General features: G+C 35.6%; 2 protein-coding genes and 1 long non-coding RNA gene across 4 annotated transcripts in view; 2 read left to right on the forward strand and 1 right to left on the reverse strand.

The window, feature by feature from the left end:
* The window catches only part of LOC127877873 (CDK5 and ABL1 enzyme substrate 2-like), a 39,865-nt gene extending 34,685 nt beyond the window's left edge, over nt 1–5,180 (forward strand). Inside the window, exon 13 of the mRNA XM_052424177.1 lies at nt 2,866–5,180. Within this exon, the coding sequence (XP_052280137.1) occupies nt 2,866–3,006 (141 nt within the window). The 3' untranslated portion in view covers nt 3,007–5,180. The remainder of the gene's footprint in view (nt 1–2,865) is intronic.
* A 6,406-nt stretch (nt 5,181–11,586) lies between these two features.
* LOC127877871 (uncharacterized) lies at nt 11,587–60,222 on the forward strand. Of its 2 annotated transcripts, XM_052424172.1 has the most exons (10): nt 11,620–11,765; nt 12,142–12,276; nt 38,797–38,878; nt 40,373–40,523; nt 41,259–41,630; nt 47,210–47,758; nt 52,973–53,181; nt 53,923–54,735; nt 55,958–56,272; nt 59,752–60,222. In XM_052424172.1, the coding sequence occupies exons 2-10, from the start codon at nt 12,245–12,247 to the stop codon at nt 59,941–59,943; spliced, it is 2,715 nt and encodes a 904-aa protein (XP_052280132.1). In that variant the 5' UTR covers nt 11,620–11,765; nt 12,142–12,244; the 3' UTR covers nt 59,944–60,222. The 2 variants fall into 2 exon arrangements, with proteins under 2 accessions (XP_052280133.1, XP_052280132.1); XM_052424173.1 differs by lacking the exons at nt 11,620–11,765; nt 12,142–12,276 and adding an exon at nt 11,587–11,595.
* Nucleotides 34,510–36,869, reverse strand: LOC127877894 (uncharacterized). The gene is made up of 3 exons (XR_008048653.1): nt 36,679–36,869; nt 35,057–35,174; nt 34,510–34,647 (listed from the first exon to the last, which is right to left on the reverse strand). It is a non-coding gene; the product is annotated as an uncharacterized LOC127877894 (long non-coding RNA).
* Nucleotides 60,223–66,981: the final 6,759 nt, after the last annotated feature.

The raw sequence follows: 66,981 nt of genomic DNA on the forward strand, positions 1-66,981 counted from the left end.
TTGGAAAACTTCTCTAATCTCCATGTGCTTTACTTATTATCGGTAACTGTTATTATTATTAAGCTAATTTTCAATTATTATTTTATTGTCATTATTTGAAAATTGCCGCGAATATTGTGGGCTGTTTTTGTCTTGATGAAATAATTATTTTAACGGCATCAACTAATTATCCCCGTAATTACCCCTATTTGTCGTCATTATTTAAAAATGCGTTTCGTTTCACCGATTTTAATTCCGAATTTGCAAATTTTGTTTATGAAACGTTTTACTGTTGTCGCTTGTTTTAATCAATAAGAAGCATGAATTGATTTAAAATTTAAACCGATAATATTTTATAAGAAAATGACACTGATAGCATGCTTGTTTTTAGCTCTACTGCCAAAGGCAGAAGAACTTATTGGATGGCATGGTGTCTGTCTGTGTGTGTGCGTTAGACTTTTCTTGTTTATCTGAAAAAGTAAAATGGTTTCCAGATGTTCACTCTAGAATGCTTAGGCCTAGGATCATGAAACTTCATAGGTACATTGATCATGACTGGCTGATGAATCCTATTGATTTTCAGGTCACTAGGTCAAAGGTCAAGGTCACAGTGATTCAAAATAGTAAAATGGTTACTTTTTCTTGTTTATCGGATAAAGTCCACAGTTTTCATCCGATTCTTTTCAAACTTGTTAAGTGTCTTTATATTAATGAGGACTCGAACCCTATTGATTGTCAGGTCACTGGGTCAAAGGTCAAGGTCAAAGTGACTCGAAATAGTAAAATGGTTTCCAGATGTTAACTCAAGAATGCTTAGGCCTAGGATCATGAAACTTCATCGGTACATTGATCATGACTGGCTGATGACCCCTATTGATTTTCGGGTCACTAAGTCAAAGGTCAAGGTCACAGTGACTCGAAATAGTAAATGGTAACTTTTTCTTTTTTGTCCGATAAAGTCCACAGTTTTCATCTGATTCTTTTCAAACTTGTTCAGTGTCTTCATATTAATGAGGACTCGAACCCTATTGATTTTCAAGTCACTGGGTCAAAGGTCACAGTGACTTGAAATAGTAAAATGGTTTCCGGATGATAACTCAAGAATGCTTAGGCCTTGGATCTTGAAATTTCATAGTTACATTGATCATGACTGGCAGATGACCCCTATTGATTTTCAGGTCACTAGGTCAAAGGTAAAGGTCACTGTGACTAGAAACAGTAAAATGGTTTCCGGATGATAACTCAAGAATGCTTACGCCTAGGATCATGAAACTTCATAGATACATTGATCATGACTGGCATATGACCCCTATTAATTTTCAGGTCAAAGGTCAAGGTCACAGTGACTCAAAACAGTAAAATGGTTTCCGGATGATAACTCAAGAATAATAAGGCCTAGGATCATGAAACTTTATAGGTACATTGATCATGACTGGCAGATGACCCCTATTGATTTTCAGGTCACTAGGTCAAAGGTCAAGGTCACAGTGACAAAAAATGTATTCACACAATGCTGCCACTACAACTGACAGCCCATATGGGGCATGTTTTACAAACAGCCCTTGTTTAAAAAGAGCAATATCGAAGCACTAAGTCCAGAATGACTTCCGCTTGAATATGAGAAAATTTTGAAATCCTGCTTGTTTACGCAATTAATTCCACAGTTTTTATCCAATTATTTCCAAATTTGCACAGTATCTTTATATCAATGAGGACTTGACCCTATCGAATATAAGCAGTATCAGAGAAATAAGTACACAATAATTTCCCCTTGGATTTGAGAAAATTGTCCTTGTTTGCGCGATTAAGTACACAGTTTCCATCTTATTCTTTCCAAACTTGCACAGTGTTTATAGCAGTAGAGCGATTCAGGCCCTCATGGGCCTCTTGTTAAGTTTATATTATAACTTAAATCCAATAGATATACAGTTGATAAAGCATAGATAAAATGAGATTCATTGTTTCTTCTTTTTGCCTTCAGTACCGTTTTGCAGAAAATTTTCCTCTTTTTGCCTTCAGTACCGTTTTGCGCAAAAATGTGCGTCTGTTCTGGCTAATTTTTTTTTAAGGAAAAAATGATGACTATTATTTTCTGAAAGCCAGTGTGAGCACTGACTTATAGAAAATGTATATTGCAATATCAAAATGTAAGAATTGTGGAGCACGCTATTTTTAGACATCTTGTTGTTTTATCAGTGTTCAAATTAATTGCTTTAATCTCTTTTTCAGAGATTTTTGTATTTTTGAAAAAAAATAATTTTTTCTGTTTACTTATAAATCTATAATGAATTGAATAGTCTAAACAAAGTTTAATTGCAAGAAAAGTTGACTACAAATATTTGCTTTCTCATGCATTCGAAACCATGACCTCATGAAGCAGAAGCAAATGCTTTTCCACTTAGAAAGTTACATTGAACTAAAGACCTTTCATATTAGATTCAAGTTTTAAAGGCTTCCCATAAATACTGATGAGCAGCAAACAGCATAAAACCTGAACAGACTGCGTGTTACTTGCATGCTGTTCAGGTTTTATGCTGGTTGCAAAAGCCATTTTTCACTTTGCTTCTTATGAGGGAAAGGGTTAAACATAATTTATACATTTTGTTTTGAATCTATGACAAATCTTCAAAAAATTGTCATTTTGCCAAACCCTGACCAAGTTAATTTAATGTTGCAATTTGTTAGAACACTATTAAGTGGAATTTCAATCCAGCCTGAACAGCCCCTATATATCAAACACTATATTTTTTAACTAGATTTTTTGCTAGCTAGTAATAATCCCAGACCCAGATGGGAAACAGTGACATTTATCTTTCTTCTTTAGCAATCTGATGTTTTCAAATTTCTTAACTAAAACTTTTATTTGTTTATTCTTTCCATCTGCAGCAAATTGAGGATGATTTCCGTCTCCATCGCAAGGAGATGCTGGCCTATGAGTTTGCGACGCTGGTTGCGCTAGAGTTCTCCCTCCTGATCCCCGACAGCGAGATCTACCCACACTATCAGCGCCTTCTGTACCAGTCTTGACAGCAAGATCTACCCACTCTATCAGCGCCTTCTGTACCAGTCTTAATAATGACAGCGAGATCTACCCACACTATCAGCCCCTGCTGTACCAGTCTAGACAGTAAGATCTACCCACTCTATCAGCGCCTTCTGTACCAGTCTTGACAGCAAGATCTACCCACACTATCAGCGCCTTCTGTACCAGTCTTGACAGCAAGATCTACCCACACTATCAGCCCCTGCTGTACCAGTCTAGACAGCAAGATCTACCCACACTATCAGCGCCTGCTGTACCAGTCTTGCCAGCAAGATCGACCCACACTACCAGCGCCTGCTGTACCAGTCTAGACAGCAAGATCTACCCACACTATCAGCGCCTTCTGTACCAGTCTTGACAGCAAGATCTACCCACACTATCAGCGCCTTCTGTACCAGTCTTGACAACAAGATCTACCCACACTATCAGCGCCTTCTGTACCAGTCTAGACAGTAAGATCTACCCACTCTATCAGCGCCTTCTGTACCAGTCTAGACAGCAAGATCTACCCACACTACCAGCGCCTTCTGTACCAGTCTAGACAGCAAGATCTACCCACACTATCAGCGCCTTCTGTACCAGTCTTGACAGCAAGATCTACCATCACTATCAGCGCCTTCTGTACCAGTCTAGACAGCAAGATCTACCCACACTATCAGCGCCTTCTGTACCAGTCTAGACAGTAAGATCTACCATCACTATCAGCGCCTGCTGTACCAGTCTAGACAGCAAGATCTACCCACACTATCAGCGCCTTCTGTACCAGTCTTGACAGCAAGATCTACCCACTCTATCAGCGCCTTCTGTACCAGTCTTAATAATGACAGCAAGATCTACCCACTCTATCAGCGCCTGCTGTACCAGTCTTGACAGCAAGATCTACCCACACTATCAGCGCCTTCTGTACCAGTCTTGACAGCAAGATCTACCCACACTATCAGCGCCTTCTGTACCAGTCTTGACAGCAAGATCTACCCACACTATCAGCGCCTGCTGTACCAGTCTTGACAGCAAGATCTACCCACTCTATCAGCGCCTTCTGTACCAGTCTTAATAATGACAGCAAGATCTACCATCACTATCAGCGCCTTCTGTACCAGTCTTGACAGCAAGATCTACCATCACTATCAGCCCCTGCTGTACCAGTCTAGACAGCAAGATCTACCCACACTATCAGCGCCTTCTGTACCAGTCTTGACAGCAAGATCTACCCACACTATCAGCGCCTTCTGTACCAGTCTTGACAGCAAGATCTACCCACACTATCAGCGCCTTCTGTACCAGTCTAGACAGTAAGATCTACCCACTCTATCAGCGCCTTCTGTACCAGTCTTGACAGCAAGATCTACCATCACTATCAGCGCTTGCTGTACCAGTCTAGACAGCAAGATCTACCCACACTACCAGCGCCTTCTGTACCAGTCTTGACAGCAAGATCTACCCACACTATCAGCGCCTTCTGTACCAGTCTAGACAGTAAGATCTACCCACACTATCAGCGCCTTCTGTACCAGTCTTGACAGCAAGATCTACCCACACTACCAGCGCCTTCTGTACCAGTCTTGACAGCAAGATCTACCCACACTATCAGCGCCTTCTGTACCAGTCTTAATAATGACAGCAAGATCTACCCACACTACCAGCGCCTTCTGTTCCAGTCTTGACAGCAAGATCTACCCACACTATCAGCGCCTTCTGTACCAGTCTTGACAGCAAGATCTACCCACACTATCAGCGCCTTCTGTACCAGTCTAGACAGTAAGATCTACCCACTCTATCAGCGCCTTCTGTACCAGTCTTGACAGCAAGATCTACCCACACTATCAGCGCCTTCTGTACCAGTCTTAATAATGACAGCAAGATCTACCCACTCTATCAGCGCCTGCTGTACCAGTCTTGACAACGAGATCCCACACTGTCAGCGTCTTCTGTTCCAGTCTTGACAGCAAGATATACCATCACTATCAGCGCCTGCTGTACCAGTCTAGACAGAAAGATCTACCCACACTATCAGCGCCTTCTGTACCAGTCTAGACAGTAAGATCTACCCACACTATCAGCGCCTTCTGTACCAGTCTTGACAGCAAGATCTACCCACACTATCAGCGCCTTCTGTACCAGTCTAGACAGTAAGATCTACCATCACTATCAGCGCCTTCTGTACCAGTCTTGACAGCAAGATCTACCCACACTATCAGCCCCTGCTGTACCAGTCTAGACAGTAAGATCTACCCACTCTATCAGCGCCTTCTGTACCAGTCTTGACAGCAAGATCTACCCACTCTATCAGCGCCTTCTGTACCAGTCTTGACAGCAAGATCTACCCACACTATCAGCGCCTTCTGTACCAGTCTAGACAGTAAGATCTACCATCACTATCAGCGCCTTCTGTACCAGTCTTGACAGCAAGATCTACCCACACTATCAGCCCCTGCTGTACCAGTCTAGACAGTAAGATCTACCCACACTATCAGCGCCTTCTGTACCAGTCTTGACAGCAAGATCTACCCACACTATCAGCGCCTTCTGTACCAGTCTTGACAGCAAGATCTACCATCACTATCAGCGCCTGCTGTACCAGTCTAGACAGCAAGATCTACCCACACTATCAGCGCCTTCTGTACCAGTCTAGACAGTAAGATCTACCCACACTATCAGCCCCTGCTGTACCAGTCTAGACAGCAAGATCAACCCACACGATCAGCGCCTTCTGTACCAGTCTTGACAGCAAGATCTACCCACACTATCAGCGCCTTCTGTACCAGTCTAGACAGTAAGATCTACCCACACTATCAGCCCCTGCTGTACCAGTCTAGACAGCAAGATCTACCCACACTATCAGCGCCTTCTGTACCAGTCTAGACAGTAAGATCTACCCACACTATCAGCCCCTGCTGTACCAGTCTAGACAGCAAGATCTACCCACACTATCAGCGCCTTCTGTACCAGTCTTGACAGCAAGATCTACCCACTCTATCAGCGCCTTCTGTACCAGTCTTGACAGCAAGATCTACCATCACTATCAGCGCTTGCTGTACCAGTCTAGACAGCAAGATCTACCCACACTATCAGCGCCTTCTGTACCAGTCTAGACAGCAAGATCTACCCACTCTATCAGCGCCTGCTGTACCAGTCTAGACAGCAAGATCTACCCACACTATCAGCGCCTTCTGTACCAGTCTAGACAGCAAGATCTACCCACACTATCAGCGCCTGCTGTACCAGTCTTGACAGCAAGATCTACCCACACTATCAGCGCCTTCTGTACCAGTCTTGACAGCAAGATCTACCCACACTATCAGCGCCTTCTGTACCAGTCTTAATAATGACAGCAAGATCTACCATCACTATCAGCGCCTTCTGTACCAGTCTTGACAGCAAGATCTACCACCACTATCAGCGCCTTCTGTACCAGTCTTAATAATGACAGCAAGATCTACCATCACTATCAGCGCCTTCTGTACCAGTCTTGACAGCAAGATCTACCATCACTATCAGCGCCTTCTGTACCAGTCTTGACAGCAAGATCTACCATCACTATCAGCGCCTGCTGTACCAGTCTAGACAGCAAGATCTACCCACACTATCAGCGCCTTCTGTACCAGTCTAGACAGTAAGATCTACCCACACTATCAGCCCCTGCTGTACCAGTCTAGACAGCAAGATCTACCCACACTATCAGCGCCTGCTGTACCAGTCTAGACAGCAAGATCTACCCACACTATCAGCGCCTGCTGTACCAGTCTTGCCAGCAAGATCGACCCACACTACCAGCGCCTGCTGTACCAGTCTAGACAGCAAGATCTACCCACACTATAAGCGCCTTCTGTACCAGTCTAGACAGCAAGATCTACCCACACTATAAGCGCCTGCTGTACCAGTCTTGACACCTATCTAAGAGTGAAAGAGGGAAAAACATGAAGCGAAATTGCTGGGAGCTGCCCGGTTTTGGCTGGCCTATGTTCAAAGCTATTCTCTTAGTAAAAGAATTTATTTGGGAATAGGGGCTTTAAGAAATAGAGAATGGCAAAACCATTAGGCATTTGTCTAGTTCTCACTAAGGATTTGTTTTCAATCCCAAAAATGGAATTACATGTATTTTCCCACTCTTACCAAAGAAGACTCCAAAATAGGTTGTTTATTTGATATTTGTTCAATAGTTGACAATCCTTTTCAGACTTAACATGCACACATGTAAGTTTAATGTTTACATTTTGTAAAAGGTAGAATAATTTAATAGCCTTGGTACAAAGTGTATTGCACAAACAAAACTACTTGTTTTTCTATGTTTATAAAAACTTAAGTCTATTTATTGAAAAATTGCTTCTTTTTTTTATTTTTCACATGCAGTTGTCAGGTGAATAAACAATTATATGCTAAGTATATAGAGGTAAAGATTTTTCATTTAAAATTACTGACTTTATTGTTTTTTCAAAATGTCATAGCATCTTAATAAAATGTATAACATTATTCAAATTTGAAATAATTTGATTTGGTGAAGAATATCAAGAAACTAAAAACTTCTTCAAACATACAATGCAATGTAAATGAGAAATAATTAAAATTACATATAAACTCAGTGCTGCATACCTTTGTTAGGTATTTATCACAATTTATATTGAATTGGACATTTTGAATTTGGTCAATTAATATCTTTTGGAGTCAAGATATAATTTCATCCATATACTTCTGATTTAGTGATAACAATTTGATCTCCTAAATGTCCCAATTTTACCAAAGTACGTTTTCCATAGGTGATCAGACAAGAGCTTGATTTATTAATATGATGCTCTTTCTTTGACATGGCTACGTTGGCAGACTGATAACAAGACTACTGTAGCTATTTTTATACCGTGTATTTCATTGCAATTGTCTTCGAATGATCTCTGTTTTTGTTTTTGTTGTTTGCACCACACCTGTGTAATACACAGGCTGACATTTTGGGACTGCCTTTTGTCTGTCGTGTGTAATCGGACATGCTTAAACTTAATATTGAAAGTACATTCTCTTCTAAACTGCTGAGCAGATTTTAACAAAACTTCACAGGAATGATCCAGGGGGTCAAAACTGGCTATGACCCAGGAGTCACATGTTTTACATGATTATTTGTTTGTGAAATATCCGTAAAAAAAATCTCTATAACAAGAAGGAAAAGAGGTGTAAAAAGCTGTAAGTAAAAATTGTGACGCCAGATTGTGGTCCTGAGCAAAGAGTTTTCAAATCATATGCCTGGGTTTCATAGGTGAGCGATCTAGGGTCATCTTGGCCCACTTGTTGTTATGCTCCCCAAAAGAATTTGGGGGGGAGAATATAGTCGCCGCTTCGTCTGTCCTTCCGTGTGTCCGTCCGTCCGTGCACAATTCTTGTCCGGGCTATTTCTCAGCAATTAATGACCGGAATTCAATGAAACTTTATGGGAAGCTTCACTACCAAGAGGAGATGTGCATATTATCAGCGGGTTCTGGTCGGATGATTTTTAACAGAGTAATGGCCCTTTGAAATTTTCTATAAAAAAATTCTTCTCCCCCCAACTACTGTGCCCTCAAGACGTTTCCTTTAATCTGAATATATAGTGCAATATTGTAAAAAAAACTTTGGGGAGCATCACCCGTCTCCGACGGTTTCTTGTTTTATTTATATAGGGCAATTTCATGTGTTTCTGTGAAGTTTGATGTGTATTCCAAGATTATGATTGTTGATTTTCTGTACCTATTGTTATATAATCATTTAGAGTATGCACATACTTCGGTCTTCTTCATGTTTGGCTGTGTTGTGTGGCACCATGGTTTGTTAGGGATTGTGTACACAGGGCTATGAGTACAATCACATCTCGTGAGTGCATGATGTATCTGTCCTGATACTTTGATGATTTTCCATTTAATATGTACTGCCAACCTTTCATCGCCCACATTTTAATATGAACAGTAAAAGCAGAGTTGTTATTTTCACAGATTATTTAGGTAAAGTACATATTTAACAACAAATACTGTATATATTTTTTAAAGTACTTAATAGTTCAAAATTTTGGCGTTAAATAACCCAAATTTGTTTGGCAGAAATGTGCACCAATATGTTCACAATAACTTGTAAATGTATTATTCTTCGCCGTGTGCTCACCTCTGATATTATAAAGTGGAATAAAAAAAATTGTGTTTGTATGATTATATAAAGTTGAATAAACATATTTTTATATCTATTGCACTCACTTGCTCACTGATCAATTTGTTGTATTTTCTTAAGATATAAAAATATTTAAAAAGCAACTTTCAAATTCCTCTAAATCATTGCTGTAAATCATCTTTGCACATATGTCTGTTAATGTACATATTATTTGATTTTGCATTTGTTTTTGAGATATTATTTTTTAGTGAGATTGTCTTTCATGTTTTGTCTGGTAAATAATTACTTACTGGTTTTAATGCATATTAAAGGGACTTGTTCACACATGTTGGCTTTTTTGTAATTTAGTTTGAAATTTATGAATGTAAACATAGGATCTTAAGAGCTCCAATACAAAACAGGAATCAAAATTAAGAAAGAATTTTTAAAGATTGCCACACCTGGTCTCACACCCCTGACCTTTTGTCTAAAGAAATGTATCTACCCAGCAACCCTAACTGTTCCATTTCATTAGGCATTCTATACTAATATAAGCAAAATTGTGCATGGTCACACAATATAACAAAAACAACAGAAACACTCCAAATTATTCAATTGTTTGCATTGGTAACGCGTTGGTAACGCTTCACAATTTATTCAATTTCTAAAGATGATTACTCATTGTCAAAAATGCATTATTTTGCTCCTATTTTTTTTATTTAAATTTTAATTTTTGATATAAAAAGTTGGAAAATTATCAATCTGTGAACAAGTCCAGATAACAGTTAATACCAATGTGTTAATACCAATGTGTAAATTTGTGGACAAATTTTGTTAAGGTTTTATCTGATCTTTTAGAGAATTGTTAAGAGATCCGTTTTGAATGTATACCCCTAATTATGTTCAAGTGACATATTTGTTGTAATATTGTTGTTTTTTATTGTTTCAATAAAAAGTGAGTTCATGTTGATCTCTGTTTTTGTATTGAAGGAATCACATTTTAGATGCATAGCTCTAAACAAGTGAAACATTTAGTCTTATTTCCTTCTTACTCTAAAAATGCTTAATGTGCATTTTTTACTATTTACCACATAACTGAATGTAGCGGGTAACATTTTGTGATGTTACCTAACATGGATATATCAATATTCATTTATCACGAATGTTATGCTAAGTTATATTTCTATCTGTTGAAAGCAGTTATAAAACTTAGTTATATTATTATTTTTATAAACTTGGTAATAAAACAGATATTAGGGCGAAACGACCCTATACCATTAATGAGCAACACAAGTTTTAGTTAATTCTAAATATCTTGTTAAGGTGATATCAAAGTTTACAAAAGGCCAAGCTTTATAATTGCCAAACTATCTTCATGATCAGTGACTTCTACTTGTTTTTAATTTAAGAACATTATACGTTTGATCAAGTTATTGAATCTAGCTTGGTTGGTTCTCAATGAATAATACAGTTCCGCTAACAAACAATGTATGGATTATTTTGGTCAATTGTCAGTAGACCAAAAATGATGCAATATGCCAAATAATTTTTAATAGAATTTACTGGAATTTAAATAAAGTAAATAACTAATTGAAAATGTTGCCAATAAGCCGGAAAAGAGAAATTGCAGCAATTAGTCGAAACCGACAGCGCGAACCTTAAAAAACATAGTTGACTTTCGACCATAAATCTGGATTGCTTTTGGAGCATGGTAAATGTTCAGTTTTACTGTTTCCTCACAAATATAATAACTACAACGAAAATGTGCGAATCTGAAACATTTTTTTGTAATTTTGTCATTTTACCAAAACGTGAAAAGGCCCATTTAAAGTTCTCTGTTAATGGAGTATTTCATTTGTAATGTAAATGGCACACTTTTAGATGATGGCTGCTCAATTAAATTATTTGAGCAACAATTAATCTCATCAGTGTCATCTGACATGACAAATCCAACCAGTGGTTCATAAGTTATCTATTGGAAAATGTGATCACACCTTACTAATCTAATCAATATCTTGGGAGGTGTAATGATTACACCTTCACAGGTGTACAGTCCAGGCTTAGAGGGTGTAAAGACTAGGGGTGTAAAAACTGGGAGGTGTAACGACTTGATAGGATACTCGGGCGTTAAGAGAGAGAACCTGTTGCACAGCAATCGAATTATCGACACCTCCATACATAGCGATTTTGCCAAATACACAAGATTGCGTAGCGTTAAAATCATGATTTAACGCCATTATCACGATGCAAAGGGGGAAAATATCACGGTTTTCGGTAATTTTAACGTTTTCGGTATCATGTCTTCATATTGTATAATGCTTCCGTTTATAAACAGGAATAACATGCATTTTGTAAAAAAGAAATAATTAATAAATGGCATCATTTAAATGCGCGTATCTATTCATACCCGTCGACAACGACGCCAAAATTAGTCGACAACGATGCCAAAATTGGATACAACAACAACAACAACTGTAATTTTGGCATTTGTAAATTTTGTATAAAATATTGTGATTTCCATGATTACAGTATTTGTGAAAAATATGTTGCTTAGATGATAACATAATTTTTTTAATTATTTTAAAAACTAACAAATTGACAACGTTTAACTCATTTTGAAAGTTAAAAGTTCTGGTTTAATCAGGTATGGCTTGTTCTCATTGAGTCGTGGGTTCCCTTTGTGTCGTGGTTATAGAGATCGCGTGAAATCACTTGAAAGAACGTTCACAGGCGCTGCAGTTCGTTCCGGTAAAAAGTATGACAGAATCGGCGTTCATTTTACAGATCGAAAATGCGTCAAAAACAGGTAAATAATTCAATTAACCATAACCCGATGCATTTTTATACACAAATAAACACTATTTCTACCCTTATATTGTTTCTAAGTAACACAAAATCCCCTATTTATGAGTATTTCCCATGTTACATCGTCTGTTGACATTTTTACACAAATGACGGTCTGCGCATGCGCGAAGCACTTGCTGTAAACACACTAAAGTTTAGGTCACACTCAACAACTATACTTTCCGGATTGCAGTATTTTCCGGATGTTTAAAAAATATTTACTCTTAGTCTTGCCAATTGGTATTCCCTTGGGTCGGCAATTCTCGCGGTATTCTATTGATGCTTTCGGAATCCAGGCGGTACTTTAATCGGTAATATTACAGAGCTCCAGATAAGGGTCGTATTTTCGTAATTACGAATTATTTTCAAGTCCGTTACGTATTTATTTTAAAATCTTGTCGTACCATTAAGAATTACAAAATCAAATTACGAATATTATTTTTACATCGGTTCGTTTTGATTTTAATTGAGTTCTTTTCGCGTATTAAAGATCTTTGCGGTGCTTATATAGAATGATTATCGGGTTTGTTTAACAAAGCGCATTTTTTCCAATAAAAGCGGCGTATACAGTCGATCTGTCTAAAAACAATGGCGGTGCTCAGAGAGCGTCCTAAAAAAACTGCAAAGCGTCCAAAAACACGCTTTTAACATATTGTACACAAAGTAAGCCGAAGTTAAATGTTTAGAAAGACATTATAGAAAAGATCTTATACGATGTTGTATGTTCAGTTGCCGACACAGTCGGAAAAGCTAAACAAAAACGCGACACGACGGGTCCAACAGGGCTTGCACTAAGCGGCGTACGGCCGTATATTACGCCCGATAATTGTTTCCATACGCCGATAAAAAAAAACGTGACGTCCACTGTACTTCCTTAAAATTGGTCATACGCCGAAAATAGCAACCCGTGACGTAAGCTGTCGATTAAAATAACACTTCAATCAACACTGCTTTCTGCCGACATGTGTTTTGCACACGTCTCGATCAGTCTAAACTCCGCCTCCTTATATTTGCTACCGCCCGCAGGTGATTAGCAAGTTTATTGTGTGTTGTTTATCTTACGGTTACACAATTTACCCCCCGCGCGAATCGCAAATCGACCGTGACAAAGCAGTCGCTTAAAATTGGTTGCTTTAACAACACACTCGTGCATCTGCGCGTGCCATATGTTGTCTAATAATTAGGAGAGTTTTCTCAGTTTGTTAATCCACCGATAATTACGAGTAATAAACATCCAAACTTAAACACACAAAAAAAAAACATTGAACGAGTGGAAGGGACAAGTCCCGTGGCTAATCGTTGAAAAGATTGAAGGGGAGACCCGTTTTAAATGTGAAATATGTAAAACTTCATCTAAGGCATGCAATCTAAACACAATTTGGGCATATGAAGGTATTGGAAAAATAAAATTGTATAATACTGAAAAGACACTGTTGAACTCGTATAAATAAAGTTGCTAGTATGTTTATTTTGATTTTTTTTTGCATGAAAATAACCATTATTATTTATTTTTAGGTCATTTAGAAAAAATAAGAATTATTTTCCAAAACTTATTAGTAACGTTAAGAATAAAATTTCAGAGTTAAGAATTCTTTTTGATATCTGGTAGTAATTTAAGAATTTCACAAAACCTTATCTGGAGCTCTGTATTAGCAACATAAACTTTTTGCTTTTATTTATAAACACAATCAGATAAAACTAGATGGCATGTCTATCCATAGTATCCTTCTTCTTCTTCTTCCATTAATTTACAGGTCCCCTCTGGGGCAATTTCATATCGGCCATCTTAATGAATACATACCAATTTTGGGTGTGAACAAATACAAAAACATGCATGTGTTATATCTCCATCTATTAAGTCAAATGTGTATTCTTGGACATAATGAAAACTGCATTTCAATCTGCATTGTTTTCTACATCTACATGTGTACATCATAAGTCGACTCAATCACACTTGATTATTAATTATTATTATTAAGGGACGGGTGGTGCTAGGTCAATAGAAAGATTAGAAATTATAGGATAAATAGAAGAGATTTGATAGTTCAAAGTATAGAGGTAGTAAAAAGTTTAGCCAGCCTCGTTTTCACCTTTTTAACCCAGACCTCTCCGGTTACAGTAGCCACGGCCGGCAAAGCATTGGGAATCACTAGGGGTTACTTGGAGCTGGCAGGGCTTAACACTAACTTTTTTTTCAACTAGCCCATTCGGGCTTGTTAATGCAGAACCTACTAGCCCTGACCAATCTTTCATGTGCCCTGACCCAAGTATATCAAAACCTTTATAGTTATCATTCAACTTGTCTTTTCATGTGCGTAGAGATGCGCAATTATGATTCAATAATTCTTATTAGCTTGCCTTACTAATGCTAATGAATTCAATATTCATCTACTTAAGACATCTTTTTGTAATCCTAACTCCATTTCGGGAGAAATTTCCTTTTTTTCCCTCATACTTTTTCTTACTCTCCTCCTTCCCTTTTCTTTTCTTATCTGAGGAACCCCCATCCCCACCCTTTTGGAATTATAACGTTTTTTTATCGAGAAAACACGTCACTATGAGGAAACCAATCAAAAACCGTATCTAGCGGTATTCCGTTTAAAAATAGGTACTGACGTGTTTTACCAGGAAAACTGCCAGGAATTTTCTGAATTATCGGCCTCTTTTTGATTGCAATCAGGGGGTTCCAAATCTATTTTGAGATACGATCCGTTTGTTGTCTCTGACTTCACTCTGGGATTTAATTGTCATCTGATCGTACTGTATTAAGATTGTTGCGTCTTTGAAAAGCTTATTTAAAATGCAGTTTATTGATATAGAACACATAATCCCTCCCAAAATACACACGACCGGTCGGGCATGTTCCTGGGACATTGGCTAGCCGGACCTAGGTACAGGCAGTGAATGCCGTTCGGACATGCCTTAGTGTTAAGCCCTGGCTGGGCACCTAACAGTGATTAAGGAAAGCCCCTGCTTGAAGGATACCAAGTCAGGGGCCTCTGCGACTGTCGCCGCAGGAAGGCAGTGTTTGACACTAACTAATACAAGGACTCCTAACTTTTGAAATTTAGGAGTCCGGACAGATTTCAAGGAGTCCAAGAATTAAGACATTCTTAATATCATATTTTCGTCGAAAATCACTTGTCAATTGACATGAAGCCTTATCTATGATCGCTCTGCCCACTAGAATTGATCCACCAATCAGCGATCGATTAATCGGGCGCACTCGTTAGCAACGACCTGTCCGCCATTTTCTAGACAAGCTACATGTTTAGGTTCACTTTTATTCCAATGAGTTTCTTTTGTTTTCCTCTTTAAAAAACGATTCAAAATGGTTAAACGGTGTCAATGGGGATTATGTAACTCGGACAATAGATATCCTGAAAGATTAGTTGGTGACATTTAATTTATATGGTTTCCAAAGCCGAAAAGAGATCTTGAGAAGTGTAAGAGATGTATAAATACATGCGGTCGTCACCACGAACAACTGAACGTCAACATTGTCAAAGACAATTATAATATATTTTTATCGGATATACTAGCAGATTTAAATAGTTTATGTTATCGATCTGATTATCACATAATATTTCACTTTTTTTTAAATAGTTTTATCAGTTACTAGGTCAGAAGCGAGGTTCATCTGCATTACTTAAAGAGCAATAAAACCCAGCATGAAGCCTAATTCATGCTGTGTTTTATTACTCTGACAGTAATGCACTTAATTGACATCATACATGTTATTTGAAGGTGACATGTGATATATTATCTTATTAACGGTATCTACACATTTGCACTCATGTGGTGTCACCAATAAACCCTTTAATCCACACTAGGAGCTCGAATGCCTAGATCTCATTTTTTAAACGAGTTTTGTTTATTTTGTTCGGATTAAAAAACGGAAATGAAATATGGCAAAAACGGTGTAAAAAGGGTTAATGCTACTCTGACATTTGGTATCCAGAAAGATAAGTTAGATGAATTAAATTTATACCATTTCCAACGCGGCAATGCCGTCTTGACAAGAGCTAGTGGAAGCTTCAAGAATTACCGAGATCCCCTTTATAGAACATTAATTTATTTCACAAACTTGAAATGTCATATAAGCAATAACTAAGCTTTATTAAGTATGTATTATGTCACGTGTGCATGTAAAATAATTGAGAATTTTGGTGCCCAATTCGTGTAACTTTACGAAATCCCCGTTAAAAATCGCGTTTCTGTGTGTGTCAGAAACAAGTGAAAACCATTTTGTTATCATTTTAATAAAGACGTATCGATAAATGCTATTGTAAAAGAGTTCTTATTACTGATATTAGTTAACCAATAAATGCGGTAACTTCGGGGAAGTCGGTACCTGCGCGAGCGTCTGATATTGGTAGCCTTATTAATTTATAATAGCCTGACTGTATTCCATTTCGTACAACGCTAATTTTATATAAGACAATGTCCAAACTTACTGTGTTGTTTTTGCGCTTTAAATTATAGTGATTGATAAATGTCCCATAAGCAATGTTTAATATGATTAATATCACTTTAATACGCAATAACATGTGGGATTGAGGTACCCACCCGGCGTTAGAAAGCGCGTAAAACTTCACCGAATTCCCAGTTATAAAGCGCTATTTCGAGTCAAATACACGGATAGGGGGGAATGTTTCGGTAATAATTTTGTTAATAACACAGGTAAATACCGGTGAAGTGTTAATTTATTGCAAATACCACCATTACACGTAATAACGGGTTCGATTTCGGTAGGCGCGCAAGCGTTTGAGAGCGTGTTTAATGCACCGATTCACCCGTTATAAATAGCTGATGTTCTCTTTAATCGTATATTTTTTGCATTTGCAGAATAACTAAATGTCATCAACCCCTTAACAAGTGTAATATGGTGTTAAAACATGTCCATAAAATCATCCGGAATATCGCGTAAATCTATATGCAGTCTATAGGCAAAGAAGCCATTTTGGTGTTAGCTTGTCTAGGTTTTCTTCCCGCTGAGCCACGTGATTAAGTGGGAGGAGCGATCACTGATAAGGCGTCATGTCAATTCATGAAATGTTGAATTTTTATTGTATGTTTTTTTCAGATCGAAGTTGTAAGTGACTGCTGTTCAATATATGTTATATCACATTGCAAAATATTTAACGCATTCCAGTTTTATTTAAGTTAATAATTTACTTAATTATTTTAAGATTTGAACATATACTATTTTCTATTATGCATTATGACGGATTGATTAACATCGACATTAGGGTAAACAAAATTCTCGGAACCTTCTGTTTTGTTAATGTCATTGTTAATCAATCACATCGTAAGGGTGTAACCACCCTATATCTCTCATTGCTTTATAAGTTTATATATATTCTTATAATATTTTCAAGAACGTGGAAATTGGGTAAAGCAATATAATTTTAATTTTATTTTAATTTCATCATTGGGTTTTTAACCAGGTTTTTTTAACCAGGTTTTTCGAAGGAAAAAACTGGTTATTAGATTGGCGAATGCGGGCGGGCTGGCTGGCTGGCTGGCTGGCTGGCGGGCGGGCGGGCGGAACAAGCTTGTCTGGGCCATAACTATGTCGTTCATTGTCAGATTTTAAAATCATTTGGCACATTTGTTCACCATCATTGGACGGTGTGTCGCGCGAAATAATTACGTCGATATCTCCAAGGTCAAGGTCACACTTTGAGTTCAAAGGTAAAAAATGGCCATAAATGAGCTTGTCCTGGCCATGACTATGTCATTCATTGTGAGATTTTAAAATCATTTGGCACATTTGTTCACCATCATGGGACGGTGTGTCGCACAAAAGAATCACGTCAATATCTCCAATGTCAAGGTCGCCACGACTAAAAATAGATTTTTTTAAAAAACAAACTTACAAAGGGGGTTAATTTTGTTTATTCATTTCAAAAGTTCAGTTTGAGTTTTCTCCCTTTATCAGATTTTTTGTTCACAATGAAAACCTGGTTTTGTGACAATTTTGTCCCTTGTTACACCATGAAAACATGTTTAGATAATATTTTTTTGCATGCAAAGCACAATTTCCATGAGGGTTACACCCTGTTGCCATCATCAGTCTCTTAAGTAACTTGCCACGATTTTATTGTTGAGGAGTACACAGTAGGAACCGATTAGTGTGGTTAGTATGACAAACTGCAATAAACCACGGAAATCTTCGATTGATAGTGACACAGGTCATTCACACTCAAATGATTCACAGCTGGTCCCATCTTCAGTACCTTGGAGGCCATAAAACTTACAATGTGTAAAAATTTCGGGTATTGTTATGATTTTTACAGTAATGAGAAACTGTTTGGCAAAGCTAGTTTACTACAGCGAAAAATATCAGTGAAAAAAAATGGCCACGATTGTTTCATAGTTTGCATGTTCCCCTATTACTACACGCACGGATAGTGACAGGGAACCAAAATAAATAATTTCGGATTCTTTTGGTTTTGTCCATGTGTTCAACCAGAATGATTTGTGAAGCGCCCTTGGCCCCCCCATTTTGTGGAAAAAAGAGTCGCTAACTGTTCAAAATTGCGAAAAAATGAGTAGCGAATTTCTGAAATTGTGAATATTTGAGTCGTGAACTTTCTAAAATTGTGAAAATTTGAGTCGCAAACTTCTTAAAATTGTGAAAATTTGAGTCACGAATTTCCCAAATTTGTTAAAAACGACCATTTTCACAGAAGGCAAAAAAGCCCTGCTTCTGAAAATTGAAAAAACATTAACTTTCATGCATTTCTTGAGGGGGTTTAAGGCAAAATACTATGAGGAGAGCCAATTAAACTTAATTACGCCTAAATAGGTAGTTGTACGTCTGTTCAACAAATGGTGGAAGTCACTTGGACGTCCGATAATCCACATGTATACTGTTTTCTATACATGGGACGTACAAATCACAACAGTTTATCTGGTCATTCACTCTGTTAACTGCGCTCCGCGCTTAATAGCAATAAAAGCGTAATAGATCACTCACTGATAAGAGATATTTGAGTATCGAATAACAAAGTCACATTACACAACCATGTATGCTGACACAGATGCACCATGAGAAATTCTAGGGTAACTTTTCAGTCGCCAAACTGTGCTTTTCAGCGTCCAAATGGTAACAAGAATGCGTATAAGGGCAGAGTTAACTCGGGATCATTATTTTTTATCAGTCTTAAAGTAAGCGTTTATCACAGATTGATTTCCAAGGAATCACACGTTTTAAAATTTATGTTATATCCAACGGTAATTAAACAGTACATGAAAGACGGTGTCGGGTATCATCATCACACCTTTTTACCGTAAACTCTTACTTAAACAACAATTGTTGCTTATGAGAAGTTAAATGCAAATGGTGAGCAATTAATTACTTATGGCGAGTAAGTTGTGAAAACAATACCCGTTTCAAATTGTATGCGGTAACCATTTAATTTCAGTAAAAGAATATTCTCTCCATTTATACAAGTGAATTACACAATTGTCTACAGTCACGTGATAATATTATTTAAGTCCCTTTGTACACTTCTGCTCCATTCAATGTACATAATGCCATGTAAAACCTGTGTTTAAATAATAGTGCGAAATTGTTGCTGACAGAGTAAAGTTCTACGCATGGAACACATGCGTGTCAAAACAGGCCATGTGCCATAACTAAATATAGACATGCAACTCGGTATATGTTGTTCTTAAATTGAAAAAGTACATTGGTATTTAATGCACACAGTATTGACACATTGAAACTATAGAAAAAAATCGTAAATTTACGAATAACAAATTAAATAAAAGTCGCTCATTGATTGCATGGTCATTATAACCAAATATGAACAGTGCTAGATGCTCGTTCATCGCATCAATTGATTAACACATGTTCATTGGGAATTATCCCATTCAAACATTCACTTTTTATATGCGCTTGCATAAAATGGCGGACATTTGTGTTTATAAAATTCTGAAACACATTAGTGTCAATACTGGTTATATTTTGGTTTTGAACATTGAAATCCCAATTATACTGGATTATAGGGTATTGGATATTGTTGGAACATGTATGTATCCTGCAATCAACACATACAGTAGGGTTTACTAAAAAATTCATTGAAATAAAATTGGGACTTTCAAGGACGTCCAAAATTTAAGGCTTGGAAGTCAGGACTTCTAGCTTTTGAAAGCTACAATGTAGTGGAAGCGCCCAATACTATGAGAATAAGGGATAATGAGCAAATTAAAACAACTAACATGATTCGGTGTGCTTGCATAATAATATAAAAAGTTTCAAACATGTCAACAGTTAACAAACATGTGTAAGTTTTTGCAATGCACAAAGCCAAATATTCAGAATATAAAAATACACTAGCAACTATGTCTGGAATACTCTGCGAGATAGATCGTGTGTCTAATCAACAAAGTGTAATACAACGATTAACTCTGGAACCGCTGTAAGATAGAATGAATAGTCAATTAAAAACTTTGTTCGATTTGAAACTGTTTTGTTTTCAGTATTTCTTCACAAATGACAGGCAAATTGATGTTGGTACAAATGTATTGTGTTTGCATGGCTTTTTTTTTGATATGGGGAATTTAAGTGCCTGGCCATTTTGGGGATTTTTTTTTCGACAAAACTGAGAAAGGGGAAACCATTTCCAAAAGTAAGTTTGTCATTTGGGGACAATGGCATCATTTTAATGAAATTCTCTTTAGGGAATCGTTGCTCAAAAAGGAAAAAAGCCGTGGTTTGTTACGACGTATTAGGATGCTTAAACTAGATTATATCATTTTTATGCCCCCAGATCGATAGATCAGGGGTATAATGTTTTTGGCCTGTCTGTCTGTCATTCTGTCCCAAAACTTTAATATAGTAAAGTTTTGCAAAAACTTTTGAAATATTTAACATAGCAACTTGATATTTGGCATGCATATGTATCTCATGGAGCTGCACATTTTGAGTGTTGAAAAGTCAAGGTCATCCTTCAAGGTCAAAGGTCAAAAATTAAAACTTTAATATAGTAAAGTTTTGCATTAACTTTTGAAATATTGAACATAGCAACTTGATATTTGGCATGCATATGTATCTCATGGAGCTGCACATTTTGAGTGGTGAAAGGTCAAGGTCATCCTTCAAGGTCAAAGGTAGAAAATTTAAAATTTTAATATAGTAAAGTTTTGCAATAACTTATGAAATATCGAACATAGCAACTTGATATTTGGCATGCATGTGTATCTCATGGAGCTGCACATTTTGAGTGGTGAAAGGTCAAGGTCATCCTTCAAGGTCAAAAGTCAAAAATTTATAACTTTAATATAGTAAAGTTTTGCAATAACTTTTGAAATATTGAACATAGCAACTGGATATTTGGCATGCATGTGTATCTCATGGAGCTGCACATTTTGAGTGTTGAAAAGTCAAGGTCATCCTTCAAGGTCATAGGTCAAAAATTAAAACTTTAATATAGTAAAGTTTTGTATTAACTTTTGAAATATTGAACATAGCAACTTGATATTTGGCATGCATATGTATCTCATGGAGCTGCACATTTTGAGTGGTGAAAGGTCAAGGTCATCCTTCAAGGTCAAAGGTAGAAAATTTAAAACTTTAATATAGTAAAGTTTTGCAATAACTTTTGAAATATTGAACATAGCAACTTGATATTTGGCATGCATGTGTATCTCACGGAGCTGCACATTTTGAGTGGTGAAAGTTCAAGGTCATCCTTCAAGGTCAAAGGTCAACAAAAAAGCGGTGCATTAGGGGACATTGTGTTTCTGACAAACACATCTCTTGTTATACATGAAAAAAGCGTGTTATCAGAAAGAACTTTGAGCTATACATAAGTACTCAAAAGCTAAAAGCATTGAAGCAGAACTAGACCCAAACAATTCTTTAATCTTTAGCATTAAATAATAAAATAATGAAACAAATGGATATTTCTTTACAATGACTGACATATCTATAATAAAAAATCCATCTGTTTAAACTGATATAAAAGGAATTTATTTATGCTTTTTACAGTATGTAACATCTTTGTTTAATCATGTTGATATAATTGATACTACCCAACTATTTACTACAAAAATTGCCAATGTGATTTTTAATAAGGATGATTGATGGTCAGGTGGTGTTGCGTTTGTTGTGACCACTGGCTGCCTCCATTAGCTTTGGAAGTTCATGCATAAGATTTCCTTCTAAATATAGCACTACAGTACACTCCACGCGTTTTCCCCAAAAAACGCGCTCCCTCCGCGGGTTTTTTCTGCTAGCGAGTGTTCACGCGGCGTTGGAAGAGCGAGGTGAACTCGATAAAACGCGGCCGTCACTAAAACGCTTACGGATTATGCATACAATATAGATAACGTTGAAAACTGCATACGATATGAACAAAGAAGGAAATTGCATACGGTATGGACAAAGAAGGAAAATGCAGACGGGCTTTAATAAAATGGATTTAAATCATTATTTACACGTCACTAAGATGCGCAACACTTGTAAATGTGATATTTTATTAAATATAGTAGCATTATTATCCATTATTATCCATAGTACCGATAGTTTAATCAAAAAGAAAATATTTAAAACCGGTTGAAGTCCGTCGGTAATATGTTACGGGTGTAATTTTTCGTTATTTTTTCTTTGCAATTTCGCATATGTATACTATATACGATTCCGTTTAAAATAAAATAAAATATAGAAACGTTATCGCACACCTATGTGACTAAATTTGATTTTATTTGTGAATTGAAACCTCGAAATACATAAATGAGATTAAGGGCGACCCGAGTTTAAGCAACGTAAATTACTGCGCTATAATATTTAACAAAAAAAGTCGCGGGAATGTGTACATTACAAAGAGTTCACCGGTCCAGTTTTATTAAATATACATTAACGAATATGTTATGAGATTGTAAATGGTATTAAGAACCGAGCACGTTTTGCTATTGAGTGTTTTTCCCGATATATTGTTGAACTATATTAACTTAAATATAAGCCAATCGGCCTACTACAAACATTCAAGATATAATAATTAGTAGTAGTAGTATTCGAGTTAAGAGACCCCATGCTAATTAATATCCATCAATTTCCGCAACAATTATCAGTTTGATGTGACGATAATCTAGAATGTGTTACAAATGCTGTCGTTATTTAACAACTCGATTTGTATCTAAGAACAGAGTTTAAATGTATAAATAACTGTAAATCATTGTATTTATTATTTAAATAAGAACATAAATTAATTTTGTATATTACTCGCCGACGGGAATAAGTTAGATGTACATTGCTTATACATCTTCTCATTATTTATACACACACAATAACATTTATCTGTCAACAAAATAATTGGTTAGATTTACAGCCACTAAAATTTTAACACAAAAAGAGAAGTGCCGTCTGTTCGGAAGTGTGTAATGACCGTACAATATGATTTATTTGTTTAATAAAAAAAATATGGAGTAAGAATCCGAGCACCTAGGACTATAAAACAACAGAACAGCTACGAGAATTTAAATTCCAGTTAGAGCATAATTTGCTTTATGTTATAAGATATATGTATAATATAATATAACATTTTTAGCAGTATAGTTCTTACCCCGCACGTTTAAAACGACAGTCAATTTATATTTATTTAATGAAACAATATTAGAACGTTGGAATGATGATACACCGGTTAATAAAATACTAGAGACTCGATCTGTGAAAAGGGGTTTAATGTACATGTGCGTAAAGTGTCGTCCTAGAATAGCTTGTGCTGTCCGCACAGGCTACCCCGGTAATTAGGGACGACACTTTCCACATAAACTCGATTTTTGCTTAGAAGAGACTTTCGTTAAACGAAAAATGTCATAAAAGCGGAAAGTGTCGTCCCTGATTAGACTGTGCGGACTCCACAGACTAATCTGGGACGAATCTGTACGCACATGCATTTAAACTCATTTTCACAGAGCGGGGCTCATTATGTATTTGCTAATATTTATTTCAAATGTTTTGAATGTGCATTTTCCTGTTGCTCATATGGAATAATAAATATAATTCAAAGTTTTCAAAGTATATCGGCAAGCAAAACATGGTAACTAATGGAATAAGGGCATACTCGAAATGGTAAAAAAATATCTTCATGTATCTACTTTAAAACGTTAAGCATTTGGTGTAAACTTTTATGTAAAAATGAGATAATTAAATAATAACTTGATAGAACAGTATCTTATTAGTGTTCACAGTTTACAAAACAATAACAATTTGTAATAACTTGTGAGCTTACTTATAAGAGAATGTCACAAATATCAAACAAACAGTAGTCTATACGATAAATCATCGTATATTGTGAAAAAGAGTTGTTGAAAAATCTCCAGTATAGGGTCAGTAACATAAAGGTGGGATTATGATAGTGCTAATGATAATACTAATAATGATGATTATATCAATCACGGTGATAATGATAGTGATGATTATACAGCTAGGAAGGGCAAATAGTACGATAACACTGAACATGAGGCGTGGTGCCTAAGTCATAAGTCTACAAATACAGTTCATTTTACACGCTATGGCATTTCCTATGTATAATACATACATGCACATGCACTTGTGTAGTGATTAAAAACTATTGCAATATCCGTTTCAAAATTGTAGTATGATTGAACGTACGTAGGTCCCCATACTATAAATAGGGTACTCGCCCATCGAACGTTTGGGAAGGTAACCGTAGAGAAACGTTTAAGCGATTAAATAGTACGATTATACGTTTTATCGAATTCAGTTCATAAAATTGCTAAACGCTAATGTGTACAACTCTTTATGATAGAAAAAGTTTTATAAAATTAAACAAACATCTATATTATAGAACTATTCCGACAATTCGTAGAAATTCTGATGGGTATTTAGGCCAAACAATGTTATTAATTTCCACTTACATATACAAAAAGTAGGAGAGATAGGTCGTTAACTTGTTTTTACTATTCAATTGAATAAGAATTATTTATTAATATACAAATGACATGAATTCAACTTTCAAATCTCTGTATAATCTCTTTCGTCACTTGTTGGCAAATTACAATTATTAAATTTAGATAATATGATCGCAAAATATACAGCTGGTTAATTAAGTGTAATAAGCAAAAATGATGAAAACTTAACATGGAATACCAAAATAAACTTTGGGGTTCGTTAGGGAACCAGTAACTTGTTAACCTCTTATACTCCTCGTAAAATTAGTGATAATTGATGTTTTTTAGGGTTCACTAGAAATAATGTTTTATCTGTCTAATTTGCAAATGTAATACTTTATGTGTATTAAACTTATTATAAACGTAAATGTTACCATTTGATATATGTATATAAAGTTGTAGTGTGTAATAGTAAAAGTAATTACCAATAATTGTGGCAAAAGTAATTTTCATGTACCTTATTTTGATCCAACCTTAAACGATATGTATCTAGTGTCTTGTATTATTTTAATACTATTTTAATACCCGATATGTATCAAAAATAGACACAGCGTTTTTAAAGAAGACAGATAAATAAGCATGAGATCTATCAAATTCAACAACAACATTTATTTCAGCAATGAAGCTTACAATAAAGCTTCTAGCATACAATAGTAAATGTCTGTTTTTAGATATATTCCGTAATGGAAAAAAATACTGATTGATAATGCTACAAAAATCAAAAAGTAAACTCACTGATCGCCTTCCCTAAATAATTCTGTAATTGTTGTTACTTCGAACTTCTGTTTTGAGAAATAAAATTTTGTGAACTAAATGCTGTTACAATTTATGTACTGTTTTATGTGGCCTGTGAAACAAATTAAAATATATTCTGTTCTGTTCTATAAATATACCTCTGGATCAGTTGATTGTATTTATTATTTGATAAAGGAGTCAGCAAACTATTAAAATAAAATTGGTAGATTTTTGCATAAGCGTTTACACGCCAAATTCGATTTTTTAAATACACGGAATAAAATTCTCATTATATTATTCATTTGAAAATGAGCAAATAAAGAAATATAGAAATGTAATTATAATTGTATATTTGGTAAAGATATTTCATTCTCCATTTATGTAATACCACTTATGATGTTGTGGTTGTTGTTGTTATAAAGCCACTTGTTTACAATGTATTTAATATAAGAGAGACGGACATACTTTATTAACTTATCGTGTTAATCAGTTTTCAAAAATACAATTTGAAGATCAGACGCAATGGAAATATCGATTCTTTAAGCATTCTTACGTGATTTACATATCATCAAATATTTTATGAAAATATTAAAGTAATGTAAAGCTGTGTGATTTAAATCAGAATGAAGATGTATAACATATTCCTGTCAGTTGATATACTTTACAAATGCTTTTATTTGCCTTTATATATATATCAGCAAAAAGAGTTAATTAATAAAGTATCAATCCTGTGTATTATCTCCGTTCATTGAAAAATACAGCGTCAATAAATGACAGACCCCAGCATATCCACATTATGTGTATAATCCTCATAAGCTCTCAACGGACCTACCAATGGGTTAATGCATTTTTTTTCCTGTGCACCTGTTAGTTTTGATCACCGCTGATAATGATCGCTGCTCTGTGACCACAGCATGATATCAATGAACGGGGATAATACACAGGATTGGGGCCAATATTGAACCCAATAAAGTACATTATTGTTGTAACTATGTACTGCATAGCTATTGAAGATTGCAAAATGGGTCTTTCGAACTGGGATTCATGTGTATTTTACTGTAAGGTAACTTCTAAATGATTTTGGGGTTTCAGATATAGTTTTATATTATAACAAAATAAGTAGTTCTTTGTCGTTTAAGAACATGTATACTACATATACAATATTATCACATTCTATATACACTTATACAATTACTATTGCCAATTCATGATTTTGCGATATGTTGTCTGAGGAAGGACATTTGTTGCACGCTTTAGGATTTTTGCATCCTCTTTAAGTATGAATATTTAGATTTTTGCATCCTCTTTGAGTTTCACAGTGAGTGATTGACTAACTATGCGATATACTTTTCGACGGTGTGATCGACTGACTGCGCGACTGTTTATGTAAGCGAGTGACTGACTGTAAGAATGTTTGAGGGACGGACTCACTCCGCGAATGAACATGCGATTTAATGACAGTGCGAGTTTACAAGTGCGCGATTGAATTACAGTTACACTGATTGAATAATTTGGCTATAACTTTTTTTCATCAAACGCCATAAAACTGATAGAATGTAAAGAATGTATGTGATCTGCCGTAAATTCGGATAATGAAAATATTGAGCCGGAGGGAACTCACTAATTGACTAACTGTAAGAATGGGATTGGACTGAATATGCGAAAGAAGCTGTGAGTGAGTGACAAGTGGGGTTACTAGATTAACCGAAAGCGCGCGCTTTCGGCATCGGTACCGAAAGCGCAAAAGAATTACCGAAAGCGCATTGAATATATGCGTCCGTCCGTCCCTTCTTCGTTAATCCGTCCGTCTGTTCATTCGTCAGTTCGCTAATCCGTCCGTTCGTTCGTTCCTTCGTACGTCCGTCCCTTCGTTCCTTCGTCCGTCGGTCCGTACGTTCGTGCGGCCTTTCGTTCGTACATAACATAACATGAACTTTGTTCAGTCTGTGCGTCAATGTCACCTATCAGCCTTATCGTTACTGTCTCTCATAACGCCTCACTATGGTGTGGTCTTATGTCAAATATATCTATCTTGGTCTGATGTGCAGATGTAGTATCTTTAAATGCGGCACATGCAATACAATAATTAATTCAAGCACGTACACTTAACAAAAAAACACGATATTTCTTTATTTCCGTTATCAGTTTAAAAATGATGGTATTACTAAACAGTAAAACAGATTAATGCACTTGGCCGCTAGATGAATAATGTTATACAATTATTCTGGGAAAATTTATTATTTCAAAACATGTTTAGTTGGTGATGTTATTCACGTCCAATAAATATATCAGTTCTTCTTATCAACCAGATGCCTGTTGTCTACTACTGTTTCTTATCATAATTGTATATATATAATACACCATCAGCGGCCGAGCGCAGAATACTGCGCTTGGCCGCTAATTTTTGTTGTGTGGATTGCATCAAATTAAAGGTCAAATTCCGATATTGTATTACAAAAAACTGCTTTTTTTTATAAATATATCAAGCACGTAACAAAAACATACGATATTTCCTTATTTAATGTAGCATTTTGCAAAAGTAAAGCGCTTTATATATAACCAGGTTTTATTATTTCTTTCTGGTTGAGTAAAAAAAAAATTATAACATATAATATGTGTGCATAATTTATAAAAAGAAATAAAATGAAACACTTGATGTTTTATAATTTTGTTAAGTGCGCGTGCCATTGAACGTTAAGTTAAGCGAGAGATGGGAATTAAATTACCGTACACATAATTAAGAACTGAAACTATTCTGTCAGCTTGATTTATAAATCATGTTTCATCGCGCCAATATATTCATTATTTCAAAAATTGTGTATAAAAGCAAAACGATTGAAATTATGTCCGAAACCCAGCTTTTCACATAAAATGACCTTGAACATAACGCCAGCAGACCCGATTGAATACACTCCATTTATTCCAATCAGGTAAATAACAAATACAATAATAAAACAGGGGAAGTCTACACTGTGTATTAGCAACCTGCTGTGATGATCCCTATCTTGTCAGCTCAATTCACAGGCACCTGGCTACCGTACTGGAAAAAAAAGGATTAACTGTCAAAATAACTGATTTCATTTATTGCTAAACTGTTGTGTACATTTAAAATTAACAACGAGAATGGATCAATATCACCGTTGCACATTTTTATTAATTTCACAGTAATCTGTTCTTTAAATAGTGATAGCCTAATGAAAGACGGCGCTAATAAAGAATAAAGTGTGAAGGTGGATATTGAGAAATAAGATCCATTTTCGCATGACACTGGCAGTATAGAATGTACATGTAGTCTTATATAAATAAAACACATTTAAGACATGGATAAAAGATAAATAAGACACATTTGAATCTCGCATTTCTTAAAAAAAAATAAGCACGTAGTCACAAATAAATAAGATACGTTTAAGAAACAGAAAAAAATATATATAACATACATTTGCATATTTCATTTCTTAAAAAAAAGCTCGTGAATCTGAAGCAATACATTTATTTCTGACACATTATTCTAAAAGTCGACAGACAACATAAGTTCAATGAGGGAACCACAATTAAATAAGATCCATTTTCGCATGATACTGGTCTAACGAATTTTTCAAACATTCAATAAATAGAGAGCAATATCTGGCTATCATCATCGAACCTAAATTTGGTTGCAATGGAAGTCAAAATTGATGTGTAATGTTTTGTTTTTCAACTTCTTGCTCCAGAAAATGTTTTGTATTTACTTTCTCCATGTACATTAGTTAGTCCGTTTTAGCGTTATGATTAACTCAAAAATAATGGTGAATTGAGTGTTAAAGATTTTTATCAAAGTTGTAACATTATGCAGTTCATAAGGAAGACGTTATACGAAATCTAGCAAAATAACGGCGCACAGACATTTCACTTAACAAACGTAGTAGGTGTACGTTTCGGCGGCTACTGCGTCTGACTGCACTAAAATAATAACAATGCTATCAAGCAATGATCGTAAAATTATATTTGTTAAAACACACACGGCAACATAAAAAAACGTCTTTTCATAATATGTAAGCTTTCCGAAACGTCACATTTCAACGTTGAAACTTCTAAAACGCAGTCAAATTTGACCTTGCCCCGGGGCTCACAAAAATGAAAAAATTCTTATATAAGGCCTATTTTGTTAAAACTTTCAAAATCTTCTCGTCCATAATCATTGGGCCTAGGGCTATCAAATTTGGTATGTAGAGACATCTTATAGTCCTCTACCAAATTTCTTCAAATTTTGCCCCTGGGGTCAAATTGGATCCTGCCCCGGGGGTCACAAAATTGAACATATGCTAATAAAAGGTCTTTTTTATTATAGTGTCACCCCTATTGAAAGGGCCAGCCAATTCGGCTTATGAGACACCCTTGCGTGTATACCATGTACCTCCCAACTCCTATCACTATGCCAGGCGCCAGGCGGATAGAAGTCGGTAACCATTCATGTTTAACGCTCACGGCTCACGAGCCGGCCATATCGTGAGTGCTAGTATAAGTGCTAATATAAGGCCTATTTTGTGAAAACTTTCAAAATCTTCTCGTCCCTAACCATTGGGCCTAGGTCTATCAAATTTGGTATGTAGAGACATGTAATAGTCCTCTACCAAATTTCTTCAAATTATGCCCCTGGGGTCAAATTTGACCCTGCCCCGGGGGTCACAAAATTTAACATATGCTTATATAAGGCCTATTTTGTGAAAATTTTCAAAATCTTCTCGTCCTATAGGCCTATATTTAAGTATTTGCACATGCAGAGAATATTTGAATAGCCTTTTTTCAGCAGTGGAGCGATACAGGGCCATCATGGCCCTCTTGTTGTATAGTATCAGGTACTTCGTTACAAATGTGTTTCTTTTGCCGTTGATAACTGAATTTGTCATCCGTCCGCAATAATAATAGCGCCTTCAAGCGTTCCATAAATAAACTGTGAAGAAAATGGAAATCTGGCTGGCTACACTTGGCGACAATATGGTTATAGATCTTTCACGGTGAACGGCAAACGAATTGAAAAGCGATTTTTTAAAATATCCAACAAAGGCGTCGATGATACCAGATTTATAAAACACGTTTTCAGGTTCACAAATACTGACTATAATCAAAAGACGGTAATTATGTATTACGGCCAGAGCGACGCTTATTTGGGACTATCGCACGGAAACCGGAAACGAAATGATCGCGAATAAGACAATTAAATGATTTTCACTTTTTCCATTCACCTATATTTATACTCAAACTGTTATTGTTATTGTTGATGTTTGCTTACAGTTTATACTTAACGATTGTTAGTAGCATATATTACAATATATGTTTGTACTGACCGTATATTTTAATAAGACATAAACTGTTGCTTGTTGTTTTTACAGCTTATTATTAAGTTATCTTTATAGACGAGTTAACGCGTGACGTCACACCCACCTGCAAAGTTTAGACTCCGCCCACTGGTTGGCAAAAGAGGTGCAATTTATATAAGCGCATAAAGCGAAGGTTGACGAAATCTTCGTTTTTAATGATAATCATGCACAATATCAAATATAATTTTACTAATTATGTCTGAATAAAACATTAGCATGCAAGGAAATGCATCTTTGGAACGATTATATTGTTGTTATTATTATTTGTTTTTACTGACAACGAACTCGGGAGTGGAACACAATCTAAGAGCTCGGTAGGCCTATGTGGTTAAACAAAAATCTCTACTTGGCACTTCATCGCGACCATTTTTAGTTAAAAACTTCTCAGAAATTGAAATTCTTTCAGAATAAATTAAATTTAATGAACGAAAACAAATAAGGATAAAAACAAACAACGAATAGGTCAATTGTATGTACGCGACATAGGGTAACTGATTTGAACCTTTATGTGTCTGGAAAAACTTACCTTCTTACACATTCAATAAATTCTTTTGTTGAATGTAATTGTTTTATTTAATTGTTCACACTAGTTTTGGCACTCTTTGTTGCAGCATTTATATCCCGGTGCACCTTTGTTATCACAAACCGATTATCTCGTTATGATCAGATACTGTCCAGACAATTACAAAGAAAACATGGGACCTATTCTTGGGCCCCTGCATAAACCACATGTTGCAGACGAGTGTCTGGTCAGTAAACATAAGTCACGATACCTCAATGTCATCTCTTGGCATATTGAGCAATCATTTAAGCCACATTTTAAAGCTAAAAATACTGATAAGTTAATTTTAAAATGAAATATTTTAACATTTTAACAAATATGAAGACATTTGTCGGAAATGTATTAACGGGAACGAGTGTATATATTTATTAGCCAGTTAAACTTAATAATACATTGTTTAATAACTATACATTAAAATATTGTGCAATTTTACTGCTATGCAATTAAGGTATTTAACAGGTACCGTCAAAAGTTAACTCCGCTATTATGTGTAAATATTGTACATTACTGCAGGGTCCGAAACACGATCATGAACATACGCAGTCACAAAAGGGGCCGTTAGATAAATTAAATATATGCATTTATCATAAAATGCTATATTTTTATCACTCCTTATTATATTTTTATCACTCCTTATTATAGAGATTTCAATATACATGCAAAGACAGTTAAATTTGCGTAATTAATATGCAGGGTTTTTCCATTTGTATGGTAAATTGAACTTATATTCATTCAATGTAAACGAAACGTAAATTCATTAAATGTAAAAGAAAATTACCACAATATTTAAAAATAGTACTGTATTCCGCTTTTTAGGGCTTTTTTATAATTGATTAAATGCACCTCTGACTCTATCGATCGCTGATGAAATAAAACACTATCCACACCACTTAAAATTATAATACAATTAATATATGTTTTATTAGTGTTTAAATATAATTTATTCAAGTCTTATTATCAGAAAGAATACGGCTAATTTATTGTTTTGTTTTGTGGAATTGTCAGTATTAAGTCTTCCGATCACGTTTACTCTATGCTAATAACTACTTCGTATTTTTATGAAGAGCACATTTTATTTGTGAATATACATTTATTTGGTACTAAATATGCTATATTTGCACTTTTTTTTTAAGAGTTTTAATGTTTATTTCGTTTTTATTATCAATTTATTGACTAAACAAAAGCCCTTTATACATGTTTTACGTTACTGTAATCAGTGTTTTGCCAACCAGTCAGTGCGCATGCGCGGAAAATCCCGAATGTAAACAATAACAATTAACTCGTCTATTGTCGATAATGAGCCTTTGCACACACTTTTTCGAGCCAATGTTTGAAACTTAAACGGAAAAAACGATCGCTTACATCTAATTTTACTTTGATTGTTCGTGTGTTCTGCTGTTAAATGACAAATGGTCGATAAAGTGAAGTAAGATCAACAAATAATACCCACTGTAAGAACGTGACCGTCGCGTTTAAACGTGAACTCAACGAACGTTTCTATTGTGGTTCGCGAACGTTATCTACATCGTATGCGTTAAAACAATTTATATCAATAACTGCATTAACCAAAATTAAAGTAATATTTTCATAAAATTATAATAGTTGATGACTTATTATGCATTTTTCAAAGAACAGAATTTAAAACAAAGTACATGCATTTTTCAAAGAACAGAATTTAAAACAAAGTACATTAAAAAAAATCTTCGTTTATATGTTGCTTTGAACCAAAACAAGAATCATTTGTGGCTCGGCACGAGATAAGGACACCACCATCTTGTCAAGAGATGACTTCTTCATTATAAAAGTGCAAAATCTGACAAATTAAAATCAGAAATTTTAGCTCTGACTTCTCAATAGGGACGAATTTGTGACACTTTTTATGTTTACTATTTAACACCGATTTTGATTAAAATCAAAACAAGTATCATGTGTGGCTTGGAACGAGATCAGTACATCACCATCTTGTCGAGAGATGACTTCTTCATTATACAAGTGTAAAATCTGACACATTATAATCTGAAATTTGCGCTCTGAATTCCCAGGTGGGGACGAAGTTGCGACACTTGTCATGTTTAGTCTTGGACACTGTTTTCGCAAATTTTGTCAATAAAAGCCAAACGATTTTATGATATGCAGTGCATGTAATGACCAACCTTATGACTGTAAGCCTCGCCACAAATGCCGTTGTAAATGGTTAAACTGCTTAACACATACATTGGGCCGCAAAATGTAACAGGCAAAAAAACATAATGATATCATGGATGAAATGAAAAGACAAATCCAGCGTATTTCATAAAAAAATAAGATGATTGAAAGGCCATTACATAACATAACAAGGTATGTGTTTGTAAAACACAATACACAATGTCCCCTTTTGAGCGATTTTGACCCATATATTTGACCTTTGACCTTGAAGGATGAACTTGACCTTTCACCACTCAAAATGTGCAGCTCCATGAGGTACACATGCATGCCAAATATCAAGTTGCTATCTTCAATATTGCAAAAGTTATGATTTTGACCCATATATTTTACCTTTGACCTTAATGTTTTTGTAAAAAAAGTGTGACATGTGCATAATACACCCCATTTAAAATCAATGGATGCAATGTAAAAAAGTACATTATTCACAGGGAGCTAGAGACAGACAGATTTGGAAACTAAAACAAGCAAATTCATTGACAATGTGTAAACAGTGCTGAGTGAGCATAGAATTTCTTGTATTCAAATGCTTGTGCAGAAACAACATAACATGTCTACATTATATTCCCTTAAAATACTTTATCATGCTTAAAATTCATAATTATGGATGAAAGGCTGATTAAAAAACAGACACAAGATATACATTTATGCCATTATAACCACATATTCACCCTTACAAATAAAACTGTATTTTTAAATTCTTTGATGAAAACTGACCTCTTAAGTCTTCAATTAAATACTTGATACCGGTATGTTAAAAAGGTCCATCACAAGACAATTACTGGGCAATACATGTATATAGTCCGTGTTACCACCCACACACAGCTCAAACTGACGGTTAGATGTAAATATGGTAAGGTAAGGTTGCACCAGGATCTGCCAGGTTCATTTGTGAAGATCTGCAGTGAAAATATATAACAATGACTGATAATTTATGACTGCAACGTTCCACAAACACATCAATACAGTGGTAACCACATGTTATTTTTCCCTGCATTGTTGTTTTTCTTATTGAACTTAATATTTGTAAAAATAACACAACACATTATTAATCAAATGATACACTGTTATCAACATGAAAATAAGATTTTTGTTTTGTACATAATTTATTTCTGTTCCCTCCAGATATGCATAGTGAAAAGAGCTAAGGCATTTTTGTTTAATAAATTCTGTTAGTTTTTATCTAAACATCCGCATACCATGGATAAGATAATCAATAAATCATATGTTGTTTTTACTAATGGAAAAAATAGAATAAATACTAAACACAAATGAGGTAAACAATACATGGTGTGAGTCATACCATACCTGCTAATTACAGTATAAGCACATCTTTTGGTACTATGTCATTATTCCCAATCAGTATGTTATGATGTGGATCAGCTTTGGACACATGCCCCTACATGTATATCATTGGAGTTCTTCACTGAAACAACAAGATACAGGCCTTAACAAAATTATTGCAAAATATATATGTGTGGTTTTAATTATATTTAAACATAATATATTACAAATAAAAAAATGCCCACACAAGTATTGAATCTGGTAACAATCTTACCAATATTCCAAAACATATGAGCAGACAACCTTTAAATTGTCTAAAACTGGAAACTATAGTCACTTAAGTGACCAAATTTGTGTTGTTCTACATTTTTTATTTCTATATTTGTTTTAACGAATCATTATCTTTGCGCATCACTGTTTTAATTTCAACTTGATCATAAACACTTAACTGACATTGATAACGCATTCATTAATCCTTTCAGTGGGGGAACCGAATTTTGAAGGCCTTTGCAAACAGTCTGGATCCAGATGAGACGCCACATAACGTGGCGTCTCATCTGGATCCAAACTGTTTGCTATTCTGATAGTATTTTTTGAAAAAAAAATCGAAGAAATGCTAATTGTAGAAATTCAGCAGACAACATTTTAGCAGACGACAAATTTCCCAGCATGTAAAGGGTTAATTCTGGTGTTACAAATAGAATTGTGATTGCTTACAGTCCATTACAGGATTGCACACAGATTTTTAACACAAATTTTATAATACATGTACAGTCAAGTTACCATTACCGGATCAGTAGCTTAATAAAGTTGTTCTGGTGAAAAGCAATAAATGTTTTGAGACTTCTTTTACATCAGTTTGATTAAATATTACCTTTGCTCACTGATTCAGCATATAGTCTTATTTTTAAACGCAGGCAAAATGTATTTGTGATACCTTTATTTCGCTGCAGAATTCATGCATTAACAGATCAGTTGTAGCCATAACGGATCACGTGATCGAAACCACTCAGGGGGCTTCTACCACGCTATTTGAACTGTCGAAACATGACCTGTGTTGTTTACAATGCCCAAATTACATTGCCAGTTGTAAATTATATTCATTTGTTTTTGTTATAATTGTTTTCTATATGTGATTGAAAATGCTGTGTTCAAAATATCATCCAAAACTGACAACTATTTATCGGGAAGCGCATTCTTGAACATGAAAGTGATCCTCTATGGGTAATGATCCGGTAATGGTAACTTGACTGTATCTACTACAACCCAATTCCATATTCATTTGACAGTCTTTCAGCTATCAATTGATCAATCATCTTAAAAATCAATAAAGTGAAAGTTGAAAACTTTGAGAAGCATATAAGCACTAAAATTTATCAAAGATGTGTTACTACAGTTGATGTCATTTTAAAATCGTATAATAAGAAATGATTTGACAGATAAATTGTGAAGCGTTTTAGATTTTGACAACTGTGTAACAGACAGAAATATCCGCTAAAATCGTCATTATGATAGCCAATTTTATGATAGCCAATACGTCTCATAAACACGTTATGATTGATGAAATATATTCTTTTTACATGAAATGTTTTATCCACATACTACTTCTTGAAGCAAACAAACTGAAAATCTATGAACAAATATACCTTGGCAAAATCCAGAAAGTTTATCCGAAAATTAACAATGTTGATCTGCCATTCCATGCCCTACTGTTTTGATTGTTATATTAACTTAGGTTAATCTACACCATAAAATATCAAAATAAAAAAGGTAAACATCAATATTTAAGTATCCATCGTGTATTTTTAACATCAAAAAATAAAATTAAAATAACTAAACCATAATAAACACCATAATAACGGACAGCGATTACCGTCTGCAATTTCCTTCTTTGTTCATATCGTATGCATTTTTCAACGTTATCTATATTGTATGCAAATTCCGTAAGCGTTTTAGTGAGACCCATAAAACGCTCGGCGTTACGCCGCGTTCGCTAATTCCCGCGGCGTGTATTACTTTAGGCTAGTCGGTAAATGCAGACACCTTCCGTTCTTATCAGTGATCGCCGCGCAACGCCGCGTTAGCAGTGTGCTACTGGGCATGCCAAAAAATAAAAACATTGTTATAATAAATTGTTTAAATACTGTAGTACATGTATAAAAAGATAATTGTATAGAAAATTAATACGTATAAAAATTATGTTTTTTAATTCACAGGTACGTCTACAATATGAATTAGTCTAATATAATACATTTGACAAATTAATATTTAAATCATAACACATACGACACAAGAATAAATGTTCCGTAAAATTTCCAAATGAGAATAATAATTAGTAATCCGAAACACACTACGATTTTTAATTGTAAACACGACGTTTACAAATGCTTCCAATATACAGTCATGTATATTTAAAAGCGCGCGAAAATTATGCTGCAATGTACAAGGTCAAGGTACAATGTATACTCCTGCAAAGCGTGCGTTGTATTGATTTTTTTGATACAAACTTTGTAGCGCAGAGAACATTGTTGATTTCGGTTAAAAGTTTCTTTGGTATTTATTAACGAAATTATATCGCGAATAAGTTGATATTTCCTCTAAAATAATTTCAAATCGAACACGCCGAATCTTTATCGTTACGGTATTTTAGTAGAGTAATTATTTTAACACTAATTGTACTGTAAACTGATTACAGAAGACATCTGGGCGGAACTGGATTTTAAGTGTTTGACGTTATGAAAACACGCAAAGTTTGTCTACTGACCTATTGTGTAGACTGCTGTATTCGGTGTTTTGACAAAAGGGATTAACATGTGTGAATGTCACTCTGCCGATTTGGTCCATAATTACTGGTAAACATTGTTTAGAATGTCGACGCAACAAGAATACAACTGTGAATATTAAATGCAATTATCAACTCAATAGTTACCACCTTTTAGCAATCAATGGAATAACCTACAAACAAAGAGAAAATCAATGCATTAGCGAGCAGAGAATAGACTTTGTTCCGACAATTAAAACCATTCCTTATGCATTCGTTGAACGTGTTTACTTGAGTAAGTTATGCCTTTAGACAGGAAGCGGCTTTTCTTTGATTACGTCAAACTGTCAATTCACACAGATTTGCGAGATTTTTAGGGTCCTTGGTCATTTGTATACATGTTCATTATAGAAAATCACCTGCTAACATGAAAACTTTGGATTAAATTATCAAAATAAAAACAATGTTGCAAACTGTGTTTATATTAATTGGTAAGTATTAGTTAAAAGACGACGTTTTGTGTGTCGTAAATCAACGAGTTTTCTATACAACCACAAATACTTCTACAACCACGTCGGGATCGATCTATCTTGGTTGTTCTTTTTAATTGTAAATATTATACTACATGTACATGTATGTACTTGTAATAAATGTAATTTTATTTGAAAATCAGGAAGTCAAACAAAATTAAATTGATCGTTATCTCGTAAAACGCGGAGTTTCCCCCGCGTTGCCAACGCCGAGGGCCGCCGCGTCGGTTTATCAGTTTTGCCGATCGTTAACCGCCGCGTCCAAAATCATGCAAACGCCGCGTATAGCGGGATTTTCTTAATCTCCCTCCAGGTCGAAACCCGCGGAGTATGGAGGGAAATTGGGGAAAACGCGTGGAGTGTACTGTATATGTACTATATGTTAGCACAATGCAGTCTATTCATAACTACTTGAAAACCCTTATTTTCTTTTGATAAATAGTGTCTGCTAGTAAAAAGGTTGTATTTTACAGATGTGACATCATGGAACCACGCCCTCTGTTGGAGTCTATAGGCAGCATATTTCAGCAGAACCAGGCATCACAAGATGAGAAGGTATGTACATGTAGTTTTCATCCAATCTTTGTGAAATATAGTCAGAATGTTTATCTTGATGAAATCTGGGTTGGGATTGTATTTGGGTCATCTGGGGTCAAACACTAGGTCACTTGGTCAAAAACTAGGTCAAATAATAGAAAAACCTTGTGTAGACAGTAGAGGTCACAGTTTTCATCCAATCTTTATGAAATTTGGTCAGAATGTTTATCTTGATGAAATCTGGGTTGGGATTGTATTTGGGTCATATGGGGTCAAAAACTAGGTCACTAGGTCAAAAACTAGGTCAAATGATAGACAAACCTTGTGTAGACAAATCTGGGTTGGGATTGTATTTGGGTCATCTGAGGTCTAAAACTAGGTCACTAGGTTAAATAATAGAAAAACCGTCAACAATTTGTTTGTGTAGCAGTAGAGGTCACATTTTTCATCCAATCTTTATGAAATTTGGTCAGAATGTTTATCTTGATGAAATCTGGGTTGGGATTGTATTTTGGTCATCTGGGGTCAAAAACTAGGTCACTCAGTAAAAAAAGTAGGTCACTAGGTCAAAAACTAGGTCATTAGGTCAAATAATAGAAAAACCGTGTGTAGACAATAGAGGTTACAGTTTTCATCCAATCTTTATCAAATTTGATCAGAATGTTTATCTTGATGAAATCTGGGTTGGGATTGTATTTGGGTCACTTGGGGTCAAAAACTAGGTCTCTAGGTCAAATAATAGAAAAACCTTGTGCAGACAATAGAGGTCACAGTTTTCATCAAGTCTTTATGAAATTTGGTCAGAATGTTTATCTTGATGAAATCTGGGTTGGGATTGTATTTGGTTAGTCAGGTGAGCGATTCAGGGCCATCATGGCCCTCTTGTTACTATAATCATCATGTGTGAATAACAAAAAAAACACAGTTTACAACAAACCATTTATAGATGTACATACATCATAACTCAAGCATTTGTTCATAAAATAAGCACATGATAAATATACATTACATGAGCACATAATATCTTGAACATACATTTTAGCAGAAGGCCATAATCTGCATCATGTGTGTAATATATTATTAATAATATAAAAAATATTCGTGTATATACATTTTAATATTAATGATTGTCATTCTGTTTTATTACCTTTTGATTTTTCGTGTCTTGAAATGTTGTCTTTTTTAACATACTACACCCAGATGTGAATGAATTTGATTTTTGAAACTGTATGCATATTCTCAGACAATGTGGTCTCGTTCTGAGAAAACTGGGCATAATGCATGTGTGTAAAGTGTCGTCTGCAGGCTAATCAGGGAAGACACTTTCCGCATAAATTGGATTTTTGCTAAGAATATACTTCATTTAAACGAAAAGAATCATAAAAGCAGAAAGTGTCGTCCCTGATTAGCCTGTGCGGACTGCACACGCTAATCTGGGACAACACTTTACGCACATGCATTATGCCCAGTTTTCTCAGAACAGAACTCAATAATTCTGTCTGTATGTTACAGGTGGCTAGGTTCAAGACCCAGAGAGAGGCAGAGCTGGCTCACGCTGCATATATCACTCACACCGTAGCTGATCCAGGGCAGCTGGCCCGCGCACAGTACATCGCGGGACACTACGCCAAGAAAAATGGCATGTCTGGAACACATTTCAGAGGTTAGCCCACAAGCTTGTCTTTTTAGTTCCCTCAGGGCTTCACCTGAGGGGACTTAAACTTGACCATGTTACTTTCCACACTTAATAACAAGCATACTAGCACTCCTAGGTTGACAGTTTACTTTGGTTATACTTATTGTTACTGTAATTTTTATGCCCCCAGCAGTCTGTCTGTCACTCCATCTGGCCGGCATTCGATTTTTGTAGTTTTTTTCCTAAATGTTTTCAGATATTTACCTGATTTTTGGTGCGTGATTCTACCTGCATGAAAAAACAAATCAAGGTCCAGTTTCTTTCCTGTCCATTTATTTTTGGCGAAGTAACAGGCCTTGGACTTAGATATTTTCTGTTGATTAACAGGACCGGCAATTCTATTCATAGTATTCCTACATTTTGTTCTATCTCAATTAGTTGCATCAGGTTGCGACTTTATATTGACTTTTATGGCATAAAGACTTTTTTTTTTTTTTTTTTTAACCTCAAAGCACAGAAATTGGATATTTAAAATGTTACATTAGATTGTTCTCATCCTGCACCAGGGTTTGAAAATTGCCAAGCAATATTCAACAGAAATCTATACCCATGTTGGCCCTCTTGCTTAAAAACACCTCCAGTGAGATTTCAATGTGCACTTACATTTTTTTCAATTCAATTATAATTTTAGAAATCGTATAAAACAATAAACTAAGGTGTATATAGTGAGTGTTGCAATTATTATAAACTGTATATTTTCAGGCGTTCGAGCTGTACCTGCAAACCCAAATATTGATTTGATGAGTGCTGGTTCCCTTTCCACATCAAACCGGAACAACTTTACTGGGGACCAGCTCAGTGAAGCACAAAATAAAACAACCTTACATAACAGAGCGCAAATGCAGAGGGAACAGCTGCTAAATAGAGCAGAGATAAGGAGAAAGAAAGTTATAAGCAAGAAGGACCACATACAAAGCTCTGATGTAGTTATAATTGATAGTAGCTTGGATGAATCTGCTATACTGAACACCTCATTGAGTAACTCCTTCAATAACTTTCAGACTCAGTCTGTGGAGATCAAAGCTTCTTCACAGAACTGTTCTTTGGATGACCCTCTGTCTACATTCAAATCAGGTGAGCAACCTTGGGCCAATATGTCCTCTTGTTTTCTGGAAACATTTTCTCCTAAGAAGGTAACTTTTTATGCCCTGAAAACAAATTTTGGACTCAATTTGTCTATTTTCAATCTGTTTTTAGTTGGTGTGTAATTCTGCGTTATCAAGTGATATGTTTAAAACCAGTCTTGAATACCCCTCAGAGCATAAAAGCGGCACTATTTTTTTTTAATATCTTTGATGATTTTTTTATAAAAGAAAAAAAATACAAAACCAAAATATGTTTATGGTGGGTTAGGTTTAAATCTATAGATGTTGATTTTATGAACATACAATATACAACAAAAAAGTCTTTTATGAAGTGGTAAACTCATATCTTAACATAATGTATTTTGAGCTTCATGAGAATTTCATTGATTTTGATGCTTCAGACAAGGGAGAAAATGAAGTTGCAATGTCGAAAGACCTTGCTTGAACTTGCTTGTGCAATTTTCGGTCAATAAAGTTAATGTAGACTTGAGAAATAAATGTTAAAACAAGAGCACCGCATAACGGGTGTCATGCTCAGCTGCGAAAGCTTGTTAGAATTTTAGACAATATCTAGGTCAAGTTCGAATATGGGTCATGCTGGGTCAAAAACTAGGTCACGGGGTCACTTAGTTTAACTTCTATCAAAGCGTTTATTGGGGGCATATGTCATCCTCTAGAGACAAATCTTGTTTGCAGTCTCCCCTTACATGCAAGATTGGCTTCAAATGGAAATAAATGGGCTGTGCTCTGTGAAAAGAGGGTTTAATGCATGTGCGTAAAGTACTGTCCCAGATTAGCTTGTGCAGTATGCACAGGCTAATCAGGGACTACACTTTACACTTTAAAAAGTGTTTTTTTCGTTCAAATTAAGTCTCTCTGTAGCAAAAATCAAGTTTATTCATAAAGTGCCATCCCTGATTAGCCTGTGCGGACTGCACAAGCTTATATGCATTAAACTCCCTTTTCACAGAGTACAGTCCAAATAATCTAAATAGAAATATATCCCTTGTGCACACTTGACTTGTAACGCTGGTGAATGGTCTGATCTGCACATAATATGTACTGGTATACAGTATCAAACAGTGACACAGTTTTTGTGCTCACTGACCAGATCATTTGGTCACGTGATTAGGGAAGTAGTAAGGATTTGGTATTTGCCCAAAGCAAAATGAAAGTTGCCAATTCTAGCCATTGGGTGATGTTTGATACCCTGTGTGTACCCAAACACACTCGTTAATTGAAACTGTTATTTATGGTATTAGGGAGCGCCCTCAATCTATTGAATCTGCGGCCGAATTTCGGCCGCAGTCCCCCACCTGAAAAGTATACTTTTTTCCCCTTTGGGGGGAAAAATTCCCCCTGATTTAAATTTTTTTTTTTTTTTTTTTTAAAGATGTGTCTCATGATTATTATATCTTAATAATTCTACATGTATTTCAATTGAATCTTGTCAAACATACTTAATTATGAAAAAAGAAATGAATATAGTGCAAACATGTACAAATGTAATAATGAGAGAGTAAGTAAAAAATAAAAAAAAATCCCCCCCGAAAGGAAAACGCCGCGAAAATTCCCACTCATGAGGGTAGCGACCCGCTTTCCCTAAAATCGATTGAGGGCCCTGTTAGGCAACGCCAAACTGAAACAATGGTTATCAGAAAATCCATTCAAATTTTTTAACAGGTTTTCCGAAGGAAAAAACTGGTTATTAGATTGGCGAATGCGGTTGGGCGGAACAAGCTTGTCCAGGCCATAACTATGTCGTTCATTGTCAAATTTTAAAATCATTTGGCACATTTGTTAACCATCATTGGACAGTGTGTCGCGCAAAAGAATTACATCGATATCTATAAGGTCAAGGTCACACTTTGAAAGAATTACGTCAATATCTCAAAGGTCAAGGTCACACTTTGAGTTCAAAGGTCAAAAATGGCCATAAATGAGCTTTTCCGGGTCATAACTATATAATTCATTTTCAGATTTTAAAATCATTTGGCACATTTGTTCACCATCATTGGACAGGGTCCACGAAAGAATTACATGCATATCTCCAAGGTCAAGGTCACCACAACTAAAAATAGATTTATTTTGAAACAACTGTGATGAACAATCAGTAGCAATGCACATTTTTAGTTGTAGTTGACTCCCTTTATCAGACTTTTTAAATTTAAAACCTGGTTTTGTGACAATTTTGTCCCTAGTCTAGAATTATGTTATAGTTTGTTTTGGAAATGTTCTCTGTCTGCACAATTGAAAAAAATATTAAAAATGATCTGTTAGGATCGGAGCATAATTACTTATTAAGGGAGACATTTCTGCATAAGATTGTAAAGTTGTGTAATTAATAGTGCAATGTATCTTTTAATCAATCAGAGATCATTGATTATTTAAATAAATTTATAAATCAAGCATATTACTGATGATTGACATAAGGATATAAAAAAATCATGCAAAAACCTATACATTTAAATGTATAAAAAAACCTGAAAAGGATGTTTGCATTTCACAAAACATAAACCTGTTAGGTTCACAATCTTTCTAAATACTTTTATTTACAAAATGAGTTCATTTCTTATAAATGTAATACATTTGTAAATTCAAACAACTCCAATTATTATTAAGTTCAGCTTAAAACTGTTACTCTGTAAGAAAATTGGCTCTGTTAATATGGTGGTAACAAAACTTTTGTTTAACCTTGTGTTTACACTACTGCTTTTCAATTTATGAATCATTATTTACCCGGTAAATATGTATTTTAATATTGTGTTAGAGAAGCATTATTTATTAAATGGTTTGCTGGTAGTTATATTTTACCAACATGGTCATATAAGTGAATTGTTTTGATAATACACAGTAAATAATTATAGAAAACAGTGATTTCAAACAACTTCATTGTTTTTCAATATGAATTTACTTAACGTTTCGGTCAAAGACCTTCATCAGGATTAAAACATTTGTAATAAAATAAAGGAAATGACGTCACAATCGATGTCAATTGCAACAACGTCAAAGTGTTACATACTTTTTGGCGTTAAAATTAACATATAACCAAAATAATATATAACATCATTATTAAAATCATTATATATAGTTGATATATGTGTATGTTATCTAATTAACTAGTTTATTAAAGTAGGATCAGTTATGATACAAAATGACTGGGAAAATGCAGTTTGAATGCATACATAATACACTGCATTTAAAGAAAATGGCGCCACAGTGACATCACCATTTACATGACATCATCATCTGGTCACCATTTTGATGACGTCATGAACTGAAATGAGATTGTTTATACAACGTCGTGACAACGACGTCATAACCATTGCAAAAGAGGTTGTTGAGACTGGACGTTGTGTTTATTTATGATTTATTTTTGTTTTCATTTGTTTAATTTGTGTCAATTTTGTGTTAAGCCACAATGGTCTATAATCTGCGCAGTATTGGGCAGTCTTTGCTTCGAAATTCAGGTAAATTATTCTTATGAAAACAATTAATAATCTATTTACACCCTCAGTTTTTGTTGTAAGAATTCTTTTTTTGACATGATAACTCATTAACTGGTCATATTTGATAGTTCCTGTAAAGTAAAAATTATAAAATTTGAACATTATAAATTATGCATTTGTTTTTTATTTGCTTGTTTCAAGGTTGTTTGGTATTATAAACTATTACATACCTTAATTAAAAAATATATATGGAAGAGCTGTACTGATATATTCTTTTCTGCTACATGTTGTTCCAGATATGTGTATTTGGCACACAATATCTCTGGTACTTATGTCAAAAGCCAGATAAATGCAAAATGTCCAAAGAACATATAGAACTGGTATACAAATATAATAAAGAAAGTATGCTTAAGAGACAAAATTACAAAGCTCAATATACAATTAAATATTCTTTATATGGTATTAAATGTATAGAAATATATGTACAAACTTAACAAAGGACGTCACATTTCGTAACATAAATTGTTTGGAAACCCATGGGTGAAACACGTGGTTACAGTAACAACTTAAAAAGATTTTAATGTGCTTCTAAGTTTAGGGCTTGCATATTCTGTTTATGTTTAGTGGATACATAGTGTTATACATTCAAGGTGAATTTTTAGGAAATTTCGTGAACATAAATTTTATATGTAGGACATAACAAACTTGGCGACCAACATAACTGCAGTAAAATTAACATTTCTGTTTTACGTCTTATTTTTAGCACTTTTCATTGCATTCCTATTTAAATTGTTAACAAAATGTCATAATATGTGCATCCTTAAATGATAGACAACTAAAAGTTATGTTGATATTTTTTATGGGTCTTTGGTAACAATTGTAAGTATTCTACATGAATATTCATTGGTCAGGAAGTGGCACTGTTTTAATGGATGGAAAAAAAGTAATTTACCTTATGATTTATGGTGTTTTTTCTACTCAGTGATAAATACAAATACATGTATAGGATATTTTTTGTTTGCTTTAGGGGTAATGCCTTGAATAATTTTGCTAAGTAAAGTGAGACAAAATATATTTAAGCTTGCACTTTTGGAGAGAAAAATCATTTACATATTATCCCATAAGCAAACAAAGCTTTTTTATGCCCCGAAAGAGGGCATATAGTGATCGGACCGTCCATCCGTCTGTCCTTCCGTCACACTTCGCATTAAGATTCAGATTAAGGTTTTGAAAAATGCTCATAACTTTTCTGTCCCTTCACATAGCAACTTGATATTTGGCATGCATGTGTATCTCATGGAGCTGCACATTTTGAGTGGTAAAACGTCAAGGTCTTCCTTCAAGGTCAATCAAAGCAGCGCAGTAGGGGGCATTGTGTTTCTGGCAAACACATCTCTTGTTATGTAGTGCTTTTGATTATTCTTTTCCTTTAAGTTACTGCTCTATTTTCTCATTGATGTGTACTGTAATGATCGGTTCAAAATCACTATTGATGTGCAAGGTTGAATTTCAATAGATATTTACTTGCAATTTGAAAAGAAATTACATGTAGCTGGGACTGCTTCTGGCCCTAAAATTAGGAAATGAGTGTGACAATCTTGGCTTGGGTAGTCATGACTTGAGCAGAAACAAGGTATAAAGTAACCTAGGGTCACAGTCACATGAAATGGGAGCACAGATCTGCTTCAGTAAACATAGTCACTGCTCAGAAATAAGAGGATTTATTGTATGATGGTTTTGCTTTATTATTGATTTAAATTCATGAATACAAGCAGAAGTCATATTTTCATGAGAGGCACAGCCATAAATGATAATTATATTTTGTTTGATCATGTGATTGGGTATTCCCTATACTAATACTATTGACATTGGACTAATAGGCAAGTTTCAATGTCCCTTTTTAGCGATTATCACCACACAATAATATCAGAGAAATAATCAAAATTATGGCATCATTTCACACTAAATAACTTATTTTTTTATGATCAAGGGTAATTTTCACTGGTAGTTTGCACATTTTTAAACAGTGAAAATCAAGTTCAAAATCCCTATATGTGTAGATCAATGGAAAACAGGAAAATAATGCACAGATTCACATTAAAAGTACTTGTATTTTTAGGAGTTAAAGATGCGTCTGCCAACAGACCACCAGTTGAGACACAAAGTGGTTCCCATTCAACGTCCAGCCCCAATAACCCTACAGGGGACCAGTCAAAACCACGAAGGAACCGATCCAAAATAACAAGGGGTCCGCCAAACCCAACAGTGGACCAGTCCAGTGAAGTGGGGAAAAACAAAAAGAAAACAAGGAGTCGATGGTCATGTAGAATTTTGAATTGTGAAGCGACTTTCTCCGATGAGATCATTCTTGCTCATCACATGAATCTGTTCCAACACTCCCCCTGTAACCCTTGCATAAGGACCCTCGACTGCAAATTGCTGCCGGATCCCTTGGGGTATGTGTGCCCCGAATGTGATAAGAATTTTGCGGACCTGATCTCATGTAAGAACCACATCAATAAGAAGCCAGGGCACCTTGGCATCTTCCCTCCATTAGAGGTGGCTGCCTATATGTGTGCCCAGTGTTTACAGCTGTTTAGCACCCGGGATGAATGCACCTCACATCTAGAGGAGAGCAAACACAGCACCATCAGCTATCCATTCACAGGTACAGATGTTTAAAAATATCCGCGCCTTCCCCTAACCCCTCCAAGACCCTATTTGAAGAATTAAAATGTTGACTTTTTCCAAAGTTTAAATCCAAATTTAAGGTAATATTATGTGATTTGTGGAAATACAATTTTGCCTGCATCTAATTTTAGTAGAATTTTTTACCTCTTTAATGGATTTTTATGCCCCCGGATCGAAAGATCGGGGGTATATTGTTTTTGGCCTGTCTGTCATTGTATGTGTGTGTCCCAAAACTTAAACCAAAACTTTAACCTTCTTCATAACTTTTGCAATATTGAACATAGCAACTTGATATTTGGCATGCATGTGTATCTCATGGAGCTGCACATTTTGAGTGGTGAAAGGTCAAGGTCAAGTTCATCCTTCAAGGTCAAAGGTAAAAAAAACAAATTCAAAAACTTTAACCAAAACTTTAACCTTCTTCATAACTTTTGCAATATTGAAGATAGCAACTTGATATTTGGCATGCATGTGTATCTCATGGAGCTGCACATTTTGAGTGGTGAAAGGTCAAGGTCATCCTTCAAGGTCACAGGTAAAAATAAATAATTCGAAGCGGCGCATAAGGGGGCATTGTGTTTCTGACAAACACATCTCTTGTTTTATATGGATTCAATGTGTCTTTGACTACAAAGCATTACTGCTTGAATGTTTACAGCTGAAAAAAAAACGCACTAAATTATTTATTAAAACAATCAGAAAGACGATGATTTTACATTTTTTGTTCACCTGAGCACAACGTGCTCATGTTTGTGCTCATGGTGAGCTTTTGTGATCGCCTTTTGTCCGTCATCTGTTATGCGTTGTGCGGCTACAACATTTGCCTTGTTAACTCTCTAGAGGCCATATTTATTGTCCAATCTTCATGAAATTTGGTCAGAAGATTAATGGTCATCAATGATATCTTGGATGAGTTCGAAACGTTTGCTTGAAAAACATGGCTGCCTTATATGGCTATAGTAAAATCTTGTTAACACTCTAGAGGCCACATTTATGGTCTGATCTTCATGAAACTTGGTCATAAGATTTATCCCAATAATATCTTGGACAAGTTCGAAAATGATGTCGGTTGGTTGCAAAACATGGCCGCCAGGGGTCGGGGCATTTTTCCTTTTATGTCAATAGTAAAACCTTGTTAACACTCTAGAGGCCACATTTATTTTCCGATCTTCATTAAACTTGCTCAGAAGATTTGTCCCAATTATATCTTGGATGAGTTCAAAAATGGTAACCTTTGCTTGAAAAGCATGGCTTCCAAGAGGCGGGGCATTTTTCCTTATTTGGCTATAGTAAAATCTTGTTAACACTCTAATGGCCACATTTACTGTCCGATCTTCATGAAACTTGGTCAGAAGATTCATCCCGATAATATCTTGGACGAGTTCAAAAATGATGCCGGTTGGTTGAAAAACATGGCTGCCAGGGGGCGGGGCATTTTTCTTTATATGGCTATTATAGTAAAACCTTGTTAACACTCTAGAGGCCACATTTATTTTCCGATCTTCATGAAACTGTGTCAGAAGATATGTCCCAAAAATATATTTATCTCAGGTGAGCGAATTTGGGCCTTTTAGGCCCTCTTGTTTTAAGTATGGCTTGTTTTCCTTTATAACATGTGTACTGTGGAAACCCTCTCAACTGGATATGTTCAAACCAAAATCTTTCCAAACTAGATAATTGTTCTGGTCCTGTTTAAAGAACACCTGAGCACAAAGTGCACCAAACCTTTGTTTGGTTTGCGGTATGCAGTGTAGGTTTGGCATTGTCAACATTGAGCTTGTGACATTTTTCATTCAATCTTGATAAAACTTAGTCAGAATATAATCTGGACAATTGGGTCACGCTTATTTAAAAATCAGGTTACTATGTCAACTCCAAACAAAACCTTGTAAGCATTCTACGGGCTAAATTTTTTACTCAGTCATGATAAAAGTTTAAAACTTAAATGCTCGCAACCCTGGTGTTTTCAGTATTATGTTTACATTGTACTTAGGTTGAACTTATATGGATGCAATCTAAAAAAGAATAAGCTTCCGTTAAGAATTTTTAGCTCCCATTTGGGAAAAATATACTTTTTTCCATTTACTGGACCCAATTTAAATGAAAAAATACCACTGTGAACTTACTACAATACAAATTGAAATCATCATTAAAGTTATTATACATGAACAAGGATTAATGTAACAACAGAAATTGTTGTACTTAAGAGAGGTTTTTAGTAAAATCTTGTTAACACTCTAATGGCCACATTTACTGTCCGATCTTCATGAAACTTGGTCAGAAGATTCATCCCGATAATATCTTGGACGAGTTCAAAAATGATGCCGGTTGGTTGAAAAACATGGCTGCCAGGGGGCGGGGCATTTTTCTTTATATGGCTATTATAGTAAAACCTTGTTAACACTCTAGAGGCCACATTTATTTTCCGATCTTCATGAAACTGTGTCAGAAGATATGTCCCAAAAATATATTTATCTCAGGTGAGCGAATTTGGGCCTTTTAGGCCCTCTTGTTTTAAGTATGGCTTGTTTTCCTTTATAACATGTGTACTGTGGAAACCCTCTCAACTGGATATGTTCAAACCAAATCTTTCCAAACTAGATAATTGTTCTGGTCCTGTTTAAAGAACACCTGAGCACAAAGTGCACCAAACCTTTGTTTGGTTTGCGGTATGCAGTGGAGGTTTGGCATTGTCAACATTTAGCTTGTGACATTTTTCATTCAATCTTGATAAAACTTAGTCAGAATATAATCTGGACAATTGGGTCACGCGTATTTAAAAATCAGGTTACTATGTCAACTCCAAACAAAACCTTGTAAGCATTCTACGGGCTAAATTTTTTACTCAGTCATGATAAAAGTTTAAAACTTAAATGCTCGCAACCCCGGTGTTTTCAGTATTATGTTTACATTGTACTTAGGTTGAACTTATATGGATGCAATCTAAAAAAGAATAAGCTTCTGTTAAGAATTTTTAGCTCCCATTTGGGAAAAATATACTTTTTTCCATTTACTGGACCCAATTTAAATGAAAAAATACCACTGTGAACTTACTACAATACAAATTGAAATCATCATTAAAGTTATTATACATGAACAAGGATTAATGTAACAACAGAAATTGTTGTACTTAAGAGAGGTTTTTAGCTCACCTGATCACTCAGGTGAGCTATTGTGACCGGTCTTCATCCTTTCGTTCGTCGTCTGTCGGTCCACATTTGTTCGTAAACACTCTAGAGGCCACATTTATTGTCCGATCTTAATGAAACTTGGTCAGAAGATTTGTCCCAATGATATCTCGATCGAGTTCGAAACAGGGTCATGCTGTGTCAAAAACTAGGTCACTAGGTCAAAAAAAAAAGAAAAACCTCGTAAACACTGTAGAAGTCACATTTTATGCCCAATCTTCATGTAACTTTGTCAAAATGTTTGCCTTAATGATATGTTGGTTGAGTTCAAAAGTGGTTCATGTCCGTTGAAAAACATGGCCCCCAGTGGGTGGGGCAGTTTTCTTTATTTGGCCAAAGAGAAACCTTGTAAACACTCTAGAAGTCACAATTTTTGGCCAATCATCATTAAAGTTGGTCAAAACATTGGTTTCATTGATATCTTGGAGGAGTTTAAAAATGGTCCAGATCGGAGAAATCATGGCCGCCAGTGGGCGGGGCATTTTTCTCTATATATGTATATAGTGAAAACATTTGAACACTCTAGAAGTCACATTTTTGGCCCAATTTTCATGAAATTTTGTCAAAATGTTAGCCTTAATGATATGTTGGTTGAGTTCAAAAGTGCTTCTGGTCCGTTTAATAACATGGCCGCCAGTGGGCGGGGCATTTTTCCTTATTTGGCTATAGAAAAACCTTGTAAACACTCTAGATTCAAGTCAAAATTTTTGCCCAATCATCATGAAAGTTGGTCAAAACATTGGTTTTATTGATATCTCGGACGAGATTGAAAATGGTCCAGATCGGTAAAAAACATTGCCGCTAGTGGGCGGGTCATTTTTCTCTATATGTATATAGTGAAAACATGTGAACACTGATCTAGAAGTCACATTTTTGGCCCAATTTTCATGAAATTTGGTCAGAACATTTGTTTCTTTGATACAAGAGTTGAGTTCGAAAATGGTTCCGGTCAGTTGAACAACATGGCTGCTGGGGGGGGGGCAGTTTTCTTATATTTATATATTAGAAAAAAGCTTGTGAACACTCTAGAAGTCACATTATTTACCCAATCATCATGAAACTTGGTGAAAAGATTGGTTTTATATATATCTCAGATGAGTTCGCAAAAGGTCCCGATCAGTCAAGTTTACCTTATGTGACTAGAGAGAAACCTTGTGATCAAACACTATAGAAGTAACATTTATTGCCTAATCATCGTGAAACTTAGTCAATACATTGGTTTTATTGATTTCTTGGACAAGTTGGAAAATGGCTAAGATCGGTGTAACACACTTATTAGCTCACCTGATTATTGCTCAGGTGAGGTTTTAGGATTGGTCTTTGTCCGCCATCCGTCCGTCTGTCCACATTTGGTTTGTAAACACTCCAGCATTCACATTTCTCAATCATTCTTTATCAAAGTTGCTGAAAGATCTCAGTCAATTTTGATAATGAGCAAAATCACATAATAAATGCCATAATTATTGCCCTTAGATTGTCCAAATTTTCTGTATATTATACAAAATCCTTGTAAACACTCTTGGTCATTATATTTATTTTTGTAAGCAAAGTTTGATGTTTGGTTAGGGGGGTCAACTCAAAATAAAGGTAACCAGGTCAAATCTTACAAACACAAAAACACTCCATGCGTCAAAGTGTTGGTTCAATAATGACGAAACTTGACCCGAATGTTTGTCTGGGCAATATCTAGGTAAAGTTTGACATTTGGTAAAGATTGAATGAACTTACTCCTCTCAGGGGAGCGAACTAGGGCCTTCTTGGCCCTCTTGTTTACATATAGTTAGTCATCAGACTCTCGGATAAGATACGTCGTCAATAAATCAGACTTATATCATGGTCCGAAGGAATATCCAGTTTAGAAGATTTCCACTTAATATCAATTATTAATCCCAAAACTTGGTATAATAAATTTCTCATGAAATGGTTGGCAGATTTTACCTTTACTCTGATTGCTGAAAAACCTTACTGTGTGATAGTATTATTGTATTCCTTGTGCCTTCCAGAGGACTGCTATGTTCAGAGTTCGCCCCTGGAGCCTATACCGGTGTTTGCCCCCCTAGTTGTGGACTTCATGGCGCGCTGTTCTAAGAAACCCTACTCTGTGCAGTGCCTGGAGTGTGGTCTGCTGATGGAGACACCTGCCTGCTATAGGAACCACATGTTGGAAACACAGAATCAGCATGTCGTGTCGGCCTTCACCGAAGCCAACGTTGTAAGTTCTTGGTCGCTTTGAGTTGGAACCTATATATTTTGTCTGACAAGATATTCAAATGGCCTGCTAGCGCAGTTGGTAGAGCGCTGGACTAAATATCGGAAGATTGCATGTTCATGGACTTGCGCGGAGATTTGGTCATGCAATTATTTTTATAGCACTTCTCCTGTACCTTTGACGCAAGTGGAAAAGATATCAGTTACAGGATTGAGTATAATACTCTCATTACTTACATGTAGCTACCAGTAACTCAGGAAAACGTGATTGTGTGTATAAAAAACTGTCCAAAGTCTCAGGCTTATTTTCTTAAGGGAAAAAAATAAAAACATCCTAAAAAATTGTGTGTTTTTGCCTAATCAGCATAAAACATTTTAAAAGAATTTGTTCTAATGATATCTCATTGGAGTTCAGAAGTGGCTAATTTTAAAAACCAAGGTCAGAAGCCACAGTTATTTTACAAACATCATAAAAGCTGCTTGGAACCGTGAAGTACCTTTTGTGCTCAATTAAACAGCTGAGAGCCTTTGGCCTTTTTGGATTTTTTTCTTATCAAATGATTAAGATTTGTTTCCAAGCAAAATCATCTGCTTCTGTAATTTTTGGTAGTGGGATGAGTCTTAAAGAAATTATCAGAAATGAATTCAACATGCATTTTGTAACGCTGTTTCCCAGCAAATAATTATTCATCACAGTGTGTAGGGATTCTTCCATCAGCTTTTCATCCATCCATAATTTTTTCAGGTGGATACATTTGCTGAGTATCTGGCCAGTTACTCATGTACCTCGTGTCATCGCTTGTTAGATAGCAACACTGACGGAAAGAAAAGACACGAATGCGGAAATGGTGTACACGGAGAGATCGTGGAAAATGACACAAGGTCATTCAAGGAATTTCTGAGGCGCTGTGCCTTGACACTTGTAAGACCTGTAAATGTTGATCCTGACCCTGGACCCAGTGGCGTTGTGAGTGGAGTAAAGAGGAAACGTAGTCAGGTGTTGGTAGGCAGCCAAGAAGGGTCGTCCCCTGAAAGTGAAAGGGCAGGAGTGCAGAAGAGTAGGCTGAAGTTGGTGCTGAGCGACAGTGACGATGACTGCGTGGTGGTGGATACACCTCAAAAGACTGGGGCCTGCAGAGTTCTCAATGAAATGTCAGTCAAAAGTGGGCAGAAGATCACGGTGGCTGATGAGTGTCGTGATAAAGATGAAACTGAAAAATCAGAAAAATGTAATAAAGCTACATATACTTTTAAGCTGGATCAGATCAAATTCAATCAGATCCCAGGTGTAAGCCGGCTTGGTGAAGGTTTTAAGGCAATATTCGGTCAGAATCAAAATACAGAAAATGAAAATATTAAAAAAAAATCAAAACAAGATAGCAACAATAGTTTGCTTATAAAAAATGATGAAATAGAAGAAGCAAAGAAAGATTTTAGTTTTCTCCAAACAAGAGAGTTTACACCACCAGACTTCATGTTACCTGGCTCCAGTCAGACCGCTGCTTCCACAAGAAGTTTAAGAAGTTCAGACCCAAAAGCAGGCAGCAGCAACAGTCAGGTGAGTGAAAACTGCCTTAATTTGTATAAATGACATTTGGAATAGTTTGTATATGCTTCTGTTCCTTAAAGCCTTTATTATGTCCCCCACTATAGTAGTGGGGGACATATTGTTTTTGCCCTGTCTGTTGGTTGGTCTGTTGGTCTGTTGGTTGGTTGGTTTGCGCCAACGTTAACATTTGCAATAACTTTTGCAATATTGAAAATAGGAACTTGATATTTGGCATGCATATGTATCTCATGGAGCTGCACATTTTGAGTGGTGAAAGGTCAAGGTCATCCTTCAAGGTCAAAGGTCAAATATTTGGGTCAAAATCGCTCATTTAATGTACACTTTTGCAGTATTTCAATATTCAAGATAGCAACTTGATATTTGGCATGCATGTGTATCTCATGGAGCTGCACAATTTGAGTGGTGAAAGGTCAAGGTCATCCTTCAAGGTAGGATGTTAAATATATGTGGCCAAAATCGCTCATTTTATGAGTACTTTTGCAATATTGAAGATAGCAACTTGATATTTGGCATGCATGTGTATCTCATGGAGCTGCACATTTTTAGTGGTGAAAGGTCAAGGTCAAGGTCATACTTCAAGGTCAGAGGTCAAATATATGTGGCCCAAATCGCTAATTTTATGAATACTTTTGCAATATTGAAGATAGCAACTTGATATTTGGCATGCACGTGTATCTCATGGAGCTGCACATTTTTAGTGGTGAAAGGTGAAGGTCAAGGTCATCCTTCAAGGTCAAATATATGGGTCAAAATTGCTCATGTAATGTCACTTCTGCAATATTGAAGCTAGCAATTTTATATTTGAAATGCATGTGTATCTCATGGAGCTGCACATTTTGAGTGGTGAAGGGTCAAGGTCATCATACAAGGTCAAACGTCATATAGGGGGACATTGTGTTTCACAAACACATCTTGTTGTCCATTTACCTTTTGGTGGTCCTTAATTTGCTCCACAGATATTCAGTTGAATCTTCTAGTCTTGTAAGTCCTTGTGTAAGATCACAGACAGGAAATGTACATTATACTATCAAAGTGAAGAAAGAGTTGAGCGCCTTTTCTTTGGACATCTCTTGAGCATTTATAAATAATTAATATGCCCATTAACTCTTTGCTCTTGTAAGTTTTTACGTAATTCTTTTCTCAAAATAGCATTAGATAATGCCTAGCACTAATGCATCTACGATATTTGATGACATGCCTTGCTCTACAGGAAGCGGACTCCCAGCTGAGCAAGCGGGACCGTTCCAGGAGCCCCATAGATGACAGCCCAGTCAGCACCCCGAACCTCTCCCGTATGCGCCACTTGATCTTCCTGGACCTCGACAACTTCGGCTGCTTCTTCACGCGTCTCCCCCGACCCCTGCCAGATGGGACATTTGTGTGGGCCTTCCAAGGGGGCAAGGTTGCCTGGTTCGAGCCCCACAAGTGTGCCCTGCTGCAGGACATGAAGCAGAGGCGGGAGTTCTATCTGCACCAGAGATGTGGCACCACCAAGGACGCCGCAGACTTTGCCATTGTGCTAACAGTATGCATTTAAACAATATATAATTTGAATATTAATTGACGAGTTCTTGGTATACACCTTACCAGTGGTCTTTAATTGCTGCACTTTTTATTCTCCCCAAAGGCGGAGGAATATAGTTTTAGCATGGTGTGTCTATTAGTCTGTTTTTTCTATTCCTACTTTTGAGGGCTATATCTCAGAAACTATAATAGATTTCAACATAAAACTTCAAGGGTGTATACTGTATAGATATAAATGAGGAGAAGTGGCATGCACAAACCCTATAACCTTACATTTCTTTTATAAGAGTTATTTCCCTTTGTTTTTGTTTTATGACGTCTGTCCCACGCAAACTTTTAAGGGCTTTATCTGAGAAACTATACAAGATTTTAACTAGAAACTTATGGGTGTATGAATATCATTTTACAAATAGTGCCATGCACAAGAACCATAACCGTCCACTTTCTTAAGTAATGGCTATTGCCGTTGTTGTTTTTTATATGGTATCTGTCTTTTACAAACATTTTATGGCTATATCTGAGAAACTATTTAAGACATCATCATGAAACTTCAAGGTTGTATAGATGTTAATTAGGAGAAGTCTTTGCTTAAGAACCATAACCAAACACTAACCTTAAATAAAATGTATTGCCTGTTGTTGTTTTTGCATGATTTATGCTGGTCACACACTTTTCAAGGCTATATCCAAGAAACTATATACAATTTAAAGATGAAACTTCATGGGTGTATAGATATCAATGAGAAGTACTGCCATGCACAAGAACCATAACCCTAACATTTGTTTCCTTGATACGAGAGTTGAGTTAAAAAATGGTTCCGGTCAGTTGAATAACATGGCTGCCGGGGGGGGGGCAGTTTTCTTATATTTATAAAGTAAAAAAAGCTTGTGAAGCATCATAAACTTGGTGAAAAGATTGGTTTCATATATATCTCACATGAGTTCGCAAATGGTCCCGATCAGTCAAAAACATGGCCGCCGGGGGGGGGGGGGGGGGGGGACAGTTTTCCTTATGTGACTAGAGAGAAACCTTGTGATTGAACACTATAGAAGTCTCATTTGTTGGCCTAATCATCATGAAACTTAGTCAATGCATTGGTTTTATTGATTTCTCTGACAAGTTGGAAAATGGCTCAGATCAGTGAAACACACTTTTTAGCTCACCTGATTGCTCAGGTGAGGTTTTAGAATTGGTCTTTGTCCGCCGTCCGTTCGTCCGCATTTGGTTTGTAAACACTCTAGCATTCACACTTCTCAAGCATTCTTTATGAAAGTTGCTGAAAGATCTCAGTCAAGTTTGATAAATGAGCAAAATCACATAATTAATGCCATAATTATTGCCCTTAGATTGTCCACATTTTCATTATATTATACAAAATCCTTGTAAACACTCTAGAGGTCACAATTTTGTTTCAGATTATATGAATCTTGGTCAAAATATTATTTTTGTAAGCAAAGTTTGATGTTTGGTAAGAGGGGTCAACTCAAAATATAGGTCCCCAGGTAAAATTAAAAAAAAAACACCCCATACACCAGAGTTTTGGTTCAATAATGATGAAACTTGACCAAGATGTTTGTCTGTACAATATCTAGGTCAAGTTTGACGTTTGGTTAAGATTAAATAAACCGACTACTCTCAGGTGAGGGAACTAGGGCCATCTTGGCCCTCTTGTTTTGTTTTTGTATCATGTAATTTTTCAGTGCTGTATCTCAGATACTATACAAGATTTCAACATGAAATTTCATTGGTTTATAGATATCAATTAGGAGAATTTCAATATATACAAACAAAAACCTTACTCTTTGTCATTTACAGTTATTGTTCTGGTCATCCATCTGCACCTATCAATAAACAAACTTAATTCAGCAGGGATATCAATTCAACAAGTTTTCTTGTTTTGTGTGAAGTATCGTATAGTAGTACCGGGGTACTCTACCAAGTTTATTCTAATCATGCCCCTGGGGTCAACATTTGCTTAAACATAGGGGTAACTTTTTATGCTCCCCGAAAAATCCTCTACCTTTTGATGAGGTTTGAGGTCACTGGGGTCAAGGTCACCGAGGCTAATAATAGATTTTCTGTCACACTTTTGTTACAGTTTCTCATGGCACCTTCAAGACTTTACACATCTCTTTCATATTTGGCATGCAGGTACCTTGCATGGACCTCTACCTTTTGATGAGGTTTGAGGTCACTGGGGTCAATGTCAAGGTCACCGAGGCTAAAAATAGATTTTTCCGTCACACTTTTGTTACAGTTTCTCATACCACCTTCAATACTTTACCGATCTCTTTCATATTTGGCATGTAGGTACCTTCCATGGACCTCTACCTTTTGATGACGTTTGAGATCACTGGGCTCAAGGTCACCAAGGCTTATAATAGATTTTCCGTCACGCTTTTCTTTCAGTTTCTCATAGCACCTTCAATACTTTACCAATCTCTTACATATTTGCCATGTAGGTACCTTGCATGGACCTCTACCTATTGGTGAGGTTTGAGGTCACTGGGCTCAAGGTCACCGAGGCTATTAATATATTTTCCGCCACGCTTTTGTAACAGTTTCTCATAGCACCTTCAATACTTTTCCGATCTCTTTCATATTTGACATGTAGGTACCTTGCATGGGTCTACCTTTTGATGAGGTTTGACATCACTGGGGTCAAGGTCACTGAGGCTAATAAAAGATTTTTTTAGGTGGTTATTAACACATAGATTGACAAAGCGCATCATCGGGGAGCATCCATTAGTTTCACTGATATTCTTGTTTTACCATTTAAATAGTCAAAACTTGAATTGTTCTGATAAGGTTTCAGATCAAATGAAAATGTATTCCTAAAGAGTAAAAAAAATCATATTAACTTTGACTTAAACATGGAGCAATAACAAATTTTAGTTAAAGTAAATTTTTAAAGTGTGTCCAAAGGCAAAATGGTATCACCTTATTAATTGCAGTGATTTTAAGAGATAAATCTGCAAAATATAGCACATAAGAATCAACTTTCAGAACCAAGTAACAACTTTAAGGACATACCTGTGTCTTGTGATTATTCAGGGGAGACAGGTCTCCCATTCTGATGATAACAACACTAAAGTTTTCTTCAGCTTTTATTTCATTTCAATCAAGAGGCCACCTCTGATCATGTGTACATGTGTGTCTTACCTTGGTTGAAGGGGTGTCATTGATAACCTGCTAGTTTGCAATAAGATATTTTAGGTTTTAATCCATTTATGCCTAGCATAAAAAAAAGGCCTTGGCAAATAGCGTAGACCCAGATGAGACGCTGCATGATGCAGCGTCTCATCAGGGTCTGCGCTGTTTGCTTAAAGGAATTTCTGTAAGAAATATTCTAAATATAGAAATAAACATACTAGACATTCCTAATTTTGGAAATAAATTGATCCAATTTAGAAGGATGGGAGAGTCCACTAGGCATAAATGGGTTAAACATATTTATTCATTTCCTACTGATACTTACAGGTGGGTAAGATGCATGAGCGCCTTCCTAAGGAGATCCCGTTCACGATCGTGTCTGGGGACAAGGGTTTCCTCGAGGTAGAGCGCCAGATGAAGACTGAGCAGCGACGGGCCATCGTTGTGGACCCACACGCTGCACTGAAGGAGTCCCCTGAGATGATGTACATCCTCATGAACAGCATCATCGATGTGTAGCATAGAATATTTATAGCCTATTTATATGTGATTATCGTTGATTAATAAAAACTCGCATGCCTGTGTTCAATCATGATCTGCATAGTACTTCTGTTCTACAAAATTATTGTGCTCTTATGTTTAGTTAAAATCTTCTGATTTCTTGTCTGTTCATTTGTGTATTTTCAGTTATTGTGGTTGTATGTTTGTATTTATGTTCTACTGCTGTACAGAAATGAGCTATTTGAAAATGTCATGGTATGATGCTATGCATGATGAGCAATAAATTTATGAAAATTATGTTGTAAAAATTTATTTGTTTTTTCTTCTTAGTCTCCTGTGTAAGTGGTTAATACCAGCTGAACTAAGAACATGTTACTAATGTTCAACAAAACAGTTTTTTTTTTACCTAAATCATTCAAGAAAATCACCAATTACCAAACAAAATTAAACAATCCTTGTTGTGGTTAATTATATAATACCAGATCTTCTTGGAAACTCTTTACTTGTTAATTGCTCTTGTAATCATTACTTATTGTAAGGCCACAGCTATTGAGATCGACCAAGTTTACTGGATCAAGCTCATGGACAATTGTTTTAGATTTATTGATTGAACTTAACCCTTTTATGCCTAGTGGACTCTCCCATCCTTCTAAATTGGATCTATTTCCAAAATTAGGGATGTGAAGTAAATTCATTTCTATATTTAGAATATTTCCTACAGAAATTCCTTTAAGCAAACAGCGCAGACCCTGATGAGACGCCACATTATGCGGCGTCTCATCTGGGTCTGCGCTGTTTGCCAAGGCCTTTGAGCTCACCTGAGTGCAACATGCTCATGGTGAGCTTTTGTGATCGCCTTTTGTCCACCGTGCGTTGTGCGGCGTCAACATTTGCCTTGTTAACTCTCTAGAGGGCACATTTATTGTCCAATCTTCATGAAATTTGGTCAGAAGATTGGTCTCAATGATATCTTGGATGAGTTTGAATATGGTTACGTTTGCTTGAAAAACATGGCTGCCAAGGGGCGGGGCATTTTTCCTTATATGGCTATATATGGCTATAGTAAAATCTTGTCAACACTCTAGAGGCCACATTTATTGTCTGATCTTCATAAAACTTGGTCAGAAGATTCATCCCAATAATATCTTGGATGAGTTCGAAAATGATGCTGGTTGGTTGAAAAACACAGCCGCCATGGGGCAGGGGCATTTTCCCTTATATGGCTATTATAGTAAAACCTTGTTAACACTCTAGAGGCCACATTTATTTTCCGATCTTATGAAACTTGCTCAGAACATTTGTCCCAATGATATCTTGGATCAGTTCAAAAATGGTAACCTTTGCTTGAAAAACATGGCTTCCAAGGGGCAGGGCATTTTTCCTTATATGGCTATATATTATAAGGCTATAGTAAAATCTTGTTAACACTAGAGGCCACATTTATTGTTCAATCTTCATGAAACTTGGTCAGAAGATTCATCCCAATAATATCTTGGACAAGTTCGAAAATGATATCTTGGTTGAAAAACATGGCCGCCAGGGGGCGGGGCATTTTTCCCTCTATGGCTATAGTAAAACCTTGTCAACACTCTAGGTCACATTTATTGACCAATCTTCATGAAATTTGGTCAGAAGATTTGTCTTATTGATATTTTGGATGAGTTCGAATATGGTTACGTTTGATTGAAAAACATGGCTGCCAAGGTGCGGGGCATTTTTCCTTATATGGCTATATATATATATATATATAATAAAATCTTGTTAACACTCTAGAGGTCACATTTATAGTCCAATTTTCATGAAACTTGGTCAGAAGATTCATCCCAATAATATCTTGGACGATTAAAAAAATGATGCCGGTTGGTTGTAAAACATGGTTACCACGGGGGCAGGGCATTTTTCCTTATATGGCTATAGTTAAACCTTGTTAACACTCTAGAGGTCACATTCATTGTCTGATCATCATTAAACTTGGTCAGAAGATTTGTCCCAATGATATCTTGGATAAGTTCGAAAATGGTTTTGGTTGCTTTAAAAACATGGCCATCAGGGGGTGGGGCATTTTTCCTTAAATGGCTATAGTAAAATCTTGTTAACACTCTAGAGGCCACATTAATTGTCCAGTCTTCATGAAATTTGGTCAAAAGATTGGTCTCAATGATATTTTGGATGAGTTCGAAAATAATTATGTTTGCTTGAAAAACATGGCTTCCAAGGGGCGGAGCAATTTTCCTTGTATGGCTATATAGTAAAATCTTGTTAACACTCTGGGGGCCACATTTACTGTCCGATCTTCATGAAACTTGGTCAGAAGATTAATCCCGATAAATATCTTGGACGAGTTCAAAAATGATGCCGGTTGGTTGAAACACATGGCTGCCAGGGGTCGGGGTATTTTTCCTTATATGGCTATGGTAAAAACTTGTTAACACTCTAGAGGCCACATTTATTTTCCGATCTTCATGAAACTTGGTAAGAAGATTTGTTCCAATAATATCTTGTTATCTCAGGTGAGCAACTTTGGGCCTTTCAGGCCCTCTTGTTTGTAGATGCTAGGCATAAATGGGTTAAGTTATCTTTCAAAGTTACCTGTTACAATCAAATGCTGTTGTTTTGCAATTCTCTGAAAGTGAGGTATATTAAGAAACTGTTGACTGGGCAGTGATACCAAGAAAAAATATGTTAAGAAGTATCTTTAATTTACCAAGTTAAATGCTGTGTGGCCAATCACTATTATCTGTATCTGTATCTTTGATGGAAGATTTACATATATTTGTAGTGGTGTCAATATTGGCACCTGGTTTTCAGGATCTCTAAATGAAATGTTAAGAGGTTTCAACAGTTTCTTTAACCCTAAGTGATGAATTATTACGTACTCACAGGGTATTAATTCTTGATAATTTCCCAGTAAGGGCCTATGTTTTTCTTATTAACTCCCAATTATTTATATTAATTGTGTTGCCTCCTTGAGTTTTCCATCGAGAAATGTTAAAACTGTTCCTAGAAAAAAAATGTTTTTCATTTTATTTTATTTTACATTTAAGGCATGTTTGCATCTAATAAAGGAAATTATATTTCACATAACACTTAAACCTATCACTAGTTGAATTGTTATGCATGTAATCCTTAACTGTACTGAATGCATTCCCAATCTTAACGTATTGATTATAATGCAAGTTAACACCAGGTGCGATTAACCTAAATCTCTTATTACCAACATAGCAAAGATCACTGCGGGGAATTACGTGATCACAAAAGTACATCGTACACACAAAATGGCGGAAAAAGCTCTCGCTTAATGACGAAATTCAAGGTATTCTCATATTTTATAATATCAAAAGAAATGATAACTATGCGTACAGTACATAAATGTACCCGAATAGTCGCCTTATGTACTCTGGTAATTGTCATTTTTCTTAGATTTCTGTAGTTTTCTCAAACATTCAGGAACAATAAACAATGAAAATTGTACATCGTCTGAACATACTTATTTTGACGTGTTTGCTATTCAAGACCACAAACAACGAAATAAATTCAACATTTTTTGCTTGATAAAATGCTTATAATATTTTTCGCACAGGGTTTTGCACGTCGTTTAAGCTTTTTTAGATCTGTGGCGTTGTAATTTGGAAAATAGTAAATCGTCTGAACGTTATTTGTTCGAGTACATCGTCTGAACGGTTTTGAGTACATCATCTGAACCGCTTCTGTTTTTACTTAAATGCGATGTTTATCATAATAAAATTATAATAAAATCTGTGATCAGCCAATAACTTTATTTATGACGCTAATTTTACTACAAAAAATAATAGACAAAGAAATCCTTCATGCCCATCTTTGAATGTGTGTTTATTCAATGTGTTAAAAATGTATTTGCTGTTATATTGTCAACTGTATGCTATTATATCTTTAAATTTCAAAACTGAGATCAGATTGTACTTCACAAGGTCCAAGAAGACTTTACCATATATGCCAACAGCAGATTGAATCCGGTAATGTTCTCTCTACATATGGATGGGCAAATAAATTAAGCCATCAATATGAAGTGGACAAATTACACTGGATTGCTTTTGATTGTTATATATTGAGAAATTAACAACAGTGAACGGAATGAAACAGGCTTCAGTAAGGGCAATTTTATAACTGCACTACCATGACCACGAATATTTGTGCTAAGGTACAGGTGGCTTGGTTTGGACACGTCACCAGGCACGAATCTCTGTGCAAGACTGTTCTCCAGGACATGTTAGAGGGAGGTCAACGCCGAGGCCGTCAGAAGAAAAGCTGGATGGATGATGTAAGAGTGGACATCCCTTTCCATGAATGAATTACTCTAAGCAGCAAACAACAGACTTGACTGGAGGAGGATTTCTGTATTTTTGTCCCTCATTTCCCCCCAACAGCCGAACTGGTCAAGGGATGATTGATGAGAAAATTATCAACGTGATATGACTTTAATAAATCTTGAGAATGACTGTGATAAAGAATTTATTTAAACTAACAGTCATATATTTGAATTTGTATGTACTGTATATGTGCATAATCTTTACCTCTCTGACTGTGACATTACCAATACAAAGTACTGGAAATTTATTATAGTGCAAATAAAAATAACATTTGTTACATAAAACATATAACGTTAAGTTTCTTATTTTTAGCTCACCTAAGCACAAGGTGCTCATGGTGTGCTTTTAGGATCACCATTTGTCCTTAAGACGTCATCAACATTTTTCCTTGTTAACACTCTAAAGGTAACATTTATTGCTTGATTGTCATGAAACTTGGTAAGAAAAATTGTCCCAATGATATCTTCGTCCTGTTGGAAACTGGGTCACATCAGGTCAAAACCTAGGTCACTTGGTCAAAATAAAGAAAAAGATTGATAACACTAGAATTCACATTTATAGTTTAATGTTCTTGAAACTTGGTCAAAGCGTATGTCTTAATGATATATCAGCTTTCTTTGAAAATGATTCAGGTTCGTTGACAAAGATGACCGCCAGGGGGGCACGTCTGCTCACGTGGCTATAGTAAAACCATTTTAACACTCTAGAAGTCACATTTATACTTCAATCGTCATGAAACTTCGTCCGAATATTTGTTGTTATGATACCTCGGCTGAATTTGAAAATTGTTTTGGTCCGTTGAAAAACATGGACACTATAGGGAGCAGGGCAGTTTACCTTGTATGGCTATAGCATAACCTTGTTAACACTATCGTTTATAAAATAAATCTTGCTGCACTGATGTTGTCTATTGGAACTTGTATCTGACAATGTAGAAAATACCCTAAGCACTAATTGTAATGCACCACATGCTGAAGTGTACAAATGCATAATTTCAACATTGCGCTAGGCTATTAACAGCAGTATATTCTGATAGGAAGACATGCATCATGTACTGGGTATAATAGATATACAATACATAATAGATATAAAAGTCCTCAAAATGCTTTAATCCAGTTAATTCCTCTTGAAGCATCATAACTTGTGTTAAGTGTATTTGCTGTATTCGAGTCAATAAAATATTTTACTTCATGCATGTGGACACTTCTGACCTCAGTCAAGATTAAATAACACATACATGTATTCGAGGGCCTCTATATGATGTTTCATATAAAATATAACACTAGGTCATAATGATTTCTTTATTATAATTAAATTTTATTTCATGACATAACATTATTTGTATAATGGCATAAAATCGCACAAAGTATTCTTAAAGCATTCGGAATGTCTAAAACAATCCATAAAATTGGTATTAAAAGTAGGTGGTAGAATCTGAGAAGAGTTAATATATGAGATGTAGATATACAACTACTTCATATCTTAGATACATTAGTACAAACTAATTTATGAATATGTATCTGGTTAAATTGTCTGCTTGTATTGTAGTATTTTCATAGCATTGAGATTCACACGATATTGATTCCACTTAAATGTTCGCTTTTCGTTTTGACTGATTGGTAATTGTTAATGTTCAGAAGATAATCTGATTCAGTAGCGTCATGAATGACATGGCATATTTTTTTCACAAGATGGCTGCTGCTCAAAAAAAGCTCTTGTAGAAATGCTTTTCTTTGCTTGCTTTTTGGGTGGAGATACTTTTTACACTGGTGAACGAAATGGTGACTTAATGGGCGTTAGCACAGGTGTAATTTGTTGCAGACAAACTCCAGTGGGACATGCAGATGACGAAATGCATTTTGGTGTAACTAATCGTATTGTTTGCGATCGACTTGACTTCTGAAATAATAAAAAAAACAGCTATATATAACAGACATCTAATTATATAAACTTATTTGATGACATCCATATTTAATCTTCACAAAAATAATTATATATTGATTACCACATACATGTATATGTTATTCAGACAAAGATTTACATTTAATATTATATACTACATAAATTATTGAAGCTTGACAAAAATCACCGCTGCCAGTTTCGAGCATGGCATTATATTTTTAATAAGCACTCACATGTGCCAAGTATGTAAAAAGAAACGATAAGTTCAGTTTAGTTTTACTGCAAACTACATTTGGTCTTTTTAAATATAAATATTTGAAAAGTCAAGGATCTTTCGTCCAAATGACATACCTCGTATTACATTATTGTCATGCCTTTTTATATATAAATAACAACCTTTGTCGAGCTTGACTTGCATTTAATTTAGTAAACTTAGTTTAATAAAATTACACACTATGTAAACATGTAAAATAACACAGGATTTTTTGTTTTCTGATCATAGAACGGAACGTCATTTTGACGAAAAATCGCTTGGCTGATCACAGATGTTATTACAATTTTATTATGATAAACATCGCATTTAAAGTAAAAAAAGAAGCAGTTCAGATGATGTACTCAAAACCGTTCAGATGATGTACTCAAACAAAAAACGTTCAGACGATGTACTATTTTCCAAACTCCTCGCCACAGATCTAAAAAAGCTTCAACAACGTGCAAAACCCTGTACGAAATATTCTAAGCATTTTATCAAGCAAAAAATGTTGTATTTATTTCGTTGTTTGTCGTCTTGAATAGCAAACACGTCAAA

This window comes from Dreissena polymorpha, chromosome 4, assembly GCF_020536995.1.
Source record: "Dreissena polymorpha isolate Duluth1 chromosome 4, UMN_Dpol_1.0, whole genome shotgun sequence".
NCBI lineage: Eukaryota > Metazoa > Mollusca > Bivalvia > Myida > Dreissenidae > Dreissena > Dreissena polymorpha.

Excerpts from the sequence above, each read along its gene's own strand:
- LOC127877871 (XM_052424172.1), top strand. The coding sequence starts at position 12,245 with ATGCTTTCGGAATCCAGGCGGTACTTTAATCG. Across the intron at positions 12,277-38,796 it reads TCCAGGCGGTACTTTAATCG|ATGTGACATCATGGAACCAC; the intron begins GTAATATTACAG and ends TGTATTTTACAG. Across the intron at positions 54,736-55,957 it reads CAGGCAGCAGCAACAGTCAG|GAAGCGGACTCCCAGCTGAG; the intron begins GTGAGTGAAAAC and ends CTTGCTCTACAG.